A 69,314-nucleotide genomic window follows, 5' to 3' on the forward strand; every position below is an offset into this window, starting at 1 on the left:
AACATTTCACTACAAAAAGGAAAACAGTAATGCAGAAATGAGGGTAACTGCTAAGAGGCATACAGAAGATGAATAGCAAAATGACAGAAGTAGTTTTCTCTTTATCAGTAATTAAATGTAAATGGATTAAACTGTAATCAAAAGGCAGAGATTGGCAGAGTGGACACAAAAACATGATCCAACTATATGCTGTCTATAAAGGATTCACTTTAGACCTAAAGACACAAATAGATTGAAAGTGAAAAGATGCAGAAAGATATTCCATACAAATAGTAATCAAAAGAGAGAGGGGGTGGCAAAACTAATACCAGAAAAAATAGACCTTAAATCCAAAAAGATTACAACACAAAAAGGACATTATATATTAATAAAAAGCTTAGACCAGGTATGGTGGTTCATGCCTGTAATTCCAACACTTTAGTGGGCCAAGGTAGGAGGATTGCTTGATGTCAGGAAGTTGAGACCTGTCTGAGCAACATAGTGACAATCTGTACAAAAAGTAAAAAATTAGCTGGGCATGATGGCATCTGCCTATAGTCCTAGCTACTTGGGAAGCTGAGGTGAGAGGACTGCTTGAGCCCAGGAGTTTGAGGCTGCAGTGAGCTATAATTGCACTACTGTACTCCAGCCTGGGCAACAGAGTGAGACCCCAATCTCTCTTTAAAAAAAGTTCAATACAACAAGAATATGTAACAATTATGAACATTTATGTACCTAATAACACATGGAGCAAGAACCAAAACAACATAATTGAAGGGAGAATTAGAAAGTACTCAAATAATAGACTTCAGCACTCCACTCACAATAATAAATAGAACAATCAGACTGACAATAAGTAAGGAAATAGAAGACTTAAACAAAATAAACTAATTATATGTAGTAGATATATATAGAACACTACCCAACAACAGCAGCAGACACATTTTTCTCAAGTGCACATGGAACATTTTCCAGGATAGATCATATTTTAGGCCACATATTAAGTTGCAATAGATTTAAAAAGATATCATACAAAATATATTCTTGAACCATAACAGGATGAATATAAATAACAGAAGTAAAACTGGAAAATTCACAAAATTGTGGAAATTAAACAACACATTCTTAAACAATCAATTGAAGAACAAATCAGAAAGAAAATCAGAAATACTTAGAGACAGTGAAAGTGAAAACACAACATACCAAAACTTATGGAACACAGTGAAAGCAATGATAAGGGAAAAATTTATAGCTATAAACACTTACATTAAAAAACATGAAAAATTTCAAATTAATAACCTAGCTTTACAACTTAAGGAACTAGAAATTGAAGAACATGTTTTATTTTTTATTATACTTTAAGTTCTAGGGTACATGTGCACAATGTGCAGGTTTGTTACATATGTATACATGAGCCATGTTGGTATGCTGCATCCATTAACTCATCATTTATATGAGGTATATCTCCTAATGCTATCCATCCCCCGTCCCCTCACCCCACGACAGGCCCCAGTGTGTTATGTTCCCCATCCTGTGTCCAAGTGTTCTCATTGTTCAATTCCCACCTATGAGTGAGAACATGCAGCGTTTGGTTTTCTGTCCTTGCACTAGTTTGCTTAGAATGATGGTTTCCAGCTTCACGTCCCTACAAAGAACATGAACTCATCCTTTTTTATGGCTGCATAGTATTCCATGGTGTATATGTGCCCCATTTTCTTAATCCAGTCTATCATTAATGGACATTTGGGTTGGTTCCAAGTCTTTGCTATTGTGAATAGTGTCGCAATAAACATGTGTGCATGTGTCTTTATAGCAGCATGATTTGTAATCCTTTGGGTATATACCCAGTAATGGGATGGCTGGGTCAAATGGTATTTCTTTCTTTTTTTTTTTATTATACTTTTAAGTTCTAGGGTACATATGTACAACGTGCAGGTTTGTTACATATGTATACGTGTGCCATATTGTTGTGCTGCACCCATTAACACGTCATTTACATTAGGTATATCTCCTAATGCTATCCCTCCCCCCAGTCCCCACCCCATGACAGACCCCAGTGTGTGGTGTTCCCCACCCTCTGTCCAAGTGTTCTTGTTCAGTTCCCACCTATGAGTGAGAACATGTGGTGTTTGGTTTTCTGTCCTTGCGATAGTTTGCTCAGAATGATGGTTTCCAGCTTCATCCATGTCCCTACAAAGGACATGAACTCATCCTTTTTTATGGCTGCATAGTGTTCCATGGTGTATATGTGCCACATTTTCTTAATCCAGTCTATCATTGATGGACATTTGGGTTGGTTCCAAGTCTTTGCTATTGTGAATAGTGCTGCAATAATCATACATGTGCATGTGTCTTTATAGCAGCATGATTTATAATCCTTTGGGTATATACCCAGTAATGGGATAGCTGGGTCAAATGGTATTTCTAGTTCTAGATCCTTGAGGAATCACCACACTGTCTTCCACAATGGTTGAACTAGTTTATAGTCCCACCAACAGTGTAAAAGTGTTGCTATTTCTCCACATCTCCTGCAGCACCTGTTGTTTCCTGACTTTTCAATGATCACCATTCTAACTGGTGTGAGATGGTATCTCATTGTGATTTTGATTTGCAGTTCTCTGATGGCCAGTGATGATGACCATTTTTTCATGTGTCTGTTGGCCACATAAATGTCTTCTTTTGAGAAGTGTCTGTTCATATCCTTCGCAGACTTTTTGATGAGGTTGTTTGATTTTTTCTTGTAAATTTGTTTAAGTTCTTTGTAGTTTCTGGATATTAGCCCTTTGTCTGATGGGTAGATTGTAAAAATTTTCTCCCATTCTGTAGGTTGCCTGTTCACTCTGATGGTAGTTTCTTTTGCTGTGCAGAAGCTCTTTAGTTTAATTAGATCCCATTTTTCAGTTTTGTCTTTTGTTGCCATTGCTTTTGGTGTTTTAGACATGAAGTCCTTGCCCATGCCTATGTCCTGAATGGTACTGCCTAGGTTTTCTTCTAGGGTTTTTATGGTTTTAGGTCTAGTATTTAAGTCTTTAATCCATCTTGAATTAATTTTTTGTATAAGGTGTAAGGAAAGGATCTAGTTTCAGCTTTCTACATATGGCTAGCCAGTTTTCCCAGCACCATTTATTAAATAGGGAATCCTTTTCCCACTTCTGGTTTTTGTCAGGTTTGTCAAAAATCAGATGGTTGTAGATGTGTGGTATTATTTCTGAGGGCTCTGTTCTGTTCCCTTGGACTATATCTCTGTTTTGGTACCAGTATCATGCTGTTTTGGTTACTGTAGCTTTGTAGTATAGTTTGAAGTCAGGTAGCGTGATGCCTCCAGCTTTGTTCTTTTGGCTTAGGATTGTCTTGGCAATGAGGGCTCTTTTTTGGTTCCATAGGAACTTTAAAGTAGTTTTTTTCCAATCTGTGAAGAAAGTCATTGGTAGCTTGATGGGGATGGCATTGAATCTATAAATTACCTTGGGCAGGATGGCCATTTTCACGATATTGATTCTTCCTATCCATGAGCATGGAATGTTCTTCCATTTGTTTGTGTTCTCTTTTATTTCGTTGAGCAGTGGTTTGTAGTTCTCCTTGAAGAGGTCCTTCACATCCCTTGTAAGTTGGATTCCTAGGTATTTTATTCTCTTTGAAGCAGTTGTGAATGGGACTTCACTCATGATTTGGCTCTGTGTCTGTTATTTGTGTATAGGAATGCTTGTGATTTTTGCACAATGATTTTGTATCCTGAGACTTTGCTGAAGTTGCTTATCAGCTTAAGGAGATTTTGGGCTGAGACAATGGGGTTTTCTAAATATACAATCATGTCATCTGCAAACAGGGACAATTTGACTTCCTCTTTTCCTAATTGACTACCCTTTATTTCTTTCTCTTGCCTGATTGCCCTGGCCAGAACTTCCAACACTATGTTGAATAGGAGTGGTGAGAGAGGGCATCCCTGTCTTGTGCCGGTTTTCAAAGGGAATGCTTCCAGTTTTTGTCCATTCAGTATGATATTGACTGTGGGTTTGTCATAAATAGCTCTTATTATTTTGAGATACATCCCATCAGTACCTAGTTTATTGAGAGTTTTTAGCATGAAGGGCTGTTGAGTTTTGTCAAAGGCCTTTTCTGCATCTATTGAGATAATCATTTTGTCTTTGGTTCTGTTTATATGATGGATTATATTTATTGATTTGTGTATGTTGAACCAGCCTTGCATTCCAGGGATGAAGCCCACTTGATCATGGTGGATAAGCTTTTTGACATGCTGCTGGATTTGGTTTGCCAGTATTTTATTGAGGATTTTTGCATTGATGTTCATCAGGGATATTGGTCTAAAATTCTCTTTTTTTGTGTCTCTGCCAAGCTTTGGTATCAGGATGATGCTGGCCTCATAAAAGGAGTTAGGGAGGATTCTCTCTTTTTCTATTGATTGGAATCGTTTCAGAAGGAATGGTACCAGCTCCTCTTTGTACCTCTGGTAGAATTCGGCTGTGAATCCGTCTGGTCCTGGACTTTTTTTGGTTGGTAGACTATTAATTATTGCCTCAATTTCAGAGCCTGTTATTGGTCTATTCAGGGATTCAACTTCTTCCTGGTTTAGTCTTGGGAGGGTGTATGTGTCCAGGAATTTATCCATTTCTTTTTTTTTATTATACTTTAAGTTTTAGGGTACATGTGCATAATGTGCAGGTTAGTTACATATGTATACATGTGCCATGCTGGTGTGCTGCACCAATTAACTCGTCATTTAGCATTAGGTATATCTCCTAAAGCTATCCCTCCCCCCTTCCACCACCCCACAGCAGTCCCCAGAGTCTGATGTTCCCCTTCCTGTGTCCATGTGTTCTCAGTGTTCAATTCTCAGCTATGAGTGAGAATATGCGGTGTTTGGTTTTTTGTTCTTGCGATAGTTTACTGAGAATGATGATTTCCAATTTCATCCATGTCCCTACAAAGGACATGAACTCATCATTTTTATGGTTGCGTAGTATTCCATGGTGTATATGTGCCACGTTTTCTTAATCCAGTCTATCATTGTTGGACATTTGGGTTGGTTCCAAGTCTTTGCTATTGTGAATAGTGCTGCAATTCTAGTTTATTTGCATAGAGGTGTTTATAGTATTCTCTGATGGTAGTTTGTATTTCTGTGGGATAGGCTGTGATATCCCCTTTATAATTTTTTTATTGCATCTATATGATTCTTCTGTCTTTTCTTATTTATTAGTCTTGCTAGCGGTCTATCAATTTTGTTGACATTTTCAAAAATCCAGCTCCTAGATTCATTGATTTTTTGAAGGTTTTTTTGTGTCTCTATCTCCTTCAGTTCTGTTGTCATCTTAGTTATTTCTTGCCTTCTGCTAGCTTTTGAATGTATTTGCTCTGGCTTCTCTAGTTCTTTTAATTGTGATGTTAGGGTGTCAATTTTAGATCTTTCCTGCTTTCTCTTGTGGGCATTTAGTTCTATAAATTTCCCTCTACACACTGCTTTAAATGTGTCCCAGAGATCTGGTATGTTGTGTCTTTGTTCTCGTTGGTGTCAAAGAACGTCTTTATTTCTGCCTCCATTTTGTTATGTACTCAGTAATCATTCAGGAGCAGATTGTTCATTTTCCAAGTAGTTGGGTGGTTTTGAGTGAGTTTCTTAATCCTGAGTTCTAGTTTGATTGCACTGTGGTCTGAGAGACAGTTTGTTATAATTTCTGTTCTTTTACATTTGCTGAGGAGGGCTTTACTTCCAACTATGTGGTCAATTTTGGAATAGGTGCAGTGTGGTGCTGAGAAGAATGTATATTCTGTTGATTTGGGGTGGAGAGTTCTGTATATGTCTATTAGGTCCACTTGGTGCAGAGCTGAGTTCAATTCCTGGATATCCTTGTTAACTTTCTGTCTCATTAATCTGTCTAATGTTGACAGTGTTAAAGTCTCCCATTATTATTGTGTGGGAGTCTAAGTCTCTTTGTAGGTCTCTAAGGACTTTATGAATCTGGGTGCTCCTGTATTGGGTGCATATATATTTAGGATAGTTAGCTCTTCTTGTTGAATTGATCCCTTTACCATTATGTAATGGCCTTCCTTGTCTCTTTTGATTTTTGTTGGTTTAAAGTCTGTTTTATCAGAGACTAGGATTGCAAACCCTGCTTTTTTTTTGTTTTCCATTTGCTTGGTAGATCTTCCTCCATCCCTTTATTTTGAGCCTGTGTGTGTCTCTGCATGTGAGATAGGCCTCCTGAATACAGCACACTGATGACTCTTTATCCAATTTGCCAGTCTGTGTCTTTTGATTGGAGCATTTAGCCTATTTGCATTTAAGGTTAATATTGTTTTGTGTGAATTTGATCCTGTCATTATGATGTTAGCTGGTTATTTTGCTCGTTAGTTGATGCAGTTTCTTCCTAGTCTCAATGGTCTTTACATTTTGGCATATTTTTGCAGTGTCTGGTACCGGTTGTTCCTTTCCATGTTTAGTGCTTCCTTCAGGAGCTCTTGTAAGGCAGGCTTGGTGGTGACAAAATCTCTCAGCATTTGCTTGTCTGTAAAGGATTTAATTTCTACTTCACTTATGAAGCTTAGTTTGGCTGGATATGAAATTCTGGGTTGAAAATTCTTTTCTTTAAGAATGTTGAATATTGCCTCCCACTCTCTTCTGGCTTGTAGAGTTTCTGCCGAGAGATCTGCTGTTAATCTGATGGGCTTCCCTTTGTGGGTAACCCGACCTGTCTCTCTGGCTGCCCTTAACATTTTTTCCTTCATTTCAACTTTGGTGATTCTGACAATTATGTGTCTTGGAGTTGCTCTTCTCAGGGAGTATCTTTGTGGTGTTCTCTGTATTTCCTGAATTTGAATGTTGGCCTGCCTTGCTAGGTTGGGGAAGTTCTCCTGGATAATATCCTAAGAGTGTTTTCCAACTTGATCCCATTCTCCCCATCACTTTCAGGTACACCAATCAGATGTAGATTTGGTCTTTTCACATAGTCCCATATTTCTTGGAGGCTTTGTTCATTTCTTTTTATTCTTTTCTCTCTAAACTTCTCTTCTTGCTTCATTTCATTCATTTGATCTTCCATCACTGATACCCTTTCTTCCACTTGATCAAATCAGCTACTGAAGGTTGTGCATGACTCATGTAGTTCTTGTGCCATGGTTTTCAGCTCCATCAGGTCATTTAAGGTCTTCTCTATGCTGTTTATTCTAGTTAGCCATTCATCTAATCTTTTTTCAAGGTTTTTAGCTTCTTTGCAATGGGTTCGAACATCCTCGTTTAGCTTGGAGAAGTTTGTTATTACCGATTGTCTGAAGCCTTCTTCTCTCAACTTGTCAAAGTCATTCCCCGTCCAGCTTTGTTCCGTTGTTGGTGAGGAGCTGTGTTCCTTTGGAGGAGAAGAGGTGCTCTGATTTTTAGAATTTTCAGCTTTTCTGCTCTGGTTTGTCCCCATCTTTGTGGTTTTATCTACCTTTGGTCTTTGATGATGGTGACATATACATGGTGTTTTGGTGTGGATGTCCTTTCTGTTTGTTAGTTTTCCTTCTAACAATCAGGACCCTCGGCTGCAGATCTGTTGGAATTTGCTGGAGGTCCACTCCAGACCCTGTTTGCCTGGGTGTCACCAGCGGAGGCTGCAGAACAGTAAATATTGCAGAACGGCAAATTTTGCTGCCTGATCCTTCCTCTGGAAGCTTCGTCTCAGAGGGGCACCCAGCTGTATGAGGTGTCAGTTGGCCCCTACTGTGAGGTGCCTCCCAGTTAGTCTACTCAGGGGTCAGAGACCCACTTGAGGAGGCAGTCTGTTCTTTTTCATATCTCAAACTCCATGCTGGGAGAACTACTACTCTCTTCAAGGCTGTCAGACAGGAACGTTTAAGTCTGCAGAAGTTTCTGCTGCATTTTGTTCAGCTATTCTCTGCCTCTAGAGTGGAGTCTACAGAGGCAGGCAGGCCTCCTTGAGCTGCGGTGGGCTCCACCCAGTTTGAGCTTCCTGGTAGCTTTGTTTACCTACTCAAGCTTCAGTAATGGCAGATGCCCCTCCCCCAGCCTAGCTGCCACCTTGCAGTTGGACATGCTAGCAGCGAGTGAGGCTCCATGGGCATGGGACCCGCTGAGCCAGGTGCAGGATATAATCTCCTGTTGTGCTGTTTGCTAAGACTGTTGGAAAAGCACAGTATTAGGGTGGGAGTGTCCCAATTTTCCAGGTACCGTCTGTCACAGCTTCCCTTGGCTAGGAAAGGGAATTCTCCGACCCCTTGTACTTCCTGGGTGAGGTGATGCCCTGCCCTGCTTCGGCTCATGCTCTGTGGGCTGCACCCCATGTCTGACAAGCCCCAGTGAGATGAACCCGGTACCTCAGTTGGAAATGCAGAAATCACCCATCTTCTTTGTTGCTCATGCTGGGAGCTATAGACTGGAGCTGTTCCTATTCGTGAAGAACATGTTAACCCTCAAACTAGAAGAACAAAATAATAAAGATTAGAGCAGAAATAAATGAAATAGAGAATTAAAAAATATGAAACAAAATAGAGAATAGAAAATCAATAAAACCAAAAGTTGGTTCTTTGAAAAAATCAACAAAATTTACAAATCTTTAGCTAGGTGGACTAACAAAAAAAGAGAGAAGGCTGAAATTACTAAAATAAGAAATGAGGCCAGGTGCAGTGGCTCATGCCTGTAATCCCAGCACTTTGGGAGGCTGAGGCGGGCAGATCACAAGGTCAGGAGATCGAGACCGTCCTGGCTAACACGATGAAACCCCGTCTGTACTAAAAACACAAAAAATTAGCTGGGTGTGGTGGCGGGCACCTGTAGTCCTATCTACTTGGGAGGCTGAGGCAGGAGAATGGCATGAACCCAGGAGGTGGAGCTTGCAGTGAGCCGAGATTGTGCCACTGCACTCCAGCCTGGGCAACAGAGTGAGACTCCATCTCAAAATAAATAAATAAATAAATAAAATAAATAAATAAATAAATAAATGTGGGGATTTACTACCAGTTTTACAGAAATAAAAACAGTTGTATTTTACAATCCTTTGTATTATGAACAATTGTATGCCAAGACCATGTATAACCAAGATAAAATGGACAAATTTCTAAAAACACAAAACTTATTAAGACTAAATCACTAAAAATTAGAAAATCTATATAGACCCATGACTAGTAAGGAGATTTAATCAGTGATCAAAAAATCTCTCAAAAGAGAAAAGCCTTGAACCTGATTCACTGGTGAATTCTACTAAAATATTTAAAGATGAATTAACACCAACCCTTTTTAAACTTTTCCAAAAAAATTGAAGAGGAGGTCATACCTTCTAAATTATTTTATGAGCTCAGTATTACTGCAATACCAAAGCCAAATAAGGACACTAGAAGGGAAGGAAACTAAAGACCAATATATCTTGTGCACATTTGTATTACTTTGTTTTCACGCTGCTGATAAAGACATACCTGAGACTGAGTAATTTATAGGGAAAAGAGGTTTAATGGAATCACAGTTCCACATGGCTGGGGAGGCCTCACAATCATGGCAGAAGGCAGAAGTCATGTCTTACATGGTGGCAGGTGAGAGAGAATGACAGCCAAGTGCAAGGGGTTTCCCCTTATAAAACTGCATCAGAACTTGTGAGACTTATTCACTACCATGAGAACATATGAACATTTATGCAAAAATCCTTGATAAAATAGTAGCAAATAAAATTAAGTAGCATATTAAAAGGTTTATACTCCATAAGTAAGTGGAATTTATTTGTGGGATGCAACAATGGTTCAACATATGAAAGCTGATGAATATAATATACTATACTAACAGAATGAAGGGAAAACACACGTGATCATCTAAATTGATGCAGAAACAATATTTGACAAACTTCATCACACTTTTATGATAAAAACACTTGAGAAACTAGGAATAGAAAGAAACTACGTCAACATAATAAAAGTCATATGTGAAAAACTATAGCAAATACCATACTCAATGGTGAAAGGCTGAAATATTTTTCTGTAAGATAAGAAACAAGGCAAAGAGGCTCACTTTCACCACATCTATTCAACATAGTACTGGAAGTTCTAACCAGAGAAATTAGGCAAGAAAAACAAAACAGACATTCAAATTGGAATAGAAGAAGTAAAATGATCTCTGTTCACAGGTGATATAGTCTTACAAATAGAAAACCCCAAATATCCCACAAAACTGTTAAAACTAATAAATGAATTCAGCAAAGTGGCAGCATACAAAGTCAACACACAAAAATCAGTTGCATTTCTAACAATTAACAATCTGAAAAGGAAATTATGAAAATAACTCAATTTATTATAGTATCAAAATGGTAAAATACTTAGGAATTAACCAAGAAAGCAAAATACCTGTACAATGAAAACCAGAAAACATTGTTGAAATAAATTTAAAGAAAACAAATAAATGGAACCTCATCCCATGTTCATGGATTGGAAGACTTGATATAGTTAAGATGACAATACTACCTGTATTAGTCTGTTCTCTTACTGCTATGAAGAAATACTCAAGACTAGGTAATTTATAAAGGAAAGAGGTTTAATTGCCTCACAGTTCTGCATGGCTGGGGAGGGCTGAGGAAACTTACAATCATGGCAGAAGGGGAAGCAAACACATCCTTCTTCACATGGTGGCAGGAGAGAGAAGTATGAGACCCTAGTAAAGAGGGAAGTTCCTTATAAAACCATCAGATCTTGTGAGAACTTACTCACTATCCTGAGAATGGCATGGGAGAAAGCACCTCTTTGATTCAATTACCTTGCACAAGGTCCTTCCCCCAACACTGGATTACAATTTGGATTACAATTCAAGAAGAGATTTAGGTGTGACACAGAACTAGGCCATATCATTCCACCACTGGCCCCTCCCAAATTTCACCTTTATTATGTTTCAAAACACAATTATGCCTTCTCAACACTTTCCCAATGTCTTAGCTTATTTCACCATTAACTCAGAAGTCCAAGTCTATAGTCTTATCTGAGACAAGGCAAGTTCCTTCTACCTATGATCCTGTAAAATTAAAAGCAAGTTAGTTACTTCATAGAAACAATGGAGGTACAAGCATTAGGTAAATGCACCTGTGCCAAATGGGAGAAATTGGTCAAAACGAAGGGACTACAGGGCATGCTGATGCAAGAGGTGGGCTCCTATGGCCTTAAGCAGCTCTGCCTCTGTGGCTTTGCAGGGTGTGGTCCACCCTCCTGGCTGCTTTCATGGGCTGGCATTGAGTGTCTGTGGCTTTTCCAGGTGCATGGTGGTCCAAGCTGTCAGCGAATCTACCATTCTGGGGTCTGGAGGACGGTGACCCTCTTCTCAGAGCTCTAGGGGCAGTGTCCCAGTGGGGACTCTGTGTGGGGGCTCTGACCCCACATTTTTCTTCTGCACTGTTCTAGCAGAGGTTCTCCATGAGGGTTCCACTCCTGCAGCAAACTTCTGCCTGGACATCCAGGAATTTCCATACATCCTCTGAAATCTAAATCTTGACTTCTGTGTACCTGCAGGCCCAACACCCACATGTAAGCTATCAAGCCTGGGGGCTTACACCCCCTGAAGCAATGGTCTGAACTGTACATTGGCCCCTTTTAGCCATGGCTGGAGCTGAAGCAGCTGGGACTCAGGGGACCACGTCCCAAGGCTGCATAAAGCAGGGGTACCCTGGGCCTGGCCCATGAAACCATTTTTCCCTCCTAGGCCTCTAAGCCTGTGATGTGAGGGGCTGCTGTAAAGCTTTCTGACATACCCTGGAGGCATGTTCCCCACTGTCTTGGTAATTAACATTTGGCTCCTCATTACTTATGCAAATTTCTGCACCCAGCTTGAATTTCTCCCTAGAAACGGGTTTTCTTTTCTGTTGCATCACCAGGCTATAAATTTTCCAACCTTTTATGCTCTGCTTCCTCTTGAATGCTTTGCCTGATACCCTAAATCATCTCTTTCAAGTTCAAAGTTCCACAGATCTTTGGAGCCAGGGCAAAATGCCACCAGTCTCTTTGCTAAAACATAGGAAGAGTCACTTTTACTCCAATTCCCAAAAAGTTCCTCATCTCCATCTGAGACCACCTCAGCCTGGACTTCATTATCCAAATTATTATGAGCATTTTAGTCAAAGCCATTCAACAAGTCTCTAGGAGGTTCCTAGAGAAGGAAGGAACAGGAAGACATTTTTCTGTCTTCTTCTGAGCCCCTCAAACTGTTCCAACCTCTGCCTGTTACCCAGTTCCAATGTTCCTTCCATATTTTTGAGTATGCTTATGGCAGCACCCCACTCTCTGTGGTATCAATTTACTGTATTAGTCTGTTCTCATGCTGCTATGAAGAAATATCCAAGACTGGGTAATAAAGGAAAGAGGTTTAGTTGACTCACAGTTCCACATGGTTGGAGAGGCCTCAGGAACCTTACAGTTATGGCGGAGGGGGAAGCAAACACGTCCTTCTTCACATGGCATCAGGAGAGAGAAGTATGAATGCTGAACGAAGGAGGAAGCCCCTTATAAAATCATCAGATATCATGAGAACTTACTCAATATCATGAGAATAGAATGGGGGAAACTGCCCGCATGATTCAACTACCTCTCATGAGGTCCTTACCCCAACACGTGGGGATTACAATTTGGATTACAATTCAAGATGAGATTTGGGTGGGGACACAGAGCCAGACCATATCACTACCCAAAGCAATCTAGGCTTTTGCTCAGTTTAGGAGTTGTAAGCTGCAGTGAGCTATGAATAGGGATTGCATTGATAGGGATTTAATGCAATCCCTATCAGTATCCAATAATTTTTTTGGCAGAAATAGAAAAAATAAAATTCCTAAAATTCATATGAGTCTCAAGGGACACTAAATTGTCAAAACAAATCTTGAAAAAGAAGAACAAAGCTGAAAGACTCATGCTTCCTGATTTTAAAGCTTATTACAAAGCTACAGCAACCAAAACAGTGTGTTATTGACATGAAGATAGACATATAATCAGTGGAATAGAATAGAGTGCCCCAAAATAAATCTTTGTGTATATGATCAAGTGATTTTTTGACAAGGGTGCCAGGACCATTCAGTGGGGGATAAGACAGTTGTTTCAACAAATGTTGCTGGGAATTGACTATCCACATGGAAAAGAATGCAGTTGCACCCTGACTTAACACTATATATAAAAATCAACTCAAAATTAGCAAAAGCCTAAATTTAAGACCTAAACTATAAAACTTTTATTTATTCATTTATTTTTTGAGATGGAGTCTCACTCTGTTGGCCAGGCTAGGGTAAAGTGCTGTGACCTCGGCTCACTGCAATCTCTGCCTCCCGGGTTCAAGCAATTCTCCTGCCTCAGCCTCCCAATTAGCTGAGATTACAGGCATGTGCCACCATGCCCACGTAATTTTTGTATTTTTAGTAGAGACATGGTTTCATCATGTTGGCCTGGCTGGTCTCAAACTCCTGACCTCAAGTGATCTGCCCACTTTGGCCTCCAAAAGTGCAGGGATTACAGGCATGAGCCACCATGCCTGGCCATTGAACTTTAAAAGTTTTAGAAGAAAATATAAGGCAAAATCTTCACAGCATTAGATTTGACAATCCTTTCTTAGATATAACATTAAAGACAAGTGCAGCAAAAGACAAAGTAGACAAATTGGGCTTCATTAAAGTTAAAAAGCTTTGTGCATCAAAAGATAATATCAACAGAGTGAAAAGGCAACCCAGAGAATGGGATAAAATACTTGCAAATCATATACAGTTAACCTTCCACATTTGTGGGTTCCACATCTATGGATTCAACCAAATACAGGTCGAGAATATTTGGACAAAAAATTCATAAAGTTTCAAAAAGTGAAACTTGAATTTGTCACTTGCTGAGTACTACATTGAACCCATGAAAATGAAGTGATGTGTAGACATTGCATTAGCTTTTATAAGTAATCTAGAGATGATTTGAAATATGCAGGAGGGTGGCTGGGCGATATGGCTCACGCCTGTAATCCCAGGACTTTGGGAGGCTGAGGTGGGTGGATCACTTGAGGTCAGGAGTTCGAGACCAGCCTGGCCAACATGGTGAAACCCCATTTCTACTAAAAATACAAAAATTAGCCAGGCATGGGGGCACGTGCCTGTAATCCCAGTTACTTGGGAGGCTGAGGCAGGAGAATAGCTCGAACCTGGGAGGCGAAGGTTGCAGTGAGCCAAGATAGCGCCACTGTACTCCAGCCTGGGTGACAGAGCAAGACTCCATCTCAAAAAAAAAAAAAATGCAGAAGGATGTGCATAGGTTATATGCAAATGCTATGTCATTTTATCTAAGGGACATGAGCAGCCACAGATTTTGGGATCTATGGGTGTTCCTGGAACAAATACCCTACAGACACAAAGGGACAACCGTATGTGATACTGGATTAATATCCAGAATATACAGAGAACTGTTAAAACTCAACAACTCCAAAAACAAACAACTTGAAAAAATGGGCAAAAGACTTGAATAGACATTTCTCCAAAGATGGTATACAAGTGGCTAAAAATCACATGAAAAGATGCTCAACATCACCATTCATTAGGGAAATGCAAGTCAAAACTACAATGAGATACCACCTTATACCCAGTAGGACTGCTACTATCACAAAAACAGAAAATAACAAGTATTGACAAGGATGTGGAGAACTTGAAACCCTTGTACACTATTGGTGGAATGTGAAAGGGTACAGCTGCTGTGGAAAACAGTATGGTGTTTCCTCAAAAAATTAAAGATAGAATTATCATATGATCCAGCCATTCCACTTCTGGATATATACCCAAAAAGAATTGAAAGCAAGGTCTTGAAGAGATATTTACCCCTGTGTTCATAGCAGCATTGTTCACTACAGTTGAAACATGGAAGTAGCCCAAGTGTCCATTGGAGGATGAATGGATAAGCAAAATGTGGTCTGTCCATACAATGGAATACTATTCAGCCTTACAAGAAAGGGAAATTCTGACACATGCCACAACGTGGATGAACCTTGAGGACATTATGGTGAGTGGAATAAACCAATCACAAAAAGACAAATACTGTGTTATTCTACATATATGAGATACTTAGAGTAGTCAAAATCATAGAGATGGAAAATAAAATGGTGGTTGCTAGGGGCTGGGGGCAGTGGCGAATGGGGAGTTACTATTTAATGGGTATAATATTTCAGTTTTACAAGATGAAAGGAGTTCTGGAGATGTATGGTGATGATGGTTGCACAACATTATGAATTTTTTTTTTTGAGATGGAGTTTCGCTCTTGTTGCCCAAGCTGGAGTGCAATGGTGTGATCTCAGCTTACTGCAACCTCCACCTCCTGGGTTCAAGCGATTTTCCTGCCTCAGCCTCCTGAGTAGCTGGGATTACAGGCGTGCACCACCACGCCTGGCTAATTTTTTGTATTTTTAGTAGAAACGGGGTTTCACTATGTTGGCCAGGCTGGTCTCAAACTCCTGACCTCAGGTGATTGCCTGCATTGGCCTCCCAAAGTGCTGGGATTACAAGTGTGAGCCACTGCACCCAGCCATGAATGTTTTTAATACCACTGAATCATACACTTAAAAATGGTTAAGAGGGTAAATGATATAGGTTTTTTTAACCACAATAATAAAAATTAAGAACAAACCTCTCAATTATATTTCTATATTTCAGCCACAGTGAGAAATTTAAATTGTATAAAAGATAACATTTATTATAGCATAAAAATTTCAAACATCTAGGAATAACTCTAACAAAATATGGGAAATGCTCTACTTAGAAAAAGCATAAAATCTTGAGAGGAGGCAGGGCATTGTAGCTCACACCTGTAATCCCAGCACTTTTGGAGGCTGAAGCAGGAGGATTGCTTGAGGTCAAGAGTGAGAGATGGCCGGGTGCGGTGGCTCACACCTGTAATCCCAGCACTTTGGGAGGCCGAGGTGGGCGGATCACGAGGTCAGGAGATAGAGACCATCCTGACCAACATGGTGTAATCCGGTCTTTACTAAAAATACAAAAACTTAGGCGGGCGTGGTGACGGGCACCTGTAGTCCTAGCTACACAGGAGGCTGAGGCAGAAGAATGGCATGAACCCGGGAGGTGGAGCTTGCAGTGAGCCGAGATCACGCCACTGCACTCCAGCCTGGGCGACAGAGCAAGACTCTGTCTCAAAAAAAAGAGTGAGAGACCAGCCTGGACAACATAGCAAGACCGCATCTCTACAAAAAACAACAATAATAAATTAGCTGGGTGTGGTGGTGCATGCCTGTAGTTCCAACTACTTGGGAGGCTGAGGTGGCAGAATTTCTTGAGCCCATGAATTAGAGGCTGCAGTGAGGTATGATCACAGCACTGTATTCCAGCCTAGATGACAGGGTGAGACTCTCAGTTACATGCAACATTATGTGTGAATTTTCCAAATGTAATATTCTGAATTTGAGTGGTTGTGAATTTTCGAGGAGTACCATTTGTTATGGGTTGAATTGTGTCCTCGCAATGGATGTGTTGAAGTCCTAACTTCTCCTCACATTGCATACTTGTGAATGTGATCTTATTTGGAAATAGAGTCTTTGCAAATGTAATCAAATTAAGATGAGGTCATTAGGGTGGGCCTTAATCCAATATTGCTGGTGTTCTTAAGAGGAGAAGAGGCAGAGACAGACACACACAGAGGAGCACACCCTGTGAACACACAGACACAAGAATGTCACGTGGGAACAGAGGCAGAGCCTGGAGTGATGCTTCTACAGCCAAAGAACAGCAAGGATTGCCAGCACCACTGGGAGCTGAGAAAAAGACCTGGAACACATTCTCCCCTGGAATCTTCAGAGAGACTGTGGCCTTGCCGACAACGTGATTTCAGATTCCTGGCCTCCAGAACTGTGAGAAAATACAGTTCTGTTGTTTAAAACAACTCAGTGTGTGTGATTTTGTCACAGCAGCCCTGGGAAATGAATACAGCATTCGCCCAGTGCAGTTTATCAGGATTGAGTCCAACTGACTGCTTTCCACTTGTCCCATTTTTCTTTTATTTTTTATTTGCAGCCTTCTTTTGGATTAACTACAATTTTTTTCCACTTCATTTATTTGCTCTTCAAGCATGTGCCCTCCCTCCCCTTACCTCCCTTTGCTTGGCAAAGCCACAACTTTACAAAATGATACACTAGGAATTTCTGCAAGCAAATTTAAAAAGTCTACAGTTAATCATCTTTGTCCTCCTCCCAAATTACATAAAGATATTCTAATACTTAAACTTGGATCAGCTCTTTCCTTATATGTTATTGTGACCAGTATTTTAGTTTTATATTTTAAAAAACCTGTAAGTTAGACATTAATGTGATGTTATATGGTCAATGAAATTTAGATTTACTTACATATCTACCGATTTCCCTGTTTAACACTCCTTTCGTATCTCAGTCCTCCTATCTGGGATCATTTTACTTTTCTCTAAAGTACATATTTTGGAATTTTTCTTTTTCTTTTTTTTTTCTGAGACGGAGTCTTGCCCTGTCGCCCAGGCTGGAGTGCAGTGGCACGATCTCGGCTCACTGCAGGCTCCGCCTCCCCGGTTCAAGCAATTCTCCTACTTCAGCCTCCTGAGTAGCTGGGATTACAGACACCCGCCACCACGCCTGGCTAAATTTTGTATTTTTAGTAGAGACGGGGTTTCACCTTCTTGGCCAGGCTGGTCTTGAACTCCACCTGCCTTGGCCTCCCAAAGTGCGGGGATTACAGGCCTGAGCCACTGCGCCCGGCCTGGAATTTTCTTTAGTGAGGATCTGTTGGTGGTAATTTTTCTCAGCAATTGTTTATTCTTGAAGAATCGTTTTTCAGGGAACAGAATTCTGACCTGGCTGTTATTTTCTCTCATTGAATGTGTTACCACACTATCTTCTGGCCAGCAGTGGGTGATCTCATATTTCTCACTAGCTACCCTCTAAAGGACCAAGTTCTCACCCATGGCCAGAAGATCAAGGTATATATTGCAAAGCCCAAGGACCAGGCGAGGGGGTATTGGGAAGATCAGAGGAGTGGGAGCTGAGAGAAACGCCAATAGCTCAGTGGGGGAGGGTGTCCTCTGATTCTTCAGCCTTTGCACGGAGACTCAGAAACTGGGCTCAGCAATGGGAAAATAAACTAGGACTCCTTTACCACCTTTCATGTTTAAAATGCTAGGGGGCACCCAGATTTGAACTGGGGACCTCTTGATCTGCAGTCAAATGCTCTACCCCTGAGCTATACCCCCAGTTACATTAGTAAGGTCCAATTAACAGCCTTTCCCTGTGCAGCCACACCCAGACCTGCTGTCCTAGATTCCGCTTCAGGATGGGTTTCTGAGTTACAAGGCCTGACTCGCTGCCAACTCAACACCCTGTCTTAGAGGAAGCAACCAGTTCCTTCTCCCACAGCTCTGCCACCTCTCCACTCTCAGTTCCTGAGTAAGTGCAGGGATCTGGGGAGCAGTCCCCCGACAGCTGGAAGGCTCTCTAGTGACACCTATGTTGTGGGTTTTGTGCCGGGACCTGCAAACAGAGACTCAAAATGCCCAATGGTTTGGCCAAGCCTGCAACACTTCAAAGATAGAACCCACATTTTGTGGATACTGGATTTACCAGCTTTTCAGCTAAGATGACTTTTTAATAACCGCCCCCTCACCCACCCCCCGCCGCCCACCGTGTGAAACCAGGACGACCTCCCTGAATTCTCCTTCAAATTCCACATTTGTTTAAGGCAGTTGAACTTTAAAACAGTATTTTAGCTTTTTTGCCTCATATATCGTGGTGCTTTGTTAGGGCAGCCCTAGAAAACTAAAACATTCCTCCACAATTATGTTGAATTCTCTCTGCTAAAGTAACTGGTGCAGTTTTTGTCTCAGAACTGGACCCTGAATGATACAGAAATAGCTACCAGTGGGGCACTAGGAAACATACCTTCAAGGAGGGTATTGGGATGGACTTGGTCTTGTCCTTGGTCTCTAAGGCAGTGCTGAGCACCTGGCTGGATCCAGAATTATAGGGGATGGCCATAGGAAGAAGGTCATAAAGGCACTGTTTCATAAGCTCATCAACTTCCTTCTGTGAGGGGACTGCACTATGGTCTCTACTCAAGTAAAACTCGATTTTGTCAGTTCGGCTCAAGGAGGAAAATGAATTCTTTAAAGGTGGCACCCAGAGTTGATCCAGGGACCTCTTGATCTACAGTTAAATGCTCTACCACTGAGCTATAATTGAGAATAGTATATAATTTATACTTTCTTATAGTTCCACACATACATACAGGTGCTCATGCTGACTCAACAGAGTTGCTGGTCCTGTTCAACTGTAAGTGGATCTCCTTATGCCATAACTATCTTCCTTTTCCAAAAAGAAACGAACATTTCTTGACATCAGCTTGGATGTCCACTGGAGGTTCTGTATAAGACAACAAAGTCTGTACCTGGCTTGGTATACAGGCAGAAGATGAAGCCCAGAGGGAAGGTGCTGCTTACAGAGCAAGGATTCGAACTTTCCTTGCCAGCTTTTCAGTTGAGATCACTTTCTAATAACCCCTAGTGTGAGACCAAGATGACCTCCCTGAATTCTCCTTCAAATTCCACATTTGTTTAAGGCAGTTGAACATTAAAACAGTATTTTAGCTTTTTTGCCTCATATATCGTGCCCCTTACAAAGCAGGTTCACTGTGCACTGGTTACCACTTCGGCCCACTGCATCTCAGGCTGCACCCTTACAGAATCCTTGGGGTGTTGCTTTGCCAGCCAGAAACCTCTATGACCAGTGGTGCCTTTGCCTGAGTTTTGCTCTGGCCTTCTGGGCTTGTTCTACCCACTCAGCCTGTCAGACAGTGCCCAGCTCACACTACTGGCCTGAATCCCACACTTGCCAAGGGCAAGCCAGGCATGAAGTGGCAAGGGGTCTGTGAATGAGCGTGGGGTCTGGCCACTGTCCATAGCCAGACACACTGGCTGTGGTGGGGTGGGCAGTTCCAGGCACTGGCATGGATGCCAGCTCCCTGCAAGGCTGCAGCTGGACCAAGCATACCATAAGCAGCTTCCACAGCTTACACCAGAAAATGCGGTGGTGCCTGGAAGCTTGGAGATGCCAGGAACCACAGAGCCCTAAAGGGGGTGTCACAGCCCTGGCTCAGGGAGCTCCTAGGTCTGTGGCTACAGCTCCTCTATCCTTCTCTTCTCTTTTTCTTGTCACCCACAACGTGGTGAGCAAGGGACATGTTTCAGCCCTGTTTGTGTTACAGCTCTTTTAGCAACCCCATTTGGTGGGTACTGAGTTCTTGTCTTGTGTCCAGGAAGAATGAGGTACACAGACAAGTGGAGGGTGAGCAAGACGAAGAGGAGCTTTATTGAACAATAGAACAGCTCAGAGGAAACCCACAGTTGGTAGCTCCTCTACATAGCCATGGTGTCCCGATGAGTGTTCAGCTTTCAGCAGAGAGGGTAGCTCCTCTCTGCAGGCAGGTTGTCCCATCATCTCTTGAGCTCTCAGCAGAGAGGGTAGCTCCCTTCTGCAGCTGGTTGTCCCGTCATCTCTTCTGGTGTGGCTGAGTCCAGGGTTTTTTTATGGGCCTTAGAGGGGAGAAAGTGCATGCCGATGGGTCCATGGGTGGCCATGGGCAGGCCCAGAAAAAGCACTGTAAGTACCCACTCTGGTCCATGGGACTGGCAGCTTGGTTCCCAGGCTTCACGCCTTCCCCAGCTTGAAGGTGGGGCTTCACTGGGGACCTGCCCCTTTCTGCCCAGGAGCCTGTCTGCCTCTTGCCACTGTTCGTGGTGCCCAGGCTCTTTATGCTGAAGGGTACCTGCAGGCCAGCACCGAGCTGCCCTCAGCCCCTCTTCAGCCTCCCTCCTGTGCTTGTTGGTGCCCAAAGTCCAGAGGGGGCCAAGTGGGCAGGGGGCTGGTGTGTCACCGCTGTCCCAAGTGTGCACATACTCAGCCAGGTTATGACAGTGCTTGGGCTCGGCCTCAGCTTTGCTGTGTGATTGGAGTAGGTGTTGATAGCGGAGAGAAGCCAGACAGTGGGATCAGGCACTTCCAAGCCTACTGGAGACAGGGGGACCCTTCCTGGGTCCCTGAGAGTGCAGAGATGCCTAGGTCTGCAGCTGCAGCTTGGGCAGCTGCAGCTGTGCCCAGGAGGGTGGGGCCATTGCCTGCTTCTGGCCCCCGAGAGCTTAGGGATGCCCAGGTCTGCAGCCACAGCTTGGGTGGCTGCATTTGCCCTTGGGGAGCTCCTGCCAGCTCTGTGGAGTGCAGCACCATCCCAGGCCTCACTCCACCTCAGGGCCCGTCTCTGCCCACCCCTCTGTTCCTGGCTGTACTACTCTCCCACCGATAGGTGACTCAGCCTGGCACCATTGTGCCAGCTCCCAGGGCAGCAGGCTCCGGGGGGCTCCCAGGGGTGGGCTTTGGGGACTGCTCACCTCCTCTCTGCATTTTCCCTGCAGTGATGGTGGATGAGGTGCCCTGGCCAACCCCACATGAATAAACTCCATGCTTTTGGGGCTGGTCCCATGAGTCCTGGCTGCACCTTTGGCTGGGTGTTTGCAGGCTTCCAAGATGCATTGGGGAGTGAGGTTGAGGCTACAGTGGAGGCTCTGGGCCTGGGAGCAGGTCTTGCCTGGCCATGTGAGGACGGGAGTGGTGCAGTCGGCTGCCTCAGGAACACAGGACACAGGGGCCGCACTGCCACCACTGCTGCTCCCACAGCCTCCTGCCACCACTGCCCACACCTCCCCACTGCAGCCAGCATGATGCAAGTGGCCACTCTGCATGGCCTGCTGCTGCCATCACTCTACTTGCCTGACTTCAATGAGACAGAGCACTCCCAAACACGTGAGCACCATGAAATGGGTTTATTACTTACACATAGGCAGCAAGGAACAGCAGAAGCCTAGGATTTGTGACAAACCAGCCCCCCAAAGCTCAGAAAATCGGCCCAGAATAAATGAAGTCTCGTCTGTGCATGCCTCACTTGCCCCACAGCTCAGGGACCCTGGTAAGCAGCCCACCCTGGGTTTTATACGCCAGAGTCTCATGACTTGCTAGGATAAAGCCTTGATGGACATCCTGTTTCTAGGAGGGACTGGAACAGCACCTGGGATGTTTTGGCCCCTTCTTCCATATTTCAGGATGTTGCATTCCCAGCGTGTTCTACAGTTATTCCTCAGAACTACAAGCAAGAAAGTGTGGAGAACTTGGTTCATCCAAGGCCACCTAGAGAGCTGTCCTGCATTCCTCATTGCTCAGTTCTCCTTTTTGTCTTCCCTTTAACCCCTCCTCCCATCCAGGATGACATCAATCTTCTAATTTTTTTTATTCTTTAGGCTTTGTCATCTCCAGATCATTGTCTTTTTTGTACCTTCCCAGTGTGGTCCGAGGCCTGGCTGATCCTAGGAGAGATGTGTCAGTGCTAATGGGAGGGGGACTCTGATTACAGGAATACCTTGTTTTATTGAATTTCACTTTATTTTGCTTTGCAGATACTGGTGGGGTTTTTTGTTTGTTTGTTTGTTTGTTTATGCATTGAAGTTTTGTGGCAACCCTGCATCCAACAAGTCTATTGGCACCATTTTTCCAACAAGTGCCCACTTCATGATTCCATGTGAGCTTTGGTAAGGCTCACATTATTTCAAACTTTTTCAGATAAGCAACAAGGGAAAGCAGAAGCCTAGGATTTGTGACAAACCAGCCCCACCCACCCACCCACTGCCCCAGAGCTCAGAAAAGCTGCCCAGGTGCAAGGAGTAATTCTCACATTGTTTCAGACTTTTGAAAATTGTTATATCTGTTATGGTGATCTGTGATCAGTGATCTTTGACGTTACTATTGTATTGTTTTGGGGTGCCATGAACCAAACCCATATAAGAAAGTGGACTTAATCAATAAATGTTGTGTATGTTCTGACTGCTCCACCAACCAGCCATTCTCCTGTCTCTCCCTCCTCGGGCCTCCCTAACAACTAAAACACAGCAAGATTGAAATTAGGCCAATTAAATAACCCTTCACTGGCCTCTAATTAGGGTTCACATAAAAGGAGGAGTTGCACATCTCTCACTTTAAATCAAAAGCTAAGCATGATTGAATTTAGTATGGAAAGCATGTCAAAAGCTGAGACAGGCTGAAAGCTAGGCCTCTTGCACCAGTTAGCCAAGTTGTGAATGCAAAGGAAAAGTTCTTGAAGGATATTAAAAGTGACACTTGAGTGAACACACAAACGTTAAGAAAGCAAAACAGCCATATTGCTGATATGGAGAAAGTTTGAGTGGTCTGGATAGAAGATCAAACCAGCCATAAGATTCTCTTAAGCCAAAGTTTAATCCAGAGCAAGGCCCGAACTCCCTTCAATTCTATAAATGCTGAGAGTGGTGAGGAAGCTTCAGAAGAAAAGCTTGAGGCTACGTAAATTGGTTCATGAGGTTTAAGGAACATAAGAAGACAAAGTGAAGCAGCAAGTGCTGGTGGAGAAGCTGCAGCAAGTTATCCAGAAGATCTAGCTGAGATTACTGATGAAGGTGGCTGCATAAACAACAGATTTTCAATGTAGATGAAACACTCTTCTATTAGAAGAAGATGCTATCTAGGACTTTCATAGCTAGAGAGGAGAAGTCAATGCCTGGCTTAAAAGCTTCAAAGGACAACCTGACTCTCTTGTTAGGGGCTGATGCAGTTGGTGATTTAAGATGAAGCCAATGCTCATTTACCATTCTGAAAGTCCTAGAGCTCTTAAGAACTATGCTCAATATAATCTGCCTGTACTCTAGAAATGGAATAACAAAGCCTAGATAAGAGTACATCTGTTTACAGCATGCCTTATTGAATATTTAAAGCCCACTGTTGACATCTACTACTCAGATAGATTCCTTTTAAAATATTACTGCTCATTGATAATGTGTCTGGTGACCCATGAGCTCTGATGGAGATGAACAAGAAGATGAATGTTATTTTCATGCCTGTGAAGAAAACATCCATTCTGCAGCCCGTGGATCAAGAAATAATTTTGACTTTGAAGTTGTATTACTTAAGAAACACATTTTATAAGGCTGTAGCTGTGATAGATAATGTGGTCCCTCTGACAGATCCGGACAAAGTAAATTGAAAACTTTCTGGAAAGGATTTACCATTTTAGGTGCCATTAAGACGATTCATGATTCTTGAGAGGAGGTCAAAATGGCAACAATAACAGTAGTTTGGAATTTGAGTCCAACCCTCATGAATGACTTTGAAGGGTTCAAGACTTCAGTAAAGGAAGTCGCTGCAGATGTGGTGGACATAGCAGGAGAACTAGAATTAGGAGGGGAGCCTGAAGATGTGACTGAATTGCTACAATCTCATGATCAAACTTGAATGGATGAAAAGTTGCTTCTTACAGATGAGCAAAGAAAGTGATTTCTTGAGATAGAATCTGCTCCTGGTGACAACGCTGTGAACACTGTTGAAATGACAACAACAGACATAGAATATTTCTTAAACTTTGTTGATAAAGCAGCAGCAGGGCTTGAGAGAATTGACTCCAATTTTGAAAGAAGTTCTACCATTGGTCAAACTCTATCAAACAGCATCACGTGTTACAGAGGAATCTTTCATAAAAGGAAGAGTAAATTGATGTGGCGAACTTCATTGTTTTATTTTAAGAAATTGTCACGGCCACTCCAAACTTCAGCAACCATCATGCCGATCCGTCAGCAGCCATCAATATCAAGGCAAGACCCTCTACCAGTAAAAAAGATTACAACTGAAGGCTCAGATGATCATTAGCATTTTTTAGCAATAAAGTACTTTTAAATTAAGGTATGCAATGTACCTTGCATACCTTAATGTAAGCAATGTACATTGCTTTTTTAGACATAATGTTATTGCACACTTAATAGACTACAGTATAAACATAACTTTTATATGCACTAGGTAATAAGAAATTCCATGTGACTCACTCTATTGCAATATTCACTTTACAGTGGTAGTCTGGAACTGAACCTGCAGTATCTCCAAGGTATGCCTACACTTATATATTGCTGCATAACAAAATCACCCCAAACTTAGCAGCTTAAAACAATAAACATTTATTGTTTTATATCATGCAGTCTTGGAGGTTCAGAAATCTGGGAATGACTTAGCTGTGTGGCTGTGATTCAGGGTCTCCTATCAGATTGCAGATAAGATGTCAGCTGGGGCTGCAGTCATCTGAAAGTTTGACTGGGGCTAGAGGAACCACTCTAAGCTGACTCACTCACATGGCTATTGGAAAGAGGACTCAGTTCCTTAATGCATGTTGGCAGAAGGCCTCAATTCCTTGCCATGTGAGCCTCTTACAGGGCTGTTTGATGTGTCCTTATGACAACTGGCTTCCCTGAGTTTTTTATCCAAGAGAGAGCAAGGTAGAGCCACAGTGTATTTTATGACTTCATTTCAGAAGTGACACATTGTCATTTCCACCATATTCTATTCATTACAAGTGTGTTACTAAACTCAGTAACACTAAACTTAGTGTCTTACTAAGCACATGGAAGATAATTAAGCTTCACATCGCCAAGGGAGAAATGTTAACATACTTTAAAACTACCAAAGTCAGCTCAAAGTAGAAGGAATATAAAGTTGGATCAGGCTGAATGTATTTAAATGGGCTCACTGAGCTGAGATTTTCCAGATTTAGTGTGTTAGCTCCACGGACTGGGAATGACTCTGAAAGGATACCTTCAAAGGGGACGGCTGGATTTGAACCAGAGACTTCTTTAATTTGCAGTCAAATGCAGACTATATCCACATTCTGCTAGTGTGGCTGACTGAAAAACAGGCCCAAAGGTAGCCTACACCAAATGAACTTGAAATGCCAGAGCTTCCTTGGTATGTTGTAGTGGAAGATGTGGTAGGTAGAGCTGTAAGACGGCCCCCACGATTCCTGTACCCTAATATCCATATGTTTGTGTAGTTGCTTCCCCATGAGTGTGGATGTGATGTGTAACTTTTTTCTAATCAACAACATATAGCAGGCTGGGTGCGGTGGCTCATGCCTGTAATCCCAGCTCTTTAGGAGGCCAAGGCAGGTGGATCATCTGAGGTCAGGAGTTCAAGAGCAGCCTGACCAACATGGAGAAACCCCGTCTCTACTGAAAATATAAAATTAGCCAGGTGTGGTGGTGCATGCCTGTAATCCCAGCTACTCAGGAAGGCTGAGGTAGGAGAATAGCTTGAACCCGGGAGGCGGAGGTTGCAGTGAGCCGAGATCGCGCCATTGCACTTCAGCCTGGGCAACAAGAGCGAAACTCCGTCTCAAAAATAAAATAAATAAATAAAATAAACATATATAGCGAAGGTGATGGGATGTCGTTTCAGCAATTATGTTACTTATCTGGCAAAGATGAAGGGATATTGCAAATGGAATAAACCTAATCAGCTGACTATAAATTAATCTAAAGGGAGATTATCCTGGATGTGCCTGACTCAATTGTAAGAGGACTTAAGACTTCCTTGAGAGAGTGAGACCTCAAACAGCCACTAGGTCTGCAATTCCTCTATTCTCTCTACATCCTTCTGCCTTTTGCCTGTGAACAACAAGCTTAAGCTTATGTCTACAGGGTTCCAAAAATCCAAGCTTGTCATTTTCCTCCTGAAAGAGGTCAAGTGCACTCAGAAGAATCAATCCCATATTATAGTTCTTGCAGCCATCATTAAAACAGCAGCCACTTGGGCTCCCAAGACATCTGCTTCATTTAACACTTAACACAATCAACCACGGTGATAGCTTGATTGGTTGTGATGCCAGTGTATGCCATGGACTACTAGCATCCCATTATTTCTCATTGGCAAGGGGCTCCACATTGCACTCAAGCCAAGAATACAAACAAACCAATTCCCCAAACCCATGGTGTGAAGCTATCTACTGATTGCTACCACCTTGCCTCTGGTATCAATTCTGTACCAATCAGGATCCAATAGGAAGACAGAAACCACATGGTAACTTAACTAGGAAAAGGTTAGTATACAGAAATAGTAACTCTAGCAGAGGATTGGAATAGTGAGGGACATTGATTAGTGAGGGGCAAAGAGAACTCTAAAGAATATAGGAAGAGCAGATATAGGGAGTAAACCCTATCCTAGGGCTGAGAAAGGGCACCCAAGGAAGGAACAGATCTGGAAAAACCCCACCTCCACCGCAGGCTGAGATTTAAGCTTTATTGAAAAGGCTGTGGTCATGGCTTACAGAGTGGAGAAATTCACTAAGATGCCACAGCAGCTGGGTTCAAGGGGAATCCACCCCTTAGGGTGTTGGGGGCAACGACCCACAGGGAGATGTTGCACCTGCAGCAGTCACTGGGAAACTGCTTATGGGAGTTCTTGGGGAAACCAACCATGAGAAAATGCCCTCAGAACTTGCTGCAAAGCTGCCTGAAAGGTGCTGAGGAAGCCATTCACAAGGAGGTGCCATGCAGCAACACTCCAGAGAAAGCAGACACATGCTGCTGGCTCAGTGTACTGTGCAAGCCCAGAGCTGCAGATAGATGCTGCACACGCTGCAGGAGCCTCCAGGCAGAGTGCACCACAACCAGGAATACAAACCCTTTCCTTCCCCAGCATCCCTCTTGCAACTTCTACTGACAAAGCATAACGTTGTGCCACTGACTAGGGAGAAATAGTTACAGGGTCCCACTCCATAATCACAGAGCAGGCAATGAGGGATGCATTTGGAGTCAAGAGACAATACTTTGATAACTGGCACAGGAGACATACTAACAGAGGTTTTCAGCCCTCATCCTAGGGCAGGGCAACAGTTCTACCTGTCCCAGGGCCTCAAACCAGCAGGTTGGCCCAGCTGGAGTTGCTGGGGCTGGACACTAAGTCTAGGTTCCCCAGAAACAAAGCTTGAACAAACAAGGGCTTCTGTGTTGGGACCAGAGACCCCTCCTCTGTAGGTCAATCCCAGGCCCTGAATGGGCAACTTTCCCTGAGGTAGGCTCACCTGCAGTGTGTCTGCTTGCTGGCCCTTCTGTGTGCCTATGCTCCCCACCTGGATATCCATCAAGCCGCCAAAGTTACTCCCCCACCTTTCAAAAATATTTTTTATTTTATAGAAAACTACATAGAATAATTTAAGAATCACCAATATACTTAACACCCAGAAGTGGTAACTGCTAACATGTTAGAACTGGCCGATCATTTTAAGGTAGTGAAACATCACCAACACAGCCATGTCCCCTGCAACATCCTCCTTCCCAATCCACTCCCATTCCTCCCCTCCCTAAAGACAACTATTATCATGAATTTAGGCTGCATCCTTCCACTTTCCACTCGGTTTTTATTTTTCAACTTTTTGAGATAACTGAAGTACTTTTCAGCTAATTTTCTCCAATAATATAATTTTGAATAACTAGTGTATAATAGCACCACCAGGAAACTGACATTGATACAAGCCCCTCCAATCTTATTCAGATGTCATTAGATTTACATGCACCTGTGCGTGTGTGTTTAGTTCTTTGCAATGTTATAACTGATGTAGACTTATGTGGCCACCACCACAGTCAACCTATAGAACAGTTTCCTCACAAGGGTCCCTCATGCCACCTTTTTATAGCCACAGCTACTTTCCCTCCTCATCCCTCTCTAATCCTGGCAACCACTAATCCATTTCCCACATCTATAATTTTATGATTTCAAGATTGTTTTGTGCATGAAGCCATACAATATGTAACCTTCTGAGATTGGCTTTTTTTCACTCAGCATAAATCCCTAGAGATCTATTGAAGTTTTTGTGTGTATCAATGGTCTACTCCTTTTTATTGCTGAGTAGTATTTCATCATACAGATGAACAATAGTTTGCTAAACCTCATTCACATATTGAAGGATGTTTGGGTTGTTTCCAGCTTTTGGCCATTATGAATAAAACTTCTGTGAACACTTGGGTACAGATTTTTCTGAGAAAAAAAAATTTTGCTTCTTCGGGATAATGCACAAGAGTGCAATTATTGGGTCCTACAGTTAGCACATGTTTGGCTTGGTCAGAACCTGCCAAACTCTTTTGTAGAGTGACAGTACCATTTTACGTTTCTACCAGTAATGTATGAGTAATCCAGTTTTTCTGCATCCTCAACAGCATTTGATAATATCACTTTTCTATTTTAGTTATGCTGATGGGAGAGTAGTGATATCCTATTGTAGCTTTATTAGCATTTTCCTAGTGGCCGATGATGTTGACATCTTTTCATGTGCTTATTTGCCAACTGAATATCCTCTTCAGCGAAATGTCTTTAAATATTTTGCTCATTTTTGAAATAGACTTTTTTTGTTAAATTTTGACAACTTTATGTATTCTGGATACAAGTCCCATTTTAAAAATACTTTTATATTTATATATGGGTATACAGAAACAATATTCCATATTTTCTGTGTATGTTTAAACAACCCAAATGAGATAATGCTAAACATATAGTTCTGTATCTTAAATTCCTTGCACATGACACCATTCTTTTTGAGAGCTATCTGGTCACTTTTGCAGCTGTTGAATGTGGAGCGCTCATGAGGTGATAATAAAAGCAACTTCATTTTTGCTCCTCACTGCCCCTTTTAAACTTTCTCAGTGAAATGGTTTTTTCTTGTCAAAGAGACTTTAATGATTACTCTTAGGTAGCAGAAAGTCACATAGCTGCAATCTTAATTCAGTCATTAAAATGTTCAGTCCCATGGAATAACTGATACTCTGAAATCGACTGGAGCATCTATCTTCTGCTAGAAGTGGAAGAGTTGAGTCATGGTCCCTCCTTTCCCTGTCCCCATCTAGCATTCATCCCTAGCATCTAGGGTGGGGAGAGGGGGAAGAGGGGAGGAGAGGAAAAGGAGAATGAGAAAGTTCTTACTTGCCTGGCACTGTAATAAGATAGGTTTGTTTTTTCTGGGCTTGGCAAGTGTTTAAAATGACTCCCTGGATATTTCCATGGGATTCTTCAAAGGGCTTCATTGGGAACATCTGACTGCCTCTGTGACCTGGCAGCACACCTCTCTTGGGCTGACATTTCTACCTGCACCTCTGGCTTTCTGGGTTCCATGTCACACAGATTCTGTCTGTTGGGGTCCATGACTCATCCTTTTGGGCAGAGTTTAACATAGCTCCTGAGTAGCTCTCTCTCTTGTGTGGCCTGCAGGGAACACCCCTGTGCCTTTGGTCCCCAGCCCATGCTGGTGATGCAGGCCCATTTCCAAGAGCTGCATCACACTCCCACCTGCAGGGCAGCCACCCCTGCTTAGCTTTGTGCCCTCCTTTGTGCTGGACTCTGCTCCATCGCAAACCCCGACTCCAGGGCATGTGGACTAAGTTCTGTGAGCTGAGACTCCTTGAAGCTCCTTCACTAGGCTTGAGTTAGGGGAAACCACCCCCCGCTCAACTCTTTCCCCTTGAGAAGAGCAGGAAAATGTATTCCTCACCAACACTCTAATCTCCAACAAACCGACCCTCTTATACCCTCCTGGTAGGAAGCCATCTGGTTATCAGACATGACTTTGAAATTTCCACATGGTGCTGTCTCATGCCTACTTTTGGTATCTGATATCTATTTTATCTTGGACCCTCAGCTTAAACTTTCTTTTAACTGCATAATTTAAAAAATTACATTATAAGAGTCCAGAAAGTGTTATTTATCTATTCCACTATAAAGGGACATACTCAGGACATTTCTTTTTTGTTTGTTTGTTTTCAAAATAACAATAGTGCTGCAAAGAACATTTGTGCACATCTCCTGATAAACTTATGCTAGAGTTTCTCAGATGTACCAAGAAGTGAAATTCCTGAATTTTATGCATACTTTTAAGTATACTCTTATAGGTCTATATGATTTATATACTTATTTTGCTGTTTTTATTGCCAAAATTTTCTCCATAGTGAGTGTACCAATTTACCAATTTTATACTATCAGATATATAAATCTTAAACACAAGCCCCAAATCTGTGCCCATCTGTACACTTCCTTATAAAGTCCAGTTTTAGCCAAGAGTTCTGCTAAGCCAGTTTAGCAAAAACCCCTACACCCTTGATATCTGAGCACTCTTTTCTTTTTTTTATTATTGTATTTTAAGTTTTAGGGTACATGTGCACAACGTACAGGTTTGTTACATATGTATACATGTGCCATGTTGGTGTGCTGCACCCATTAACTTATCATTTAGCATTAGGCATATCTCCTAATGCTATCCCTCCCCCCTCCCCCCACAACAGTCCCAGGTGTGTGATGTTCCCCTTCCTGTGTCCATGTGTTCTCATTGTTCAATTCCCACCTATGAGTGAGAACATGCGGTGTTTGGTTTTTTGTCCTTGCAATAGTTTGCTGAGAATGATGGTTTCCAGCTTCATCCATGTCCCTACAAAGGACATGAACTCATCATTTTTTATGGCTGCATAGTATTCCATGGTGTATATATGCCACATTTTCTTAATCCAGTCTATCATTGTTGGACATTTGGGTTGGTTCCAAGTCTTTGCTATTGTGAATAGTGCCGCAATAAACATACGTGTGCATGTGTCTTTATAGCAGCATGATTTATAATCCTTTGGGTCTATACCCAGTAATGGGATGACTGGGTCAAATGTTATTTCTAGTTCTGGATCCCTGAGGAATCACCACACCGACTTCCACAATGGTTGAACTAGTTTGCAGTGCCACCAACAGTGTAAAAGTGTTCCTATTTCTCCACATCCTCTCCAGCACCTGTTGTTTCCTGACTTTTTAATGATTGCCATTCTAACTGGTGTGAGATGGTATCTCATTGTGGTTTTGATTTGCATTTCTCTGATGGCCAGTGATGATGAGCATTTTTTCATGTGTTTTTTGGCTGCATAAATGTCTTCTTTTGAGAAGTGTCTGTTCATATCCTTCACCCACTTGTTGATGGGGTTGTTTTTTTCTTGTAAATTTGTTTGAGTTCATTGTAGATTCTGGATATTAGCCCTTTATCAGATGAGTAGGTTGCAAAAATTTTCTCCCATTCTGTAGGTTGCCTATTCACTCTGATGGTGGTTGCTTTTGCTGTGCAGAAGCTCTTTAGTTTAATTAGGTCCCATTTGTCAATTTTGGCTTTTGTTGCCATTGCTTTTGGTGTTTTAGACATGAATATAATAGCTGGTCAACTTCCTCCTCCTTCATCATCTACCAGGTGATGATGTCTGATTTCCCTGGCCTGTCTTCAGCAACAATCCTGTTAGGCCAGTTTAGCCAGAATTCCCCTTACTCCTGATGTTACTTAGTAATTTTCCATCCATTGACCCCTAACCCTGCTCCTTGGCTATAAATACCTACTTAGCTATGCTGTATTCAGAGTTGAGCCCTGTCTGTCTCCCCCACTGCAAAGCCCAGTTGCAGTGGTCTCTATGCCTATTGCAATGGCTTCCTCACTGTGCTTTAACAAGTATCATTGAATAACTTTTGTTTAACAATATATATGTATGTGTGTGTGTGTGTGTGTGCATGTGTGTGTGTGTGTGTGTATTCTGTATATTCTACCAAAAGTTTGAGTTCATATTTAGGTCTTTAATTCATCTGGTTTTTTGTTTTTTTGTTTTTTTTTTTCAGATGGAGTTTCACTCTTGTTGACCAGGCTGGAGTGCAGTGGCGCAATCCTGGATCACTGCAACCTTCTCCTCCTGGGTTCAAGCAATTCTCCTGCCTTGGTCTCCTGAGTAGCTGGGATTACAGGTACCCGCCACCACACTTGGCTGCTTTTTTTGTATTTTTAGTAGAGATGGGGTTTCCTCATGTTGGCCAGGCTAGTCTCGAATTCCTGACCTCAGCTGATCCACCTACCTCAGCCTCCCAAAGTGCTGGGATTACAGGTGTGAGCCACCATGCCTGGCCTCATCTGTATTTTTTTAATGGAGTGAGGTAGGGATCACATTGTGATTTTGTTTAGAAGACAATTATTCCAGCACCATTTATTGTATAGTCCACCCTTTCCCCACTGATTGGTGACACCATCCTGGTCTTATATTCTGAGGCCACACTTCATCTAGAGCAACACTGTCCAATAGAAATATAATGCAAGCTGCAAATGTGAGCCATATATGTAATTTCATAGTTTCTAGTAGACACATTAATACATAAAAACAAATCATTGAAATTTATTTTAATGCAATATTCCATTTAACCCAAATAGCTAAAATATTATTATTGCAACATGTAATTAAGCTAACAAGATATTTTACATTCTTTTTGTACTGTATTCAAAAATCTGATGTGTTTGTGAGGGACATTTTCATATTTTCTGACGGTGCAGAATCTTTGAGTGCACTAGCTGTACGTGGGGAACGTCTTCCTTATAAGACCGGCAACCTCAAAATAGAAGCTAGAAAACTTGTTCTCTAGGCCCCTTTGAGTTTATGGAATGGGCCTGGGCTCCAATGATGGGATGTACCCTTTTAAGGCCTGAAGAGGGAAGAGGGAGGGGCAGGGTCCATTTGGCTTGCAAGGATGGTGTTGTTTTCCAGTTTTGAGGGCTTGAGTTTCTGGTAGAGAAGTGGTATGAGTTGTGGTGTCTGGAATGTAGACTGTGTCATCTGGTGCAAGGTGGCACCTGCATTTTTGTTTCTTCAGTGGGCCAGTTCTGCAGGGTGGTTTGGGGCATTTTTTCTGAAAGGTTAGACTGGAGACTCATTTTCCACAAGTCTACCTTGTGAGAGAGATGCTTTTAATAAACTTTTACTGCTCAATCTAGGTTCTGTTGCTGGCCCCTAAGGGCCCTGATGAATGCAGTGAGTGAAATCTTGAAGTGCCAGCTGCTCTATACTAAAGAGTTCTCAGAAATGAATCTCCAGGAGGGGTGAATTAAAGCCATGCTTTTCAATCTATCTGTGGTGAAAACCCAGCTTTATTTTTATTTCCTTAAAATCTGTCATGAATCAACACTGGTCCATCAGACTTGCAGACTTTGAGACCCACCACACCACCAGAACTGGCCAATGGAAGATTGTTATAGACTTTCTCAGCATTTACTCTCAGTTTCTGAATTTCTCCCATCACAGACCTGTAACAAAGAATTCATGGACTGGCCTCAGTTCATGGACCACAATGAGTAGCACTGAGCTGAAAGACATGCTAACCATGAATTCCTCTGGCACCCAGGGATGACTTTACCACTCTGTTAAGTTAGTTATGCAAGCCCTTTGTAGAATTGCCTTTTCCAAACTAGTGGAAGAATCATGCACCAGCAGTTAGAAGCTGCATTCAGCTGCTAGTAACCAACTGGAAATGAGAGTGACTATTGTGCTAAGCATACCTTGCATTTCTAACACAAAGACAAGAAGTTCCTGGGGAAACTTGTAGGCAGACGAGCAGCAAAAGTGCATGGTTCCCTGAGTTCTCCTTATCCTGTAGAGATGTAGACTTGGGTCAGGCAGAGCTGGGTGCACCATGGGATGTGGAACAGTAGAAGGACTTTCCTCCTACACTACTCTGTATCATTAGAGGGAAGCTGAGAAAGCTGTGGGAACACTTAGTTGACTCTGTAACAATGAAAGTTTCCTGGTCAACTCTCAACAATGAGAATTTCTACCAAGGAAATGGCCTTGGTAGAAAAACCTTTTTCATGACTAACTCAGACCTACTGAGGTAGGTGCTTGGTAGGCTGTCAATGGAGAAAGGGGATGAACTTTCAGAATCATCTGGATTTGTCTGTCCTTGGAGGTTTCAACAAGATAGCAATTTATATATTTTTCATAAAGGATGTATGGAGGTGTATTAGTCTGTTCTTACGCTGCTATAAAGACTTACCCTGAGACCGGGTAATTTATGAAGAAAAGAGGTTTAATTGACTCACAGTTCCACAAGTTGTATAGAAATTATGGCTGAGAAGGCCTCAGGAAACTTACAATCATGGCAGAAGGTGCAGGGGAAGCAGGCACATCTTCACATGGCCAGAGCAGGAGGAAGAGAGTGAAGAGGGAAGTGCTACATGCGTGTAAACAACCAGATCTCATGAGAAGGTATTCACTTTCATGAGAATAGCAAGGCAGAAGACCACACCCATGATCCAATCACCTCCCACCAGGCCCCTCTTCCAACATTAAGGCTTACAATTTGACATGAGATTTGGGTGGGGACACAGAATCAAACACATCATTCCACTCCTGGCCCCTCCCAAATTTCATCCTTCTCACATTTCAAAACACAGTCATGCCTTTCCAATAGTCCCCCAAAGTCTTAACTCATTTCAGCATTAACTCAAACGTCCAAGTTCAAAGTCTCACCAGAGACAAGGCAAGTTCCTTCCACTGATGAAACTGTAAGATTAAAAAAAAAAAAGTTATTTCTAAGATACAATGGGAGTACAGGCATCAGGTAAATGCTCCTGTTCCAAAAGGGATAAACTGGCCAAAATAAAGGGACTACAGGCCCCATGCAAGACCAAAATCCAGCAGGGCAGTCATTAAATCTTAAAGCTCCAGAATTATCTTTTTGACTCCATGTCTCACATCCAGTTTACATTGATGCAAGGAGTGGGCCAAGGCAGCTCTGCCCCTGTGACTCTGTAGGGTACAGACCCCATGGCTGCTTTCATGGATGGGTATTGAGTGCCTGAGGCTTTTCCAGGCACATGGTGCAAGCTGTTGATGGGTCTACAATTCCAGGGACTGGAAGGGTGGTAGCCCTCTTCTCACAGCTTCACTAGGCAGTGCCCCAGTGGGGACTCTATGTGGGGGCTCCAACCTCACATTTACCCTTAGCACTGCCCTAGTAGAAGTTCTCTATGAAGGCTCCACCCTTGCAGCAGACTTCTGCCTGGACATCCAGGTGTTTCCATACAACCTCTGAAATCCAGGTGGAGGCTTCCAAGCCTCAACTCTTGCCCTCTGCACACCCGCAGGCTTAACACCATGTGAAAGCCACCAAGACTTCTTATGGCTTGCACCCTCTGGAGCAGCAACCTGAGATGTATCTGAGGCCCTTTTAGTTACAGCTGGAGCTGGAGCGGCTGGGAAGCAAGTGCCATGTCCTAAGACTGCACAGAGCAGCAGGGCCCTGGGCCTGGTCCATGATACCATTTTTCCCTCCTAGGCTTCTGGGCCTATGATGGGAAGGACTGCCATGAAGTTCTCTGGATTGCCTTGGAGGCATTTTCCTCATTGTCTTGATTATTAACACTTGGCTCTTCTTATTCAAATTTCTGCAGCTGGCTTCAATCCCTCCACAGATTATGGGTTTTTCTTTTCTACCACATGATCAGGCTGCAAATTTTCCAAACTTTTATGCTTTGCTTCCCTTTTGAATATAAGTTCCAATTTCAGACCATCTCTTTGTGAACATATATGATATGCTGTTAGAACCAGCCAGGTCACATCTTGATGCTTTCCTGCTTAGAAATTTCTTCTGCCAGGTACCCTAAATCATCTCTCTCAAGTTCAAAGTTCCACAGATCCCTAGAGCAGAGGCATAATGCCACAGTCTCTTCGCTAAAGAAAAGCAAGAGCGACCTTTACTCCAGTTCTCAATAAGTTCCTCATCTCCATCTGAGATCACCTAAGCCTGGACTTCACTGTTCATATCACTATCAGCATTTTGGTCACAACCATTCAACAAGTCTCTAGGAAGCTCCAAACTTTCCCTCATCTTCCTATCTTCTTCTGAGCCCTCCAAACTATTCCAGCCTCTGCCCATTACACAGTTCTGAAGTCGCCTCCACATTTTCAGGTATCTTTACAGCAATGCCCCACTTCTCTGGTACCAATTTGCTGTATTAGTCTGTTTTCACACTGCTATAAAGACTTACCTGAGACTGGGTAACTTATGAAGAAAAGAGGTTTAGTTGACTCACAGTTCCACAGACTGTACAGGAAACGTGGCTGGGGAGGCTTCAGAAAACTTACAATCATGGCAGAAGTTGAAGGGGAAGCAGGAACATCTTCACACTGCCGGAAGAGGAGGAAGAGAGAGGGAGGAAGTGCTACACACTTTTAAACAACCAGATCTCATGAGATCTCTCTCACTGTCATGAGAAAAACAGGGGGAAGTCTGCCCCCATGATCCAGTCACTTCCCAGTAGGCCCCTTCTCCAACATTGGGGATTACAATTTGACATGAGATTTGGGTGGTGGCATAGAGCCAAACCATATCAGGAGGTGAGCAGACCAGAGCTGTCATGGTAACTCGAGGGTGTCTTTAGAGACACAGGCTCCTTTTATCTCTCTGGTCAGCCTTCCTTAAAATGTGGATCCCATCCTCAAAGTTAACTCATGGTCCAAGTTGATAGCTTGTGCCCCAGCCATCACATCTATGTTATAAGTAGGAAGCAGAAGTAAAGGCAAAAGAAGCGCATGACATGTTTGTCCTTCTCTTAAATTTTCCCAGAAGTCTTAACTGTTCCTTATCCCTCATGTGTATGCCATCCCTGGCCAAAGACGGCCTAGGAATGTGGTCTTTTAGCTGAGAACATAACTGCTCAGTATGAAATCTGAGTTTCTATTACTACAGAGGAGAAAAGAATGAATATTGGGTACTTAACTAGTAGCCTCCTTTGAGACACACACACATACACACACACGTGTAGCACTGTTTCTACAATTTTTAAAAAGTGGATAAAATACGGCAAATATTCAGGGTCGCTGTGTTGCATCATTCCAGGGTACTGTGTAATTGGTAAAGTTATATAATGTGCAACCTGTATGTCTGCACATGGTTGCCCTGGCAACCACCATCATCTGTCCAGTGTTCCATGTATTAAGACCTATCATATTAATGTCTGCTGCTCTTTGAGCTAATAACATATTTTTAACGATTGGTGAATTGGTCTGTTTTCCCTCTGCCTGATTACTAGGAGCTATGAGATGTTTTGAATTCCACAGTAAGAGCTTCTCCTAACCTAGGCTCTTTGGAATAATTATTTGCTACCTCTCCTAGACATTTGGCTCTGGCATTTTAATACTCGTTTTACCAGTTAGAGTTTTATTGTGTCTTTTATTGTAAGTTGCCTTGGATTCTTTTTTTAAAGCAAGCTTGGTGTAAACAAATAAAATCTTGGTGGTAATAATTAGGTACAAGGGAAACAGAAAAAATCTAGGGCAGCTTTCCTCTACCCCTCCAGGAAATGATTATGGCTGAGGAGGTAAAAATGAAATATGTGAAAAATGTCACAAGAGAAACACTTCAGTCTTTGCCATTGGTTGGAAAATTTGGTTCCTTGAGGCTGGCCTACCAGATAACAAGGAGCTATACTATAATTGCCCAGTGTCAAATGGTAGTGACAAAGGGGGCACCTGGATTTGAACCAGGGACCTCTTGATCTGCAGTCAAATGCTCTACCCCTGAGCTATACCCCCCAAGGTACTCATCTTCTTTCAATAAAGATATATTAATAATCACAGTCATTCACAAGCTACGCTCTGGCCACTCTGTCTCCTGTAGCTCCCCAGGAGCTACAGGTGTGGAGTTATGTAATGCACAACAGAGCAGCTCTTCTGTACAACCCCCTCCACACCTGCCGGCACCTGGCCAATTAAGCTGCAGCCTTAGCTTTTTGGGAGAAGGAGAGTGGTGGGGTTAAATCCAGATATAGACATAGCTTGAGGGCCTGGGTTCGGGCCCTGGGCCTGATTGTTCTGGAGTGCAAAGAGCCCCTACTTGATAGTAATTGATGTTCCAATATTGAGCCACCAGTGCATTTCTGTTTTAAGTCCTTCTTGGTTATGTGGGATTGTACTATTGGATAAGGTTTTCTACTATTTTGTCTAGATTACTCTGAAATGAGATTGGCCTATAGCTTTCTTTGTGGTATATGCTCTTGTAATTTATTTTTTATATCAGGATTATGTGAATTTCCTAGAATGATTTGGAGAGATTTAAAGCGTTCTATGCTGGAACATTATATATAACATAGAATTACATATTCTTAACTAAAGATTAGCAGAAACTTGCTTGTAAGCCTCTGGGTGGGGTGCCTTTTGTGAGGAAGAGCTCCTTAATGATCTTTTAATGAATTCTGTCATTATTGGTCTATTTAAGTGCTCTGCTTCATCTTAGGTCACTTTTAGTAATTCATTTTCACTTAGAAAATATAATAAAGTTGTACATAGTATTTGCTTTTCTTTCCTTCCTTTCTTCCTCCCTTCCCTTCCCTTCCTTCTTTTCTTTTCTTAGATGGAGTTTCGCTCTTGTTGCCTAGGCTGGAGTGCAATCTTGGCTCACTGCAACCTCCACTTTCTGGGTTCAAGCAATTTTCCTTCCTCAGCCCCCTGAGTAGCTGGGATTACAGGCACCCACTACCATGCCCAGCTAATTTTTGTATTTTTAGTAGAGATAGCGTTTTGCCATGTTGGTCAGGCTGGTCTCGAACTCCTGACCTCAGGTGATCCACCTGCCTTGGTCTCCCAAACTGCAGAGATTACAGGTGTGAGCCACTGTGCTCGGCCCATAGTATTCTCTTATAATCTGAAATTTTATTTAGGTATGTTCTATTTTTTTTTCATTATGTTGTTCATTTGTCTTTTTTGGCTTAGACAACATGAAGATTCGTTTATTTTTTGAGGTAAAAATTCAGATCCAACTTCAGTTACCAAAAGTTGATCAGTTGATCTCAGTAGTTGTTGCCTCTTGTATTTTGAAGCTCTGTTAATAGATGCATACACACTTAAGATTGTTATGTCCTATTGATGAACTGATCTTTTTATTATTATGAAATATTCCTCTTCAATGCAGTAATTTTCCTTGTTCTGGTCTATTTAGTCTGTTATAAAATACACTTTTCATCTTTCTTTTGGTTAGTATTTGTTTGGCATATACTTTTTCCACTCTCTTAAATTATTCATCTTATTATATTTAAAGTGGCATTCTTATAGATAGCTTATAGATTTCTTTGTTCAAGTGATCCTCCCGTGTCAGCCTCCCAAGTAGCTAGGACTACAGGTGTGAGTCACCATGCCCAGCTAATTTTTTAAAAAATTATTTTTCGTAGAGACAGAGCCTACCAGATAACAAGGAGCTATTCTATAATTGCCCAGTGTAAAAGGGTAGTGACAAAGGGGGCACCTGGATTTGAACCAGGGACCTCTTGATCTGCAGTCAAATGCTCTACCCCTGAGCTATACCCCCAAGCTACTCATCTTCTTTCAATAAAGATGTATTAATAATCACAGTCATTCACAAGCTACGCTCTGGCCACCCTGTCTCCTGTAGCTCTCCAGGAGCTACAGGTGTGGAGTTATGTAATGCACAACAGAGCAGCTCTTCTGTACAACCCCCTCCACACCTGCCAGCATCCGGCCAATTAAGCTGCAGCCTTAGCTTTTTGGGAAAAGGAGAATGGTGGGATTAAATCCAGATGTAGACATAGCTTGAGGGCCTGGGTTCGGGCCCTGGGCCTGATTGTTCTGGAGTGCAAAGAGCCCCTACTAGCCTCAAACTCCTGGCCTCAGGTGTTCCTGCGGCCTCAGCCTCCCAAAGTGCTGAGCCAAACTCCCAAAGTGCTAAGCCAGTGTGCCCAGCCACATTTGGTTTTATTTGTTCCAAATACTAGATTTTGTTCTTGTTTTCCTGACTTCATTGGGATTGCATTTTTTTAATGATCTCCTTTTGTCTCCACCGTGAGCTTATTAGCTATTCCTCTTTGTTTTATATTTTTTAGGGTTCTTCTAGAGATCACAGTATCATCTTTAACTTATCACATTTTACCTTCAGATAATGTTTTGCTACTTCTCTGATAGTGTAAGAATCTTACAACAGATTTCCATTCCCCTCATTTTGTCCTTTGTGTTATTATTGTCATAGATTTTACTTCTGTGTATATTATAAACCCAATATATTTCTATTATTTTTGCATTACTTATCTCTTTTTTTGTTGTTTTAAATTTTTTAATATAAAAAGGAGACAGGATCTCATTATGTTGCCCAGGCTGGTCTTGAACTCCTGGCCTCAAGCAATATTCCTGCGTTGACCTCCCAAAATCCTGGGATTATAGGTGTGAGCCACTGTGCCCAGATGCATTAATTATCCTTTAAAGAGATTTTAAAATGAGACAAAATTATATTAATCTACATATGTACCATTTCTGACACTTTTTATTACTTTGGGCAAATCCAGATTTTCATCTGGTATCATTTTTCTCTTTCCCTGAAGAAGCCTACTCTACTTCCTATAAAGTAGGTCTATGGGTAACAAATTCTTTCAGCTTTTGTTGGTCTGAAAAAATGTTTACCTTCATTGATGAAAGATATTTTCACTGGGTGTAGAACTCATTGAATATAGAATTAGTAGTATTTTTAAAAGATATTCCTTTTCCCCCTTTCTAGACTGCATGATTTTTGATAAGAAGTCTGCTTTCATTCCTCTATGTTGGCTGTCTTTAATATTTTTTCTTTATCATTAGCTTTCAGCAACTTTATCATGATGTGCTTTGGTTTGGTTTTCTTTATGATACTTATGCTTGGCGTTTGTTGAGATGATCTGTGGATTTCCAATTTTCATCAAATTTGAAAACTTTTGGACCACTTATTAAAATTTTTTTCTGTATTTCTCTCTGTTCTTTTCTTCAGAGACCACACACACACACACACACACACCACACCACACCACGCTTTTTTTAAAAAAAAAAAAAAACAGGTCTTGCTCTGTCACCCATGCTGGAATGCAGTGGCATGATCATAGCTTACTGTAACCTCAAACTCCTGGGCTCAAGCGATCCTCTCATCTCAGCCTCCTGAGTAGCTGGGACTATAGGCACACACCACCACACCCGGCTAATTAAAAAAATTTTTTGTAGACACAGGGTTTTGCTTATTACATAGGCTTGTCTTGAACTCCTGGCTTCAAGCAATCCTCCCACCTTGGCCTCCCAAAGTGTTGGGATTACAGGCGTGAGCCACCATGCCTGGCCAAATATATATGTATTAAAATGCTTGATATTGTCTCACAGCTCACTAAATCTATGCTTATTGTTTTCTGTCTTCTTCCTCTGTGTACTTCATTTTGGTAGCTTATATTGCTATGTCTTTAAGTTTAATAATCTTTCCTTCTAAAACATCTAACCCAGTTACTTTTCATTTCAGATATTGTATTTTTATCTATAGAATTATATTTGGGCCTTTTTAATATTTTTTATTTCTTTCCTCATTATGTCCTTGTCTTCCTTTGCATATTTCAGCACATTTATAAGATTTATAATAGCTGTTTTAAAGTGATTTTCTGCTAACTTCATCATCTCTTTCCTTTCTGCATCTGTTTTTCCTCTGATTATGGCTCATATCTTCCTTTGTCTTTGCATTTTTGTTAGTACGTTGGACATTGTGAATTTTATGTTGTGAATGTAAAATTGGATGCTATGTTTGGTTATATTCCTTTAAAGAGTGCTGAATACTAGATTTAGTTGTATTCCTTTAAAGAGTATTGAATTTTGTTTTGGGATGGAATTAAGTAACTTGGCTGTCAACCTACTCCATTTGAAGCTTGCTTTTACATTTTGTTAGAGTGAGTCCAGAGTAGCCTTTATTCTGTACATTAGTCCTCCTTTATCTATAGTTTCATTTTTCAAGGTATCAGTTACCTGTGGTCAACCTTGGTCTGAAAATAGGTGATATAGTACAATAAAATATTTTGAGAGACAGTGAGAGAAAGGGAGACCACATTCATATAACTTTTATTAAAGTATACAGTTATTATTATTCTATTTTATTATTGATTATTGTTGTTAATGTCTTACTGTGCCACACTTATAAATTAAATTATTGTTTTTATTATAGGCACATATGTAGAAGAAAAAACAGTATAATTAGGTTTTGGTATTATCTGTGGTTTCAGGCATCCACTGGGGATTTTGGGATATATCCCCTGCAGCCAAGAGAAACTGCAGTATAATTTACCTTCACTCCTATGGCAAGAACCTTCTGATAACTTTGCTCAGTGCCTTAGGTATTATGAGATCTCTCCACTGTCTTTGATTTGGAACATGAATTCTTTCTGGTCCTGTGTGAACTCTAGGAGTTGTTTGCCTTGCTGTCTACTGGTGTATTTTTGGTGTTATTATTATTATTTTTTTCATTTTGGACTTAAGGATTTTCCTGTTGTCTAGGCAGAATTTTAAGATACCTCCCAGCTCCCACCAACATTCCTACCCCCTGGGACATATGCACCATATAATCCTCTTCCTTTCCTTGTGGGCAAAACTTATGAATATGATGGGATTTCACTCTCATGATTAGGTTACACTATATCATAAAGGTAAAGGCATTTTGCAGGTTAAGGTCTCTAATAAGTTGACTTTGATTCATCAAAAGGGAAATTATCCTGGGCAGGTATGACCTAATCAGAGGAGCCCTTTAAAAGAAGGTCCTGGTCTTTCTTGAAGAGAGAGATGCTTCTTCTAGCTTTGAAAAGGTGGGTTGCCATTTTCTGGAAGGACCATGTGGCTAGGACCTGAGGGCAACCCCTAGGTGCCTGGCCAACAGCCAGCAGGCAATAGGGACCTCAATCATATGGCCACAGAGAAATGAATTCTGCCCAAACCAGTGAGCTTGGAAAAGAGCCCTGAGCCTGAGCCTGGCTGCATCTAGATTTCAGCCTTATGAGGGCCTGAGGAGATGACCAGCTAAGATATTTCTGAACTCCTGACTGTCTCACTTGCACCTGTGAGATTTTAATTTATGGAGGAGACTGAGAGACAACACAGAGACCAATGCCATTGAAAGAAGATGTTTATTACTTATATTATCCAACAGAAGGAGGCATGCCCCACCATGTAGAGCCACATGGGTGAAGCACCAGTTTTGGTCAGAAGACAGAAGTGACAGGAAAGCATGGGCCAGAACCTTTATTGGGGTTTCCATGGAAAAGGCAAGGCAAAGCAGGGCCACCAGTTTAGGACTGGCTGGTTTGAATAATCCTGGCAAACCTTAGGGGCATAGAGGCTGTCCCCAGTTGTCTTGATGCCTGGCCCTGGAGTAATTTAGAGTAGGGGAATATTGCCATCGTGTGTTAGAGTTTGATAAGGAGATGGTTTGAAGGATGGGCTCCGGGTTGGTTAGTTTGCATATAGAAGGTGTGCTCCCAGGTGAGCCCTTTGCTGTCTCTAAGAATTGGCTAACCTTGAGAGGGGCAGTCTCTGCCCAGTCAGTGAAGCCACAAATGCCAGAGCATCAAGAATACAGAACATAAGAAAATACAGTTAACGTAATTGGCCCTGTAATGAATGGAGGCCAAAGAGACAAAGAATCTAAGAAAGCACAGAATACCAACCCACAGAAACTGTGAGATAATAAGTTTGTGCTGTTGAGGCCTCTATGGCTCTTTGTTATGAACCAATAGAAAATGAGAACAGTCCTCCAGGCACACTCATCCTCGTCCTGGGACCTCTCCGCAGTTTCCCAGAACTTTTCATGCAGCTTCCTTCTCTCTGGTACTTTTACCTACAAATTCTAGCTTCCCTGACCTCCTTGAAGTCTTATTTTTGCCTCTTCAACTCAGTGAGACCCCTGAAGTCTGTGTTGATTCCCTGTCCCTTCACTGCAGACCACAGGCACTAAGCTGGGGCATTGCAGGGCTTGGTCACTGTAGGGCCATTGTTTTCCTTCTCACTGCTCTCCTCTGCTTATTGTTCAGTGCCTGAAAACCATTGTTTTATATATTTTGCCCAGTTATCTCATTACTTATGGCAAGGAGGCAATTCCCATAGTAGTTAGTTTTTCGTGGGTGGATGCAGAAATCCATGAACCCAAAAACCATTTAACAGTCAATATCACTACTCCTGAGCCATACAGACAAAGGATAACAATAGAATGTTACTTCCAACCGGCATGTTTTCACTTGTGTATACGTTTGTATTCTTTGGTAGCAGCCCACAGAAATTAACTCTGGATAATTCAAGCAAAAAGAAATGTATAGTGTAGCTAATGGGTAACTCAGAGAGTGGCTGGTAGGCTGGAGAGCTAGCTGGCAGGAAGCAGAGAAGCTTGGTCATCTGGGCAGCAGAGAGCTTGGCACTCTCTAGTAGCTGCCACCACCAAACACTCCACCTCTGCTGGTTTTTTCATCCATCCTTGGATTGCCCTGCTCAAGACTGCGGGTCCCCAAGGAAAGTGTTTGGCCTATCATGGGACAACTGTCTGACCTGGGCCAGGGTAAGGGGGTGTACCTTGCTCTACTATCCCACAAAAAGACACCCAAAGGGAAAGAGGAGATTCCCCCAAGAGAAGCTTAGGTTCTGATAGGAAGTGGGAAAGGATGTTGGATGGCCATGAAGAGACAAATGCCACTAGAGCCTTGAGGACGCACAACCGCCAATGATGTCTGACATTCTGCACATCCCAGGAGCTGGCAAACTTCCTCCCTTGAAAACTGCTTCCCTTCCTGCCAAGATCCCCTCCTCACCATCTGGCCCCCGGATGCCCCACAGCCATCTGGCTGCCCTTTCCAAGTCTGTGGCTAAAAATGTTGACTCCTGCAACCAGAAAGGACTTCAGGATAACCTTTTCTGTGCCCTTCTGAGTTGGAGACAGCTGATCAATAACACAGTCAGGCAGCACCATGTGGGGTCTAGAGGCTGCATGTCTTGTCCTAAGTCACGGCCAGTCATGCCCAGTGTGTAGCAGGCGCTGATGACAGGCCAGGCTCTGAGCTGGACACTGTCCACGCATCCCTTACACAACCCACCCAGCCATCGTAAGTGGTAATTTTATCTTTTCGGTGCTTACAGATGAAGATGCTGGGGCTTGGAGAGGTTAGATAACTTGTTTAAGGCTGCCAGCTAATAAATGGAGAGTCTGCCTTGGAGCCTGGGGCCCTGCAAAGTCAAGGCCAGTGATCTTAACCACCAAGTAATACTGCACTGAATACAGAGGACATTTTCCCCTCTTCACTTGGTACAAATAAGGACACAGGAGGGGTGGCCCCAGAGTCTTGAGGAAATGGTGACCACCCTCCCAGAGAGGGAGCAGTGAAGATTCACCATCATCTGTCTAGTACATGCTTTTGTAAAGGTGTTCATCCTGGGAGAACGTTTGCCTGTGTGCTGCTGAGAGGAGAGTTGAATGTGGTTGAAAGACCCCCACTGCAAGGAATGGGCCTGCTCCGCCCCTCAGTGGTTTGTGCCTCAACAAAGCTGCAGGATATTCCCAAGTCTTGGCTTTCTCATCTGGAAAATGAGAGAAGGAAAGACCTTCTTATCCCCTGTATGAGTTCTCTTCCATGTGTTGCAGGGAGTCTGTCCTACTTGCGAAAATTGTCTGTGCTCATGGGGAGGGGTGAAAGTGGGGCCAGGTGTAAGCTCATGTGTGGGGGTTGAAGATGAGGGTAGGGGCTTGGTAGTAAACTTCTGTGTGAAGGAGTGATGAAGACAGGGTGGGATGAGGTAATAACCCCTGACTACACTTCCCAGCACTGACCAGGGCACGTGTGCACATCTGGGGCCCCTTGTGCTGTGGCATCCAGAGAGGCAGACTCCACAGTGAGGCTTGGAGCTCTCCAGGCCACCCCATAGTCCCATAAATGACCCCCAAGTCCATCCAGCTCCTTTGGTCCAATCCTGAATTTGGCTTTGCTAAGCCACTCCCAGATTCTCTCAACACGGACCCTGCTCCCTGCCTCATAGTTCACAGAGACTCTAGAAGCTCTGTCTTTGACTTTCCCAACTTCCCACTCTTCCCAGGGTCACTCTGTCCTCACCTATCCAAACCCTGAGCTTTCCATGGCCCAATTGTATCAATGATCCTCTTCTTGGAGTGTGTCCAGTCAATGGTGAAAATATGCTGAAGCACCCCTTCTGTAATGACTGACAGATAAATGTACAATGTCTTGGACCTTTCTTTTAATTCTCCCAAATCTAGCCAGACATACATGGCTTCTTCTCTTTCTTCCAATTCTTAAATGATGTATACACAAAAATTTTTTTAAAAAATTGTTCTGTATCAAAACAATTTGGCTTAAAAAGTTTGTGGAATATTACTCAGCTTTGAAAAGGAAGGACAGTCTGACACATGCTATAACATGGATGAACTTTGAGGGCATTATGCTAAGTGGAATAAGCCAAATACTGGATGATTCCACTCATATGAGATGCCCAGTCAAATTCACAGAGACCAAATGTAGAATGTAGGTTGCCAGGGCTGTGGGGGGAGGTTAAAATGGGGAGTTAGTGTTTAATACAGACAGTGTCTGTTTGGGAAAATGAAAAATTTCTAGAGATGGATGGTGGTGTTGGTTGCATGACGATGTGAATGTGCTTAACACAACTGAACCATACACTTAAAAATAGTTAAAATAATCAATTTTATGTTATGTATATTTCACCACAATAACGAAAAAAGCTCGTAAAGCTTATAACAGGCCGGGTGCGGTGGCTCACGCCTGTAATCCCGGCACTTTGGGAGGCCAAGGCAGGCAGATCACGAGGTCAGGAGATCGAGACCATCCTGGCTAACTCGGTGAAACCCCGTCTCTACTAAAAATACAAAAAATTAGCCGGGCGTGGTGGCGGGCGCCTGTAGTCCCAGCTACTCGGGAGGCTGAGGCAGGAGAATGGCGTGAACCCGGGGAGCGGAGCCGGCAGTGAGCCGAGATTGCGCCACTGCACTCCAGCCTGGGCGACAGCGAGACTCCGTCTCAAAAAAAAAAACACAAAAAAACAAAAACTTACAACAAAAACCACGTGGCGGCCCCATGTCACCTGTCTGCATACAATCCCTGCTCCCCGAAGGCAAGGCAACCAGTTTAAACTCTTAGCGTTCCCCCGTGGGTACTTGCATTGGTCTGAAGAACAGGCTTATACTGTTATTTCTTCATTTTTTCAGTTTGAAATTTTATCTAACTTCCTCTGATGGAAGACAATAATTTAACTCTTGTATAAGCCTCTTTCTTTCCCACAGTCTACACACACACCCACATACACAAACACACACGTGTGCACACACTCACACATATACAAACACACATGCATGCACACACGCACACATTTTCTCTCCCTCTAGTCTCTCAACTCAATATTCAGTATTTATATTATTATGATCATACAAATTGTTTTTAACAGCTGGGCTTTATAATGTCCTCTGATTAGATTTTCTCTCATACAGCTCTTTGTTTTCCTGGGAATTTATGGTGACCTTTTTGCTAAGTTTTCTGCAAACTTCATTAATCATCCCGATATTTCTGAAAGAGGAATGAATCTCTGTTTACTGGTGGAGTGTTTTTTTTTTTTTTTTCTTTCTCGGAGACATGCCTCCCTAATCGCTCTGAATTGTTCCATGCACTCTGGGCCTGCTGCCAGCTACTACTTGGGGACCTCTCTTCCCCACCAGCCTGGGAAGTCACCAGTCCTCCCTGCCTTTGATGGTCTGTTGCATTCTTTTGATGAAGTGCATCCTCCAGCAGCTTCCCCGGACTTTAGGTTTCTGAAAGCACCTTCTAACATCATACTCAGTTGGTCGTTAGTCTGGGAATTTCATTCCCACAGTTGGTAATAATTTTTCTGCACAATATTCAAAAGCTTTGCCCCCTTGTTTCTTAACTTTTTGTCTTTTTTTTTTTTTTTTTAGACGGAGTCTCACTCTGTCACCCAAGCTGGAGTGCAGCAGGGCGATCTCGGCTCACTGCAACCTCCGTCTCCCAGGTTCAAGTGATTCTCGTGCCTCAGTCTTCCAAGTAGTTAGGACTACAGGTGCCCGCCACCATGCCTGGCTAATTTTTGTATTTTTAGTAGAGACAGAGTTTCACCATGTTGGCCAGGCTGGTCTCGAACTCCTGACCTCAAGTGATCCACCCACCTTGGCCTCCCAAAGTGCTGGGATTACAGGCGTGAGCTACTGCACCTGGCCAACACACCTGTTTATTCTTGTTATTGTTTTTCTTCCCTTGCATATCCAACATTCCATTCATCTTTTCTGCCTGAATAATACTCTAATATTTCCTTTAGGGAGGTTAGCTGATAAATATTGTGTTTTTCTTTGCTCAAAAAAATCTTTATGTCATTTTCAGAGCAGGGATACAGGCTATTCCAAGAGGTATATATAATCTTCAAAATCAGAAGATTAACTGATATGTTTTACTGTGTTAGAGGAGATTTTTACTGAAAGGGCAAAGAATCGGAATTCAATTAACAGAAAATGTCATCCCAGTTTGGGAGGGATGACTGATTTCACAGACCTGAGGATGCTGAAAGCTAAATATCTTCAGTGACAGAACCCAGAGAAGCAATCTGCCTCCCAAGGTGACCCTAACCCCGGAAGGGCTCAGGAATTGGAGGCACTAGAGCCCAGCAGGTGGACCTTTGTCATGGAGCTGGAAACAGAAGCCCCAGTTGAAATTCTGTTTCCAAAGCAGAAAGACTCCAAATCCTTTCTGCCATGGAGTAATCCAGATGAGAGAGAGGTTTACCCCTTGAGAGGCTGATCCAGAGGAAGTCCAGACTTAGGAGTATCTGTGATGGTTGCTCAACGAGAAATAGTGGAATTCACTCATCCATTCAGAAAGCATCTGTTGAATGGATACAGTGTACATGGCACAGTAACCCAGCTAATTTTTTGTATTTTTTTTTTCTTTTGAGACGGAGTTTCGCTCTGTTACCCAGGCTGGAGAGCAGTGGTGCTGTCTAGGCTCACTGCAAGCTCCGCCTCCCAGGTTCATGCCATTCTCCTGCCTCAGCCTTCTAAGTAGCTGGGACTACAGGAACCCCCGCCACCACGCCCAGCCAATTTTTGTATTTTTAGTAGAGACGGGGTTTCACCGAGTTAGCCAGGATGGTCTCGATCTCCTGACCTCATGATCCGCCCGCCTCAGCCTCCCAAAGTGCTGGGATTACAGGCGTGAGCCACCATGCCCAGCCCCTAACTTTCAATGTTACTGTTGAGAATTCCAATGCGATTTTAATTCCCTATGCTTCGACTCTGTCCTTCCCCCCTCCACGCCCCACCTCCACAGGAAGCCATGAAAAGCCTGCAATTTCACAATGTAGTCCCTTGGTGAGAGTCTTGGTGTTGGGCGCTTGATGGGCCCTCTCTGTCTATAAACTCACTGCTTTTGCTCTGGGAAATTTTCTCCTCTCTGTCTTCTGAATTCTTCCTTCTTGGACATTGAAAGTTGGACTTTCTAAATCAATCCTCCAACAGATTTTTAAATCTGTTTTCTCCTATTGTCTTTATCATTATCTTTTTTATTCTACTGTCTGGATGAGTTTTCTTTCAATCCTTCTACTGAATTTTTAATTTCTTGGATCATATTTTGAATGTTCAGGCCCTTTTTCTTATTCTTTGAAGTTCTTTTTGGTTTTATACTGTGTTCCCTTTTCGTGCATGCAAAACTGTCCTTATCTCCCTGAGGATAGCAATGACACACACATATAGTTTTTGTTTTTATTTTTGAGACAGAATCTTGCTCTGTGGCCCAGGCTGGAGTGCAGTGGCGTGATCTTGGCTCACTGCAATCTCTGCCTCCCGGGTTCAAGTGATTCTCCTGCCTCAGCCTCCTAAGTAGCTGGGATTATAGGCACGCACCACCACACCCGGCTAATTTTTGTATTTTTAATAGAGAGGAGGTTTCACCATGTTGGTCAGGCTGGTCTCAAACTCCTGACCTCATGATCCACCCGCCTAGGCCTCCCAAAGTTTTAAGTTTTCTTCTGCTCCTAGTATTGTCTCTTTTTCTTTTTCTGTTTGCTTTCATCTATGTTTTTTATGTTAGAGATGTTGCCTCCAAAGTCTGTGGATCTTTAATTACTCATTTGTAAATCAAGAGTGAGGTGACTGATGCTGATTGGGTTCTCTCTGAGTATGGGTGGCACTTGTTGGCTGATGGCTTCATAGTAGGGAGATCCAGAAAAATTTGACTTTGCAGATCACATGCAAAGGGTAAGGACTCCAAATGGTATCACTCATCTCCAGCCAGAAAGTGTAATTGGCTATGAGTGAGCTGGGGTCACAGAACAGGGGAAAGGGATGGAGAAAGCCTCACAGTTTAGCATGTAGGCTTCTCCTTAGTCCTCTCTAGAATGGGCAGGGACTTTGTCTTGTCTGGCACTGTAGCTGTGTTACTGTGCCATGTACACTGTATCCATTCAACAAATGCTTTCTGAATGGATGAGTGAATTCCACTATTTCTCGTTGAGCAACCATCACAGATACTCCTAAGTCTGGACTTCCTCTGGATCAGCCTCTCAAGGGGTAAACCTCTCTCTCATCTGGATTACTCCATGGCAGAAAGGATTTGGAGTCTTTCTGCTTTGGAAACAGAATTTCAACTGGGGCTTCTGCTTCCAGCTCCATAACAAAGGTCCACCTGCTGGGCTCTAGTGCCTCCAATTCCTGAGCCCTTCCGGGGTTAGGGTCACCTTGGGAGGCAGATTGCTTCTCTGGGTTCTGTCACTGAAGATATTTAGCTTTCAGCATCCTCAGGTCTGTGAAATCAGTCATCCCTCCCGAACTGGGATGACATTTTTCTGTTAATGTAATTCCGATTCTCTTTGTCCTTTCAGTAAAAATCTCCTCTAACACAGTAAAACACATCAGTTAATCTTCTGATTTTGTTTTTCTTGAAGATATACCTCTCGGAACCCAGGAGGCAGAGGTTGCAGTGAGCTGAGATCGTGCCACTGCATCCCAGCCTGGGTGACAGAGTGAGACACCGTCTAAAAATATCTCTCAACTGGACATGGTGGCTCAATGAACCTGCAAACCCAGCACTTTGGAGGCTGAGGTGGGAGAACAGCCTGGGCAACGCAGTGAGATTTTAATTTTTAACAACAACAAAAAATTAGCCAGGTGAAGGGGTGCACAACTGTGGTTTCAGCTACTTAGGAGGCTGAGGTGGGAGGATCACTTGAGCCCAGTAGTTTGAGCTGCAGTAAGTATGATGGTGCCACTGTACTCCAGCCTGGGTGGTAGCAAGACCTTGTCTCAAAAAAAAAAAAAAATCTTTCTCTCTGAGTTTGAGAATAGACAGGGATGATTCCTATCAACACTTCTATTCACATTTTTATGAAATTCATAATAACTGAAATAAGACAAGTAAAATAAAAGTATATGTATTATAAAGTAAGAAATTAATCTGTTCTTATTCACAGCAGGTGTGCCAGAGTTCCTAGACAATCCAAAAGGATATACAGATAAATCATTAGAATTGATATATGAGTTTAGCAAGTTTGTGACTTATAAGTAGTGGGAAAATGAAGTCTTAAAAAATAACAGCATCAAAAATACCAAATACCTAGGGATAAATCTAATGAATATATTTACAGAGAAAATAATACTCTCTCTACACAGAAAGTAATAAAATATTACAGAGATAAAGAAATTTCTGAGAGAAATAAATAAGGAATATATCATCTTCATGGACTAGAACACACACAGCAAAAAGATACTAATGTGTATATAGATTCAACTCAATCTAAATCAAAATTACTGCACTTTTTCATGGTGGATGGAGGGAAGAGATTAACAAGCCAATTCTAAAATTTACATTGAAAATGTAAAAGGCCAGGAATAGCCAAGCTAATGTTCAAGAACAAAATAAGAGGAATTGCTCTTACATATAAAGATATTGTTAAAAAACATTGTTAGCAAGTTATCGTGATTAAGATGATATATTTGCACAAGGAAGAACAAGCAAACTAAGGGAACTGAAATCCAGAGGAATCCAGAAATCGACTCACACACTTATAGATTCTTGATTTATGACAAAAGTGGCAGTGGTGTTCCTGAGCAGCTCAGAAAGGATGGCTTTGTCAATAAAGCTTCTGAGTCCATTAGACATCACTATAGAAAAAATGAAACTTAGACCCCTATCTTGCACCAAACACAAAATCAATTCTGGGTGAATTACAGATCCAAAGAGAAAAGGTGAAATAATTAACTTTCTAGTGGGCAACAGAAGAGACTCTCTTCTGCTCTCGAAGTAAAGATTTCTTTTTTTTTTTTTGAGATGGAGTCTTGCTCTGTCACCCAGGTTGGAGTGCAGTGGTGTGATCTCGGCTCACTGCAAGCTCCGCCTCCCAGGTTCATGCCATTCTCCTACCTCAGCCTCCCGAGTAGCTGGGACTACAGGCGCCTGCCACCACGCCCGGCTAATTTTTTGTATTTTTAGTAGAGACGGGGTTTCACCATGTTAGCCAGGATGGTCTTGATCTCCTGACCCCATGATCTGCCCGCCTCGGCCTCCCAAAGTGCTGGGATTACAGGCGTGAGCCACCACGCCCGGCCAAGATTTCTTAAGCAGACCTTAAGAAGAACCACAAAAGAAAAAGACTAATAAGACTATATTAAAGTTAGAAATGCTTGTTTATGAAAAGTTGCCATTAAAAAGTTGAAAGGGGCCGGGTGTGGTGGCTCATGCCTATAATCCCAGCACTTCGAGAGGCTGAAGCATGAGGATTGCTTAAATCTAGGCATTGCAGACCAGCTTGTGCAACACGGCAAGACCTCATCTCTATACAAAATTTAAAAAATTAGCTGGGCATGGTGGCATGTGTCTGTGTTACTTGAGATGCTGAGGTGGAAGGTTCACTTGAGCCCAGGAGGTGGAGGCTGCAGTGAGCCATGATAACACCACTGCAGTCCAGCCTGGGCAACAGAGTGAGATGCTCTCTTAAAAACAAACAAACAAAAAGTTGAAAGGCAAGTTATAGAGAAGGAGAAGATATTTGCACACATATAACTGACAAGAGATTTTATTCAGAATGTATAAAGAAATCCTATGAACCCAGTACAAAAATGGGCAATAGACCTCAACAAGATTATGCAAAGAAAGGTTATTAACAAACACATGACAAATGGTCCAATCTAGTCATAATTAGTGAAATGCAAAATAAAATCACAAGATACCCTATACACCCACTGGGATGCCTAAATTAAAATAGAAAAATACTAACAATAATTGTGTTGGTAACCAGATGGTGTAATAGAAAAACATACACTGCTGATGTGAGTGTAAACTTGCACAACAACTTTATCCACTAAAGTTGACATTATCCACTAGAGTTGAAGATACAGACACCATATGAATGAGAAAATCCTCCCCTAGGTATATGCTCAAAAGAAATGTGCACTGAAAGACACATACATGAATATTCATAGCAGCTTCATTCATAATAGATTCAAATGGAAAATAACCCAAATGTTTATAAAGAATAGAATGGATAAATACATTGTACTATTAGCCCAAGATAATCTTATGCAGCATTAAAATGAATGTGCTATAGCTTCATGCAATAACATGAATGAATCTCACTCTCTTAGTCCATTCCAGCCCCTATAACAAAATACCATAAACTGGAGAGCTTATAAACAATAGAAATTTATTTCTCACAGCTCTGGAGGCTGGGAAGTCCAACATCAAGGCAGATGCAGTAACTGGTTAGAGCTCTATATCTGGCTCATAGATGGTGCATTCTTGCTGTATGCTCACAGAGTGGAAGGGGTGAGGGGTCTGTCTCCAGCCACTTTTATAGGGACACTAATTCCATTTATAAGGGCTTCACCCTCGTGACCTAATCACTTTCCAAAGGCCTCACCTTCTAATACCATCACTGTGGGGATTAGAATTTGGGGGAACACAGACATTTACACCATAGCACTCACAAATAGAATATCGAGAGAAAAAAGCTAGACAAAGAGGAACATATATTTTATGGTTCCATTTAAACAAAGTACATGAACAGGCAAAATTAATGCATGGCAAGAGAAGTCAGAATAGTTTGGTTCTTTTGGGGAGGAGAGGCCAGTGCCTAGGAGGGTCCTGCAGGTGGTTTCTGAGTTTCTGCTGTGTTATTTTCTCAGCTGGTGCAGTGGTTACCAGGCATGTTCGCTTTGTTTTAATTCATTGAGCTGTACATGAGGCTTTGTGCACTCTTCTCTGTGTTATGCTTTAATTTTCCAAAGTAAAAGGAAAAAACTAGCCATGAAAAGAAACCATCAGGGTCAGAGACTGTAGCAATGACTGTGACCTCATCAGCTGAATCGTTCTGCTCTGGGCCTGTGCTGGTGGCAGGTACTGCCCAGGCGCTATCTAGGTGCCACCAGGTCCTGTCCGGGTACTGCCAGATCCTGTCAGTTGCTACCCAGATGCTGCCCAGGTTCTGCCCAGGTATTGCCCAGGTGCCACCAGATCCTGCCCAGGTGCTGCCAGATCTTGCCCAGATGCTGTCCAGGTCCTGCCCAGGTGCTGCCAGATCCTGTCCAGGCACTTCCAGGTCCTGCTCAGGCACTGCAACAGCAGCACAGGATCTTGGGGGCCAAAGCATCCCTGAAGCTGCTGCTAGGACCCCACCTCTCTGGAAGGCAGTATTCCCAGGGCCACATCTTATACTTTCAGTTAAAATAAATAAAACAGTTTATAAGGAAAAAAGTTAAAACCCCACCCCCAACCTCACAAACAGCAGCAACAGCAGCGTCAACAATACAACAAACATTAGTAAGTCGCCCTCGTCTCCCCACTCTTCCCACATGGCCTCTGCCTGCTGACACCATCTGCTTGCAAAACAAATACAAACCTGTGGTTCCTTTGCTTCAAATCCTCAGTGAACTCCAAGATGTCGAAAACGTCAAAGCTTCCAAGCACAGTCGATATACAAGGCTCCCCACAACCTGTATCGATCTACTTTTCCATCGTGATCACCTCTCTCTCCCACCCCTCCCTGTTCCTCGCTCCCTGTCCTCATCCTCCATACCACCACCCCACAGACCCTCACAGGCAAACATGCGCCCTCCGGCCACCGAGTGCTCTCTATGGTCTAGCACGTCTTCTAATGTGCCATCCAACGCACTTCCCAACCCCACTGTCTGGACAAGCATTCATCTCTCGCAGTAGAGGTGACCTATCAGCTGGGTTTTTTTGTTTGTTTGTTTGTTTGTTTGTTTGTTTGTTTGAGACGAAGTCTTGCTCTGTTACCCAGGCTGGAGTGTAGTGGCACGATCTCAGCTCACTGCAACTTCCATCTCCTGGGTTTAAGCGATTCTCGTACCTCAGCCCCCTGAGTAGCTGGGATTACAGGTACACACCACCATGCCCAGCTAATTTGTGTATTTTTAGTAGAGCTGGGATTTCACTATATTGGCCAGGCTGGTCTTGAACTCCTGGCCTCAAGTGATCCTCCCACCTCAGCTTCCCAAAATGCTGGGATTACAGGCATGAGCCGCCAAACTGTGTGTGTTTTTTGAAGACTTTTCTCCCTTTCACTGGCCCCGGATTAAGTTGCTTTTTCTCTTTTCTGTTTTTTTTTTCCTTAATTTAAGATTTTGTTTGCAATTCTAGCACATATTACTATGTTGTCATTATTTCCATCTGGCTCTGAGCATGTCTTAGGCAGGAGGAATGTTCAAATATTCCTCATCTGCATATGTCTGGAGCCTTGGCACTCAATAGTTGCTCAAAAAAAATGTCAGTTGAGTTTAACCAAGGAGGGTTGATTGGCCTTTCCATTCTTAAATTTCAACAAGGCTATTTATGCATGTTTTGCCTTGGGACTGAGGAAGCGTAGGCAGAAACGTTGTGAAGACAAGAAAGGGATGGTTCATGGCAGTAAGGAAGACCACTATTTAGAATTGGTGTTGCCAGCTCCTGAAAGCAAGCTTGAAGTCCTAGGCGTGTCCTTACAAGTGAAAGGTGGCAGTTGTGAAGTCACAGCAGGTCAAAAGGATGGCCCAGAGGTAGAGCATTTGACTGAAGGTCAGAAAGTACTTGGTACAAAGAGAGGAACAAAAGACCATGGAAGTGACAGTGTGTGACTTTTGAAGCTAGACAATAAAAGCATGGCAGCTTCCACCTTGGTCTTTTAGATTTATCACTCTTAGGGGAAGCCAACCTCCATGCTGTGAGGATGCTCAAGCAACCCTGTGGAGGCTGATGTGGAGAGGGACTGAGGCCCTCAGCTCATTATCTGCATCATCTTGCCAGCCATGGGAGAGAGCCACCTTGAAAGTAGGCCCTCCAGCCCCAGTCAAGCCTTCAGATGACACAGCTCCAGCTGACATACAACTATAAATGCAAGGAGAGACCTCTAAATGAGAACTGCTCAGTAGCGTCCATCTTGAATTTCTGGCCAATAGAAACTATGGAAGTAAGACATGTTTAGTGTTGTTTGAAGCTCTAAGATTTGCTGTGATTTGTTTTGCAGCATTAACTAATCAAAATACCAGGTGAAGAAGACGAGTAGGGAAGGGCATTTGAGGTAGAGGATGCAGTATAAACAAAGGCTGGGCAAGGAATCACATGTGTCAGGGGAGCAGTGAGAAGGGTAGTGTGGGCCATGGGAGGCATTGAGGGCATGATGGCTGGAGAAGGCAGCAAAGTCTAAATTGCCATGGGCCATGAGTTCCATGGGATGAAGTTTATATTTTGTCCTGTGAACACTGAGGATCCACAAACGGTTTTATTCAGGAGATGAAAATAATCTGCTCAGATTGTTCAGGAATCTCACAGTGTGATCACATTGGACAGGAGAATCCAGTGGAAGGAGTTACAGGGATGTGACTTTAGAGTCACAGTGATTCAGGCAAGAGTACATGAAGCTGTGGCAGTTTGGGTAGAGACAGTGGACGAAAATTTGGAATAAAAATCTATAAGGTTTGGGCTGGGTGCAGTGGCTCTTGCCTGCAATCCCAGCACTTTGGAAGGCCGAAGTGGAAGGCTCACTTTAGCCCAGGAGTTCAAGACCAGGCTGGGGCATCATAGTGAGACCCCATCTCCACAGAAAATTTAAAAATCAGCCTGGCGTAGTGGTACACACCTGTAGTCTCAGCTGCTCAGGAGGCTGAGTTGGAAGTATTACTTGAGCCTAAGAGTTTGAGGCTGCAATGAGCTATAATCAGGCCTGTGCACTCCAGTCTGGGCAACAGAGTGGATTTGGTAACTTTTTGGACTGAAAGGTGAGGTGAGTTGGAAGCAGGGAGGTGAAATACACAGAGGACCCCAGCTTGGAAGCCTTGAGGGCTTGCAATGTTCTTACTATTAATAATTTTTATTTTTATTTTTAAAATTTATTTTAAGAAATAAATTATTTCATGATTATTATTCTATGTAGTCAGTCTTCTCCCCACCAAAGACAAAAAGTTAGATATGCCTAGAAGTTAGAAATTTAAATAGATCCCAGCTGCAGATGAAATTGGGATCAGAAAATAAGGGGAATGGGAAGAAAAGAAATATGACTTTGCACTAGAGATGATTTTGTACCAGTGATTGCCCTGAGGAGTTTGCACTGATATCTGGAGGAAGGCTTTTGCTAGTGGAGTGGGACTATCTCTCCGCGATGCACCGATTTGCCTCCACCCATGTACATATGGAATACAAAGTTCCAGGCCCCCCTCCTCTCTCTTCCCCTCTCTCTGGAGGATGCTGGATGAGGGGTGGTGGGGGAGGGCTGCACAGAGTGTGAGAAAGGATGTGGGAGTCTCTGGCCAGTCACCGCAGCAGCCGGGAGTCTGGGTTGGCTATTTGTTCCCCTTAGGTCATTGTGTCCAGGGGGAAGGGAGGCTTTCTGGAAAGAATGTGTTTAGTTTGTATCAGGGGCGGTGAGAGCCGCATTTCCACATGGGGACGTTTCCTGGATGCATTGCCCTCTGTCCACAAGCAGAAATGGAAGTAGCCAAGGCAGGCGGGTGGGGCCCAGGCAGCAACCAGAGCGGCAAGTGAGAGGCCAGAGGGAGCAGATGGAGCAAGTCCTGCTTATAAGGTGGGTGGAGTCCTTGGCGATGTCGCAGCACAAACCAGCAGGAGTTGAGCTCCTGGGCATAACATACAGGTTGTCCACACGTGGTCGCCTTGCCAGGACCCCAGTTGTCCTGGTTGTGAGGATTCTGAGACTCAGTGACTTGCTAACAATGACACAGATGGCAGGAGGCAGAATCAGGATTCAAACCTACTCAAACGTACCACAGGGTTTCTGCAGAAACAGAGAGAACCTGCTAGAAAAGTCATTGTGAGGCTAGCAAAGCTTGTCTGCTGCATTCTATTTCTTTGTCACAGACAAATAAGACGTTACAGCCTTACAGGCTGGCTTTTGAGGGGTGGGAGAGGAAGAAAACCAAATACTCTTGCTGGATAAAAACGTAAACCATAGGAGACGCCTGGACTTGAAGCAGGAACCTCTTGACGTGTAGGCAGAGGCTCTTCCACCAAGCTATACCCTCTACAGTGGCAGGCTCCTCTCATTAGCGCCTTTCAAGGCTGCAGTCCCACGCCTCTTCTGATCTCTGGCTGTTCCTGGGCTCTCACCTTCGGGGAACTGGTGCTGGCAACACGGCTCCTCGCCCCACCGCCACGACTCACTCACGGATTCACTCCTACACGTCACCACCATCACCCTCCTGCCCAGGTGCCGCTCCCTTTTATGGAGTGTCTCTCCGGGTCCACCTCCCTCCAGCTGCTGCTTTGCGTCCCTGGGGCGAAGGCTGTGAGAGCGAGGCCTGCAGAGCTCCCCGTAACCATAGCTCTCACCTTGCCTCAGGCCCGGGACACTGGCCAGGGAGCTCAAGGCCTCGTCCTGCCTCCTCTGGGATCGAGTAGGACTGCAAGAAGAACCTGTCCGGGACACCCGTTCTCCTCCCTTCCCTCACTGGCCTGACCGTCTTCTCTCTGCAGTTGCTGTTGTCCTGCTGTTAGCACTCCCTGCCCCTCCTCTACTCGGATTCTTATTCCCTGATTCCCATACTGAAAATCGTGGGACTTGCCAGCCTCCATAATTTCATGAATCAACTCCTTAAAATTAATCTCCATATAGATAGATGATAGATAGACAGATAGATGATAGATATACAGATAGATGATAGAGCTATCTTTCTCTGTCTACCGATACAGATCTATCTATCTGTATCAATCAATCTATATCTATCTATCTATCCATATATCCACCCACATCCTATTGGTCCTGTTTCTCTGAAGAACCCTGACTACGATACCAGCTAAACCCCTGTTCAATAACAATGAAAAGATGAGAACCTTTCATTGATAAAAACTGAGAGAATTTGCCATCAGCAAACTCTCACTAAAGTAAATTTTATTGTCTTTTGAGACAGGATCTCACTCTGTTGCTCAGGCTAGAGTGCAGTGGCATGATCGTGGCTCACTGCAGCCTTGACCTCCCAGTGGGGAGGTCCTTAAGAGATCCTCCCACCTCAGCCTCTCAAGTAGCTGGGACTACAAGGGTGTGTCATCATGCCCAGCTAATTTTTTCTTTCTTTCTTTTTTTTTTTTTTTTTTTTTTGGTATTTTTTGTAGAGACAGTTTCACCATGTTGTCCAGACTGGTCTCAAACTCCTGGGCTCAAGTGATCCTCCTGCCTCAGTCAACCAAAGTGCTAGGATTATATGCGTGAGCCACTGTGCCCGATCTAAAGTAAGTTTTAAAGGATATTTTTTCAGGAAGAAGACAACTGTATACAGAAGGAATGAATGATAGGACATAAGAGAATTAGAAAAGAAATTTAAGAATCTGGCTAATGTAACAAACATTAATTGAGCAGAAGACTAATAATACAATAATTATTAATTTATTTTTAAATTGATAATCATGCAGGTATTTGGGCATTAACAAAACAAGGTGAAGCCAAATACTTGCTTTAACAATAAATTGACCAGGTGCAGTGGCTCACGCCTGTAATCCCAGCACTTTGGGAGGCCAAGACGGGTGGATCACTTGAGGTCAGGAGTTCGAGACCAGCCTGGCCACTATGGCGAAACCCTGTCTCTATCAAAAATGCAAAATTAGATGGGCGTGGTGGCGGGCGCCTGTTATCTCAGCTACTTAGAAGGCTGAGGCATGAGAATCACTTGAACCTGGGAGGCAGAGGTTGCAGTGAACCAAGATTGTGCCATTGCACTCCAGCCTAGACAAAAAAAGCAAAACTTCGTCTCAAAAAACAAAAACAAAAACAATAATGAATGCACATTTTTCAAGCACAAATAAAACATTTATAGAAATTGACCATATTACAAGTCTAATTTTAGCACATTATAAAGAATTAGTATAATACAAACCTCATTCTCTGACAAAATGTAGTAAAGGCAGAAATTTGTAACAAATAACTTCTAAATAATCATGTATGCTTTGACAACAGTTGAAAGACTTCTGAATTAACCATGGGTCAAAGAAAAAATTGCAATGAAAAATGAAAATACCTGGAAGCAAACAATAATAAATGTTATCATCAAAACCTGTGAAATGGCTCCAGAGAGGGACGTCCCCAGGATTGACCCCTAAAAGTGAAAATGGAGCTCAGCAGAGTGGCTCACAACAGTGATTCTCAACAGTAACTCCATCTCCAGTGCTTCCGACAGGCTCTCTCCCTCTCCTTCCCCACCGAGGTACATGCTGGGTTACAGCAGTCAATCTCCTCCTTACTGGAGTGCTAATAATTGGCTTCAGAAAGGCGTCCAGAAACCCTGGACTGGCAGAACCTCAATGCGGTTGAAGGTATGGAGCCTGGGCCTCAGATTTGCAGCACCAGACCCCTGAACTTGTAGATGCAACCTAATTTGACCAGGTTCTCAAGGTGGCCCTAATTAGACTCTCAAAGACTGATACATAATAAGCCAGAATGTTCTTCAGGTTACCTGGGAAACTAAGAGCCATCAGAAGGTTGCTTAGTGAGGCTGCAATCAGAGCAAATGGAATTGAAAGCTCTTGAGGGGATTTTCTCAGGTCATAGAAAATTATCATGAGTGATTCTTGTTCCGAAGTATTGTCCCCTCTCTAGAGGCCAAAATCTCACATCCACGGAACTGAGACCCTCAGTGACTCCTTGCTCATCCTTGGCGGGTCACTGAGTCCTGTCATTCAGTCCGCTGGACCTGGACACCCATCGTCACTGCTAGTGTCTTGGCTCTGTGATCTACTATGTGTGTCCAAATCTCAGTCCACAAATTGAGGAGTAGAGGACTGTGACTTTACTCTTTTACAGAACAACTTGATTTCTATTTTGTGTCCTGTCCTGCTGGGCGACAGAAATTTAATGACTCAACTATAAATCCCCCCAATATTTCCCCCGTGTTGCCCCTAAATTCGGCAGTGGCTTTAGGAGTGCCACAGCACTGGAGGTGGGGTTAGGGGTTTGCTTCTTCACATCATCTTGACCACATGTGAGTGTGGGATAGTCTGGTTTCCTGCTGCCTCGGGGTCCTTGCTGTTCCCCACTGTGCCTTCTCCTGCCAGCCTTGCCCATATGGCTCTGCCATGCGGGGACAGTGCTACTTCTGTGCCAATCTTTATTGCCTGAGTCCCCCAGCACCCAGACTGCTGAAATTAAAAGATGAGCACCAACAATTTGCATTCTATGGCATCATTCCTTCCCTGTGGTGTGAAAGGCACAAGGCCTACCTGTCTGGATGAGAGAGCAGGTGGCGACAGCAGCCACAGGGGGCGACAGCAGCCACAGGGGGCAGAAACCTTGCTTTTTTTTTTTTTTTTTGAGATGAAGTTTTGCTCTTGTCACCTAGGCTAGAGTGCAATGGCATGTGGTCTCAGTTCACTGCAACCTCCGCCTCCTGGGTTCAAATGATTGTCCTGCCTCAGCTTCCCAAGTAGCTGGGATAACAGGCGCCTGCCACCACACCCAGCTAATTTTTGTATTTTCAGTAGAGATGGGTTTTCACCATATTGGCCAGGCTGGTCTTGAACTCCTGACCTCAGGTGATCCACCCACCTCGGCCTCCCAAAGTGCTGGGATTACAGGCGTGAGCCACCGCGCCTGGCCGTGAAACCTCGCTTCTTATCTCCCATTATGAAGACCCAGCTTCTCAAATGTTCTCTGTCTTCCCTCCACCTCCCTATGACTCTCCATCCTTCCCAGAACAGGTCTAATAGGGGCTTTCATATGACCGGCCGCTACATGCTTTCCATTAATTGCCTCCTTTTGTCTTCACAACGAGATAGGTATTGTTATTATCCCCAATTTACAAACAAAGAAACCAAAGCTTAGAGACATTCAGTAACCTAGACAGTCTAACATCAGAACCAAAGTTCATGATCATATTACAAGAATTCTTTCTAAAACAAGGTTACAAAGGGTCTTTGCCTACATGGCACTGGGAGATAAAACATCTGCCACTTCCTTATTGTCTGATTTCCCTTCTTGGATATTTGGGAAATAACAGCTCACCACCCGTGACTTTAGGCTGTGAGGTTATGAAACAGTTAATTAGACTGCCGTTTCATTTATTTTATTTTGTGTATTTTTTTCTTGGATGTGGGCAAATCTCATTTTAATTGCAAAAGACTTCCTTTACATCACATTCAATAATGAACCAACAGGAGAACTGCTGACTTTGGAGCGTATGAATATATAAAAATCCCTTGTAATACAGGTAGTCAAGATAATAAGTGCATGCAAGGAAAGCAATCCTCCTCATTTTTCTGAAAACTGTTTTACATTTTAAAAGGTGACTAGGCATACTTGGAAGTTCAAAGCAGTAGGATGCACCGTGCAGGGAAAGAAAGAGGAAAGCCCTTTTCCATGTTGTTAGGCAAATATATATCAAATATACCCCACTTCCACTTAATAAAGTCAGTCGGATGAGTTCTTTGAACCAGGCTAGGGCAGAATACTCAGTAAAACTGGGCGCGGGGTGGGGATGCGAATCCAGGAGAAGAGGAGCACCAGATCCCATCCGTTCCCCTCCCTAACACAGACGAGGCACGCTGCCCCACGCCCCTGGACATGGGACGCACCAGCACAGTCATCAGATAGTTACTGCACCCACTGCCTGGTGCTTTCCAACGGTCTTAATTTAGGCCATGGAGAAAATCCTTTACCACCAAACACAAACTGTCATTGGACTTAAGTCATAAAGGATGTTATGGGGGAAATTCTTGTTTGAAGAAGAATTTCTTCATCAGTTTGAAGAAGTCACTTTGGTTGTTCCTTCACATGAACACTTCTCTCTGGGTCACTTCTGCTGACCTCAGTCCCACCCAGCGCGACTGGAAACAACATGGAAAAGGGCTTTCCTCTTTCTTTCCCTGCACGGTGCATCCTACTGCTTTGAACTTCCAAGTACGCCTAGTCACCTTTTAAAATGTAAAACGGTTTTCAGCTAGAAGCGATTCTAGCTTCACGCTCATGGGCTGATGTTATATTCAAGTGACTTTATCTTCAGGTTCCAGGAGTATCACCATCCCAGAACAAAAGTGGGAGGGTCCTTGGAGAAACTGGAGGTAAGCACTTTTCTGCTTTAAAAATCTCTGGGCAAGATGAACCAGGAAGCCCATCCCTGAGGCAGGAACCTACCTGCAGAGCAGCTAAGGTTTCTAAGGACATTTGTCACCTAGCCCTGTGTTGCTAGTGACGCTAGTGAACCGGAAACCATGGTGACTGGTTCTGAGTGTGCCTTCTTTTTTTGTTTCTCCTTGTTTTTCAGCAAAGTTCCTATTGGAAATGTCAGCCTGTCTCCATGGTGCTAAGAAAAGTAAGGAAAGAAGGTTTTCTCCAGACACACCAATATGAACTCCATTAACATGAGATAGAAAACTAACTCAGAAACTCAAAATCAGAACCTCACAATCAGACCCTCATTATGGAAAATTTCAAATATACACAAAAACAGTAGTCTCTTCCATGTAGATCCAGCAGTCCTGGTGGGTGAGACCTGATTTAATTAGATTTATTTTAAAATTTAAAATGTATATTTTAGGCTGGGCACAGTGGCTCATGCCTGTAATCTAAGAACTTTGGGAGGCTGAGGTGGGAGGATTACTTGAAGCCAGGAGTTTCAGACCAGCCCGGGCAACAAAACAAGACCCCAGTCTCTACAAAAAAATTTTTTTTAAAAAATTAGCTGGGTGTGGTGGCAGTAGCTGTGGTCCCAGATACTGGACAAGCTGAGGCAGAGGGTCCCTTGAGCCCAGGACTTTGAGGTGGCAGTGAGCCCTGATCGCGCTGTCACAGGATGCTTCGCAGTGAGCCCTGACCGTGCTGTCACTGGATCCTTTGTAGTGAGCCCTGACCGCGCTGTCACTGGATCCTTTGCAGTCAGCCCTGACCTGACTGTCACAGGATCCTTCGCAGTGAGCCCTGACCACGTTGTCACTGGATCCTTTGTAGTGAGCCCTCATCACACTGTCACAGGATCCTTCAGTGTTGACTTTGGTATCGCTTCGCCAGTGGGAAACTTCTGTGGCCAGTGGCACCTCTGCTTGAGTTTTGCTCGTGGCCGCTGAGCTCCTTCCACCTACTTGGTCTGGCAGGCTGTGCTTAGTTCACGCTACCAGCCCAGATCCCCCACCTGCCATGGGCAAGCCAAGCGCGGAGCAGAGAGGGGTGTGTGAGTGTGCGGGTGTGGGGTCTGGCCACTGCACGTAGCCAGGCACACCAGCTGCTATGGTGGGGTGGGCAGCTCCGGGCACGGGCACAGGTGCCAGCTCTGTGTGAAGCTGCAGCTGGACCTTCCACCACAGGCACCAGCAACTGGACGAGGGGAACGCATTGGTGCCCAAAAGCTTGGAGATGCCAGGAACCACAGAGCCCCAAAGGGTGTTACAGCATGTCACGGTCTTGGCTTGGGGAGGCCCACAGCTCTTCTGTCCTTCTCATCACTTGCAGTGTGGCAAGTGGGGTTGGGGGTGTTTTGGGGTAGTATTTCAGCTGGTTTGTGTCACAGTTCTTTCAGTCCCACCGCCCCGCTCTGGCCTGAAGCTCCTGGGCTAGTCTGGCCCTGCCTCCCGTCACTGCTGACAGAGGGCGGGAGGGCTATAGTGTTACAGCTCTGGCTTGGGAAATCCCAAGGTCCGGGCCTCAGAAAGGTTGCCACTCTTAACTCCCACAGTCCAGAAGCGTATCACTGCCCACAGCCTGGTGAGCCAGCCAGCGAAGTGTTACAGCTTCTTTTGCTCCCACTGTGTGGTGGGTCCCAAGTTCCTGTCCTGTGTCCAGGAAGAATGAGGCTACTCAGACAACTGGAGGGTGAGCAAGGCAGAGAAGAGCTTTATTGGGTGACTGAACAGCTCTTAGCAGAGAGGAGACCCAAAGTGGGTAGCTCCTATCCACAGGCAGGTAATCCCAGAGTGTATGAGTCTGGCTGAGTCCAGGGATTTTTATGGGCTCAGAATGGAGGAAGTTCATGCTAATTGGTCCATGGTGGGCCTGGAAGAAGCACCACTTGATTGGCTGAAAGGCATCAAGGAAGTTTTTTCACTCCGGGTAGCGGACTTCACTGGGACCTGGCAGCCTGGCCCCCAGGCTTCAGTCTATCCTTGGCTTGAAGGTGGGGTTTCATCTGGAACCCGTCCCTTCCTACCTAGAAACCTGTCTGCCTCCTGCCACCATCAACACCATTGCACTCCAGCCTGGGCAACAGAGTGGAGGCCTCATCTCTTAAAAAAAAAAAAGAATAAATAAAATAAAAACAAATAAGAAATGTATATTTTAAAAATAAATACCGAATTCATAGAACTCACACAATACAATATTCTAAAGGAATGAAAAATTAGGCAGTGAAAATTCTCCCTCTTGTTTATCTACCAAGACTCCACTCACTGGGGGAAGCCCATGTCTTGTGTTTCTTACATATTCTTCCATAGATAATTTGTACGTGTGAGGAGTTATTAGTGCATATTTTCTCCTACCTTTTTTATAAACACAAATGATAGCACAGCATATACATCTTGGTTTTTTTCTACCTCATTTAATTTTATAGTCTCCAGATGCCTTTAGTGGTGTCATAGGGGTAAGTTTTCCAGCTGAAATTTGTAGTAACATTAATGGGAGGGGGAACGTTACCACAAAACCCGATAGCGGAAAGGGAAGGAAACTTGGGAATAGAGGGCACCCAGATTTGAACCAGGGACCACTTGATCTGCAGCCAAATGGTTTACCCCTCAGCTATACCCCCTTGCCTGAGGGACATTCCTTCTTAGCACATTTCACCTGTGTAGCCACACCCAAGACACTACATTTACTATAACACCTAATGTTTTTGTGCAATTATTTTGTTCTAAATAAATTGTAAGAGCTTCATATATATAATTTAAAAAATTATTTGTGGTAGTACTATCACTACTACCACCATCATCATTGATGACAATGACATATGGAATTGAAGCAAATTGCCCCAAATCAGTGTTAAGTGACAGAATCAAGAACTAAAGGCAGGGCGTGGAGAATCATGCCTGTAATCCCAGCACTTTGGGAGGCTGAGGCAGATGGCTTGCTTGAGCCCAGGAATTTGAAACCAGCCTGGGCAACATGGTGAAAACCCATCTCTACAAAAAATAAATAAATAAATAAATAAATATTTATATTATATATATATATAATAGCTGGACATGGTGGTGCACACCTGTAGTCCCAGCTACTCAGGAGGCTGAGGCAGGAGGACTGCTTGAGCCCAGAAAGTCAAGGCTGCAGTGAGCCAGCCTGGGTGACAGTGCAAGACCTTAAAATAAATAAATAAATAAATAAATAATAAAGCTAAACAGCCACTACATTATCCAGCCTCCACTAGGCTGCTCTTTACTTTGGGTTGGGTCTGCAGGGCTCTGCTGCCTCCCAGTGGACCCCTCTCCCTGCTCTGTTACAACCTCATCCCCCGCCTCCTCCCTGCCAGCCCTCCCTGCTTTTATATAATGGGGTTGCCCAGAGAAGGCCATTTAACCCAAGTGCCCTGAGAGGGCCCAACATTGGCTTCTGGAAGTCAGAACATTTATTTATTTATTTTTGCCGTGGTAATTAATTTTATTGCAAGTTATATACATTTGCAATTTGCTAAAATTCTTGTTATTCTTACAAATTGCCAATAAGTGTTCTCAATTTCATTGAAGAAAACCAAATTAATAAATTAGAATTATTTCTGGTCAAAATACTTTCAGAAAGGAATCGCTTAGGAGGCTACACACCACAGAAACAGTGACATTTGTCAGAATTATTTATTATGATAAACTACTTATAGACCTCTTATGTAACAGAATATTTTTAATAAAAGTTTATATTTTAATAGCAGCTAAATGGAGACATAATAACCTTTTTAAAAATGAGCTATAATTTATACATCATATAGTTCACCCTTTTAAAGTATATAATTCAGTGGTTTTGGGTATATTCACAGATTGTGTAACTATCACCACTATCAAATTTCAGAACATTTTCATCACCCCAGAAAGATACCCCAAACCCATCAGCAGACATCACTCCAATCCCACCTCCCCCAGCCCCTGGCAATGAGACACGTTAGCCTTCGAGTAGAGCTGGCTATTTTGCAAAATCACAGGGGTGGGGGAAGCCTCAAGAAATCATCTAGTTCATTTCCTACCCTTAAGAGCCTCTGAAGGGAGATCCACCATCTTCTATGGAAGCCACTGTGTACTCTAAAAATTAATATAAGGGAAGCAGCCAAATGATATCTATATTATCCTAGGTAAAATGGTTTCTATATTCAGAAGAGCTTGCTTAACTTATTTTACAGCTATATTTTCAATTTGGGATCAAACCTTAATAGTGTTAGATATTGATACATCAGAAATTACTCTCAGATTCACATTATTTGATAATTTTTCTACTATTTGGTTGCTTTACTTCTAATGTGAGCATTAGGTTTCCTTTTTTTTTTTTTTTTCTTAAATCCCTACAGACAGCATTAGGTTTTCTGTTGTGCCCCCTGAATCTTACTGTATACAAAAGTAAGTTGAGCCACTTTAAGGAAGTCAACAGGCCTTTGGCTGTTACTTTGTTGTCATGGATTTTATTGGAAAAAGACAGTGGCACCTAGATGTCTCACCAAGATGTATAATGCACGTTCAAAAGCAGACCCTAGCTTTTTTTTCCCCTCAAAAAGAGATCTGAAGAGTCTCAGTCAGAGAAACAGAATGATTCTGTAAATACAAATGTAAGCTGCAAATTGTCTAGGGTAATAAAAGAAAAATCTTGCCCTGCCTCCAAATCTGGTAACTATTTTTTTTAGAATTTTTTTATTTCTATAGGTTATTGGGGAACAGGTGGTGTTTGGCTACATAAGTAGGTTCTTTAGTGGTGATTTGTGAGATTTTGGTGCACCCATCACCCGAGCAGTATACACTGTACCCAATTAGTGAACTTTTATCCCTCAGCCCCTTCCCACCCTTTCCCCCGAGTCCCCAAAGTCCACTGTGTCATTCTTACGCCTTTGCATCCTCATAGCTTAGCTCCCACTTATGAATGAGAACATACGATGTTTGGTTTTCCATTCCTGAGTTACTTCCCTTAGAATAATAGTCTCCAGTCTTATCCAGGTTGCTGTGAATGCCATTAATTCATTATTTTTTATGGCTGAGTAGTATTCCATTGTATATGTATACCACAGTTTCTTTATCCACTCATTGATTCATGGGCATTTAGTTTGTTTCCACATGTTTGGAATTGCCAATTTTGCTGCTATAAACATGCATCTGCAAGTATCTTTTTCGTATAATGACTTCTTTTCCTCTGGGCAGATACCCAGCGGTGGGATTGCTGGGTCAAATGATAGTTCTATTTTTTGTTATTTAAGG

At 43.0% G+C, this 69,314-nt stretch overlaps 3 non-coding genes across 3 annotated transcripts; all 3 read right to left on the reverse strand.

The window, feature by feature from the left end:
* Positions 1–18,108: 18,108 nt before the first annotated feature.
* TRNAC-GCA (transfer RNA cysteine (anticodon GCA)) lies at positions 18,109–18,180 on the reverse strand. The gene has a single exon. It is a non-coding gene; the product is annotated as a tRNA-Cys (tRNA).
* A 19,974-nt stretch (positions 18,181–38,154) lies between these two features.
* On the reverse strand, positions 38,155–38,226 carry TRNAC-GCA (transfer RNA cysteine (anticodon GCA)). Its single transcript has one exon. It is a non-coding gene; the product is annotated as a tRNA-Cys (tRNA).
* A 1,696-nt stretch (positions 38,227–39,922) lies between these two features.
* TRNAC-GCA (transfer RNA cysteine (anticodon GCA)) lies at positions 39,923–39,994 on the reverse strand. The gene has a single exon. It is a non-coding gene; the product is annotated as a tRNA-Cys (tRNA).
* Positions 39,995–69,314: the final 29,320 nt, after the last annotated feature.

This window comes from Pan paniscus, chromosome 6 (assembly GCF_029289425.2).
Source record: "Pan paniscus chromosome 6, NHGRI_mPanPan1-v2.0_pri, whole genome shotgun sequence".
Taxonomy (NCBI): Eukaryota; Metazoa; Chordata; class Mammalia; order Primates; family Hominidae; genus Pan; species Pan paniscus.